General features: G+C 55.9%; 1 protein-coding gene across 3 annotated transcripts; it reads right to left on the bottom strand.

Annotated features, from left to right (window-relative positions):
- Positions 1-35,000: 35,000 nt before the first annotated feature.
- On the bottom strand, positions 35,001-69,529 carry GRM4 (glutamate metabotropic receptor 4). 3 transcript variants are annotated; one of them, XM_054648570.2, is made up of 11 exons: positions 69,314-69,529; positions 62,554-63,308; positions 56,425-56,641; positions 50,096-50,231; positions 48,062-48,216; positions 47,541-47,681; positions 44,009-44,209; positions 43,127-43,263; positions 41,741-42,676; positions 37,119-37,365; positions 35,001-35,812 (listed from the first exon to the last, which is right to left on the bottom strand). In XM_054648570.2, exons 2-11 carry the CDS (start codon positions 63,070-63,072, stop codon positions 35,763-35,765), a joined length of 2,739 nt encoding a protein of 912 aa, XP_054504545.1. In that variant the 5' UTR covers positions 63,073-63,308; positions 69,314-69,529; the 3' UTR covers positions 35,001-35,762. The 3 variants fall into 3 exon arrangements, with proteins under 3 accessions (XP_054504545.1, XP_077046826.1, XP_077046825.1); XM_077190711.1 differs by lacking the exon at positions 69,314-69,529 and adding an exon at positions 68,358-68,501; XM_077190710.1 differs by lacking the exon at positions 69,314-69,529 and adding an exon at positions 67,031-67,244.
- Positions 69,530-69,793: the final 264 nt, after the last annotated feature.

Raw genomic sequence — 69,793 nt, 5'->3', positions numbered from 1 at the left:
AAATGAATCCACAAACACCAGAGGTTTGTGTCCAAAAAGGAGACAGAGGAGTCCTTTTTACTTTATTCCAATAAAGGGAGAGGCCATGGGGTGTTCCCCTGGGATCTCTCACATTTTTGGAGGATGCAGCCTCCTTTTTATCCCAATTTCCCTCTCTCTTTCCCTATTTCTGAGGTACTTGAGAGGTAAAGACTTCCCAACGTGCCTGATACCAAAGATTTCCCTCTAATGTATAACCCTCTCTTTTCATTTTTAATTCTTATGGAATTTAGGGGGTTTTCCCCATTTCTGAGGTACTTGAGGGGTACAGACTTCCCAAAACACCTCATACCAGAGATTTCCCCCTAATGTACAACCCTCCCTTTTAACTTTTAATTCTTATGGAATTTGGGGGTTTTTCTTCCCCATTGTTTCTTTCATCTTTCAATGTCTAATTTCATTTATCATCAAACCTAAAGTTTATTTGTAAAAGCAAATACCTTTTCCCATTCATCAATCAGCGGAATCCTTCCCATCGTTTCTTTTATCTCCCAGGGCTGGTTTTATCTACCAGCAGCCCCACAGCTTGTTTGTAAAGACAAATCTGCTGTTCCTCTCAATCCCAAGGGGGGCTGAAATGCCAGGAGGAGAAAATGAGGAAGCAGAGGGGAAGGGAAGGAGGAAATCCTGGTGGAAAGGCTGAGCAGGGTGGGGAGGGGGCGGCAGGCAGCAGCAGCAGCCAGTGTTTATTAATTTTCTGCTTGGCTGCTCTCGGTGCCACAGCTCCGAGATCATGGAGCAGCTCCACACTCTATTAAATAATTCAATCTGCGAAGAATCCAAGTGTGTAAGCGAACACTCTTATGCGTCTTAAAATTTAATTGTGGAGCTAAACAAGATGAAGTGCAAGGAAGACATAAAAGATATGAAAATAGATGCTGCAGCTTTTGTTTCTCAGGCTGCTCCAGCCCTGCCCAGGAGCCTCTCCCCATTTTTCACACGCTGCCACTAAAGAGTCTGAGCCTCCTTCATCTGCTCCCCCCCCTCCCCTTTGCTATTTACAGCTGTGTTTGCAAGCAGCAGGCCTGCAAATCACTTAATATCCATTAGAGCAGCTCCATTCACCCCGCTGGCTCCTGCTCTGGCCGCCCTTCCCTTATAAATCCTCGTGTTCCAGGGTTTAGGGAATCAGCTGGGAGCACTTGCTCCGGCTGCCCCTCTGCAGCCTCCCCCTCACCAGGCTGGAGAGCCCTTCCTGCTCCTGCAGATCCTCTCCTCCCTTTCTGGAGCCTCTCCAAGCTGAGATTCCATAAATCAGCCCTGCTGGAGGGTGAATCTCAGCTACCTGCAGGCCCTTCCTGCACAGGCTGGGTGGAGGGATGAGAGCATCCCCTGCCCTGTGCCACTGCCCAGAAAAGCTGGGAAACCTCAGAGAAGGGATGAGGGGCTGAGATTTATTTGGAAAGAGGGGTGAATTTGTCTCTTGGGACTGGGGGGTGAAGGAGAACCCATCACTTGCATTGGATCAAAACCTGAGGCCCCAAAGCCCAGCAGAAACCCTGGTGAGCTCATCCCCAAGCCAGCCTCACATCCAAGGTGCCAACAACCTGAGAGCAGCCCTGGGGGTTCAAAGCCCAGCTGTGAGCATTAGAGATTCGCTCAGAACATCTGCAAGTGCACAGAACACCTGCTCCTGCCCCAAAAAACCACACACCAGGCTCGGGGCTGGTCCCACAGCCCCAGCAGCTGGTCCAGCACTGCTCCCACCTGCTGCCAGAGCACATCCCTGGGGCTGGATCCCAGGGAATGGCTCAGTTCTCAGCCACTGAGCTGCAAACACACCAGGAAGGAGGTTTGGGGTGGGAGCACAGGGCTGAGGGTCCCCTCTGTGGCACAGCCCTGCTCAGAGCTGCAGCAGCACTGTGCAAAGCATCCCTGCAAGAACCACTCACACAGAGCTGCTGCATTTCCCTCTCCGTGCTGGAAGATCAATCACAGCCCTGGCTCGTGGCAGGAGCAGCCAGCTCAGCCCCTCCTGCACCCAAATTTGTGGAATTTCAGCTTTGTTATTACACCCAGGCTTGCAGGTGTATTCATGTAATTTCTTCTTGCAAAGGGCAACAAGTGAGACCTCGGGCTGCTTTGTCTTCATTTGCTCTGCTGCTGAGCTTTTTGGGTTGTTCCAGGGGCTGGTGGGATGGGAACTGCCACAAAACCCTGCAAAGCTCCGCAGCTTGAGCCTCATCAGCTCCTGAAAAGACAGGGGGGGTTTTCTGGGTGGGGGATGAGACAGCAAACCAATATCAATAATCAATAAAATACAGCAGCTCTGCTGAAGAATCCAGCAGGCTGAGGCACACGGGGACCAACAGCACCAGTTCCACGTGGATGTCCCCACTCCAAAGAAATGGAGGGGGTCTCAGCCAGCCCCCCACACTCCTCCCTGCCATCCCCCCCGTGTCAGATCTGCTCCAACACTGACAGTGATTGACGGGGGGCAGAGCAACAGGTGAATTAAACAGGCACAGCCGCCAGGAGTGGTGCTAAATGTCAGAAAAGATCAACCCTGGCGCTCACAGCGAGGCTCTGCTCCCGCCCAGAGAGGTGATGGAGTGGAAAAGCAGCCTGCAGAGAAGGGAGGGCAGCTCTGGAGGGTGCTGAGCCCAGCTCTGAGCCTCGCCAGGAGCCGCAGGGCGGGAGCCTTCAGCTTGGATCCATCAGCTTCAAGGGCTGAGCCAACCCGTGGAGCAGGGGTCATGTCCTCCCCCTGGACAGGAGGGACCTGCACGGGCACCTCTCAGCTCTGCTTCTGCAGGTGCTGTGTGTGCTCCCCTCCCTGCCATGTGAGCATCAGGATGGAAGCAGTTCAGGACAGCAATGCAGGAGTGAGACCTAACTCTAAACCTAACTCTAATCCTAACCTTAATCCTAACCCTAATCCTAACCCAATGGATGTTCCAGATGCAATCCAAGACATCCCAGTCCAACCAGCCTCCCAGGACCTGCCTGCCTTGCACAGGAGCCAGGTGAAAACTTCCTGCACTCCACAAAGGAAGTTTCTCCTCTTGCCATCTCCCTTGCCTTCCTCACATGGCACATTCCTCCAGGACAACCCCAGAGAAGATAATATCTGTATTCCAAGGACACCAGCCCTAAAATAATGTTATTTTTCAGTAGTGCCACTTTAAATCTCAAGCAGTTGAAAAACCAATTTGCACCTGGAAACATTCCATTTGTTTGCAGGTGTTTTCCTCTTAAGTGGCACCAGCTAATCGGGGCTGGCAGGGGGAGCCCCACAGAGGTGCCACGTTCTGGGGCACCAGCTCAGCCAGTGTGGGACATTCCCGGACAGTCCTGGGGCTGGAGCATTGGGAAATGCATTTGTCACATGAAATGAGTGGGGACAGAGAGGGGCTGAGCTGAGCATCCTCCAGCACGTGGTGGTGTGGAGGGGACACCCTGGTCCCGTGGACATGGTGGGGACAGAGAAAGACACAGGGAATGGAAGAGGCGTGAGTGGCAAGTTTGGCACTTTGCCCACCTGAGACTCAGGAGGTGAGAAAGAGGGGAAAGGGGCCAAGAGCCCTGTCCTGCTGCAGGAAAGCTGCTGCCAGCTGCTGCCGTGGCATGGAGCTGCCAAGGCTTGGTCTGCCCGCAAGGTTTCCTCTTCCCAGCAAGAGGAGAGAGTGACTAACCCCAAACCCAGCCATACATCACCCTAATCAATGTCCCTGACACGCGGCGCCCCCGTCCCTCACCTTGCAGCCGGTGCCTGGAGGTGTGAGGCTATTGATCCCCGGATGCCCGTGTGATTGCAGTCCACAATCCACTGCCTGCCAAGCCCAGCCGAGCCCAGACCTCTCAAATCATGCTGACACCTTTAGGAGGTGCCGGGCGCTTCATCCTCCCCGGTCCAATATGTAATTATGTCCTTGTCACCGTGATGTAGGGGCTTGGCAGGGCAATGAAACCCCGGGGGCCCCGCACCGCCGGCCGGAGCGGCTGCTGCCAATCCTGGGCCGTGGTTGGACTGCAGGAAATAGAGCTCAATAAAGGTGTGTGTGCATCACCACAGTGAAAGTTTGTCTGGGAAAACAGGTGGGGGAGATGTCAGGGGCTGCTGTCACCGCGGGGTTGGAGCGTTATTCACTTCCTCACCTTCCTGCTGCCTGCTGGGGAAGGGAGGGAATGCAGGATCTGACCCTGATCCTTTCATTTCTCTGCTTCAGACACCACCAGCCTGGCCCTCCAGAGATAACCAAACCCTCCCTCTGTTTGTGGCATCCTGGAAGCTGCTGGCAAACCGGCGCTTCTCTCTCTGCCCTGAGGGCTCCAGGACAGCCCAGGCATGGGTGGGCACAGCACAGGGCCTCTCCTGCTGTCACAGCCTGCCAGGCTGGAAGGACATCAGTGGCTTTTAGCATGGCACAGCCAGATCCTCACCAGCCTCACAGCAGCAGCCATGGCAAATCCCCTCTCTGATTCCCAAATCCCTTCCAAGCCCTGGAAGGCTGCTCGGGAAGTTGCCACCAGTCCTGCTGGGAGGCAGCAGAGCTGATGTTCCCCCAAAGAGCACAAACAGTTCCCAGCAGCTCGATTCCTCCCCTCAGGGCTCGGCAAGCATAATTTTTCTTCACTAATATATCTTTTGCTTGATGAGCTGTCGATGGCAGGAGGATTTAATCTCCCATACCCTCGCTCTCTCCCAAATCCACTAAGGTGAAGGCACTTCATTACAGAACCACTCAGCTGTCCGTTCCTATCGATCACACCTTGGCATGGGTGACCTTGGATCGATGAGCTGCCGATTATTTAGTGCCTGTTTGCCCACACCAAATGCCAGCAGGGCCAGCACCAGCACCTGCACCCAGCTCTAGACAGGAGCCTGGCACCACTCAGGAGCTCACAGGCAGGAGCAGGGACACACAACCAACTCATACAGCAGGATTTGCCATGTGGGGACCATTTGTCCCTTCTTCAAGTGGATTCAGGCCTTGGGTTTGATGTTTCCCATGTCCTGCTCCCAGAGCCTATCCTAGGCAGCATTGCTGTGCTGCAGGGCAGTCCTGCTCCCTGAGCAATCTCCCATCATAGCTCAGCCTTCAGGAACCCAAGATTCCCATTAGGATAAGGGCAGTGAGAGCCAGGACAGCCAGTGATGAGAGAGGCCAGCCCAGGGGGTGACAGAGTCCCTCACTTCTCTCCCAAACCCAAACTCTCTGCAACTCTCTGGTGATTCATCCGCCTCCACCACGTCCCCTCCAACCAGTCACTGCCTCACTTTTTTAATCAAATCCTTTGCTTGCCTTCCCTTCAGGAGCCAGAGCCATTTTTCTATTAGGCCCTGATTGATCAGGCCCTGGCCAGGCGCTGTCCTGGTGCTTCATTTCCCATCCCCACCCAGCGGGGCCGTGGGCTGAGCCCCTCGCTGGGCACCACAAACACATCCATAAATGCACACAGCTAAGGAGAGAAGGCAGGGGGAAATCTGATCCTGCTTTTGATTTGCTGCCCTCCCAGCTCCACACCCTGCATCAAAGGCAGGGAGAAGCTGGTGTTAACCCTGGAACACGGGGGCAGAGGAGGAGGAGGAGGACACGGGGGTGAGTCTGCACTGCTGCTCAGTGCTGGGAGAAAGAGACTCCATCCTCGTGCTGTGCAAAAAAAAGCAGGGGGAGAATCTCCAGGGCTGCTCGTTGCTCGTGCTAATGAGTTGTTTTCCACTGTAAGGAACCAGGAGAACAAGCCCAGACTCTGCTAAACAAGGACTGTGGCTACGCCAGGTCAGAGATCAGCCACCCCCGGAAGAGAGCGCTGACAAGGTGGTAAAAACACGGAATTAAACCTCTTTTCCCTCCTCCCTGCTCATTGCTTGGCAAATTGAACGACTCCTGTGTGCACAGGCAGCTGCAAAAGGCTTGGTGGTGCCTTGTGTGGCACCTTGTGTGGCACAGACACCCCTGGGATGGCCCAGGTGGGTTGGGAGGTTGTGACCGTGCTCACAGGGATCTGAGGATGAGGGAAGAGATGAGGATCTGACTCCGTGTTTCAGAAGGCTGATTTATTATTTTATGATATATATTATATTAAAACTATACTAAAAGAATAGAAGAAAGGATTTCATCAGAAGGCTGGCTAAGAATAGAATAAGAAGGAAAGATAAAGGCTTGTGGCTCGGACTCTCTGTCCTAGCCAGCCGGGCTGTGATTGGCCATTAATTAGAAACAACCACATGAGCCCAATCCCAGATGCCCCTGTTGCATTCCACAGCAGCAGATAACCATTGTTTGCATTTTGTTCCTGAGGCCTCTCAGCTTCTCAGGAGGAAAAATCCCAAGGAAAGGATTTTCCATAAAAGATGTCTGTGACAGGAAGTGGCTTTGGGAGGGCGAGTTGAGCCTGTGCTCCACAGGATACACCCAGGACCGGAGCCTGCCCACCTGAGCACTGCAAAACCCGCACACAGTGAAGAGAGAGGCTGGACAAGCCCATCCTCAGTGCCACCGAGTCTCATTCCCTGTCCCAGCAGAAGCCAGGGACAGCTGGCTCAGCCCATCCTGCCCTTTTCCAGCTCCTGGAGATCCCTGCTGGCACGGAGCTGCCTTATCTGCGCTGGCACAGCAGCGCAGGGCTGCCCTGCCATCAGCCACCGGCGGATTACAGGGGTTTATCACTTTATTAGGGGACAAAAGGCGCCCGGCAGAAGGGTTCTGAGACAGTGCAAGTGGCTGATAAGAGCCCACCCGGCTCCTCAGACACCCCAGCCTGGTCTGGCACATCGTGGGCAGCAGGACCCCGGTGCAGAACAGGTGCTCTGGGCACGGGGGGCACTCAGGGAGCTCCAGCTGCCCTGCTCGGATGAGCAGAGATGTGGGAGAGGCTCCCTGGGAGCACCTCCTGAGGCACCAACCCCTCAGGGTCCCCCAGGGGGTGGCAGTGGCAAAAAAAGAGCAAAAACCTCCCTGGATGAAGCACTGAGGCAACATCTGTGGGAGCGCCAGTGGAAATTCCCCGGGAGGTTTTCATTTTCCTTCTAAAGTTTCACCCGACTCCATCACTTCTCCTCCTCCTCCTCCTCTTTCCTTTTTTTTTTTTTTTTTTTTTTTTTTTTTTTGTTTCTCCTCCTATTCCTTTTAATTAACAGCGTAATGGAACTCAATTCATTCGCAATCTATTCTGGCAAGAAACAACCCTCCCCGGACTCCGAATGACCTGACTAATAGGGTTAGAGGCTGTAAAAAAAGTGCGAGGCGAAATTTTTAGCTTCCTCATCCTAATTATCTCCTCTGAGCGCCGCGACAGCGCTGTGACACAGCGGCACCGAGGCTGCCGGGGGGACACGCTCTGCCTGGGCACGCTCCCTGCATTTCAAAGCTTCAATAAAAAAGCCGATTTTTCCCCTCAGCCTCCCATAACACACAGCCCAAGGCGAGCAGAGGGAACTGGGGAGGGATGAGGGGCAAGGGGCCGGCGAACTGGGCAGAGCTGGTGAGAGGGGAACGTGGATAAATAGGCTGCCAGTTAATGCTATTTAGAGACAGACAGACACAGCAGGTAAATAATGATAATGATCTTCTAACGAGCTCGCATCTGCACAGCACCTTGCCTCCGACTGAATCCCGAAATGCTTTACAAAAAAATAAAATGATCCCAGCACGCTCCTGCAGCCCTTTCCTGGTTTGTTGCCAGCACTGAAGGGGGTGCTCAGCTGTGCCCAGCTCCGGGCCAGAACACCCTCGGGACATTCCCACATCGCACTCCAGGACCTGTTTGGAAAAGCCCTTCCTGGTGGCATCCCTGGATTTTTCCCAGCCGGGTGCCTCCCAGCTCTGGGAACATCATTTAGGAGCTCTTAAATTGATTATTTTGGGATGTGATCCAAAAATGAAAGTTTTGATCCCACCCTCGGTGTCCCCACAGGCTCGGAGCAGAAGCTTTCGACAAACCTGGTTTGGGGCAACCTCCGAATGCTGATCCACCTCCAGGTTAATCACGACAGTAACCCGGAGCTGTTAGGAGCTCTCTGAGGGCTGGAATGGGTGTGATTCCCCAGGCTGTGGGGGAATCTGACCTCCAAACCCTTTGGAGTAAAATATGAGTATTCAGGGCTCAGTTCCAGTCCAGCCCTGCTCTAATTTCCAACTCTATTTGTTCTATTGAGTGGTTATCAAGTTAAAAAATGCAAGGACCGTGGATTTCTCTCCGGCTTAAACATCTGAAAACAAATGTGCTAATGAGCAATCTGACCACTATAAAAATGATTACTGACAGCACTTCAAGGGCCCGACTTTACTGCCTTCAGAAGCACCAAGAGCAGCAGAATGACCCGGCAGTCCCAGGGCCATCCATCCAGCCTTGGCCAGCGGGAATCTCCACATGAATGCTTTGGGGAGAATGTAACAGCCAGGGAGGAAGAAAGGAAAGGAATGAAATCATCTCTTGCCAAAGCTGCTCCAAGCCTCCTGCAAGGGATTCGTGCTGGAGAGGCCGCGGGATGAGATTTGCAGATGCTCTGAATCTCTCCCAGCAGCGCTCCGGGTGGGATGGGACCCTCCTGCTGCAGGTGGGGCTCCTCCTTCACCTGGGGCTTTTCCTGGTGGACATTTCCAGGTCCAGCCTCACCAAGGGCTTTTTCCTGCGGGATATTTCCTTCTACACCCACCAAAGGGAGAGAGGGAAGGAGGGAAAGAGAGAAATTACCGCTCCAGGTGGGAAGGGACCCTCCTGCTGCAGGTGCAGCTTCACCTGGGGCTTTTCCTAGCGGACATTTCCAGGTCCAGCCTCACCGAGGGCTTTTTCCTGCAGGACATTTCCCCCTACACTCACCAAAGGGAGAGAGGGAAGGAGGGAAAGAGAGAAATTACCGGGCTTCAGCTTGGAGGTATTGAACAAAAGCGTGCCCTTCCTGCGGGCCTGGTGACTGATGGTGCAGTCCGAGCTGCCCATCTGTTAGGATATAATCCTCACTGAAGGAACAAAGAGGGGCATTAAAAACCAAACCCTGCTCCATTTAAACACAGATTGGAGATTTATGGGCGTTTCACCGGTCCCTTGTTCCTCTGGTGATTGCCCATTCCGGGCGCTCTTTGTTTTCACAAACAACCGCCCATTCTCTCCGAGCCACCGCTTCAGAGGCAGGAAAAAGGGACAGGTGCCAAAGACAAAGTTATTTAAAGTGTCGTTCTAGCATCCCCTGGAATGGACAGGAGGGACGGAGCCAGCCTGAGGCCACGATGCCAGCACAGATGGGATCCCCTCCCTTGCCTTGGCACGGCTGCTCCTGTGCTGGCACGGGCAGGACTGGCTCTGGGCATGGGAAGGGCTGCCATGGGGGATCCCATCCCATCCTATGCCATGGATCCCATGCCATGGATCCTATCCCATCCCATCCCATCCCATCCCATGGATCCCATGCCATGGATCCTATCCCATCCCATCCCATCCCATCCCATCCCATCCCACCCCATCCCACCCCTCCTGGGGCTGCTGGGGAATGCAAAGATTCCTCAGGGGACGCTCTGACCTCACTCAGGGGTCCCGGGCAGTGCTCAGGACCCTGCCAGGAGCAGGACAGGGAAATGGCCTCATTCCCCCTCCAGGAGGAGGAGGAAGAGCAGGTCAGCCTAAGCTCAGCTCCGAGGCTTAAGCAGGAGCCTCCCATGCTGGCAGCTGGGCCAGAACCAGCAGCTGGAGGCAGAAACAAGGCTCAGGGTCACGTCCTGGCTTTGTCACCGATCTGCTGTCCCTCAGCTTCGCTCCCATCCTGTGTTTACCCTCCTTGTCCCTTTAGATTGGAGCATCTTTCACACCTACTGAGAGCTCACGGCCTCCCCACCACGGACAGCTCCAGTCTGAGGGAGAATCCTCCCCGCAGTGGAATTGGTAGCACAAATAAAAACGGGGAATAAAGGACAAGAACGTTCCCTGGGGTGGTTTCCTCTCCATCCCCGGAGCCAGCAGCCTCAGGCAGAGCTCAGGGTGTTGCTGCAGGTCTGCCCTGTGCAGGCAGCCAGGAGCAGACAGAATTCACTCCCAGTCCCAGGGAAGCAGCAGCACACGGCAGCCCAGGCTGATTCCGAGGGCACGCCAGGATACAGAGAACACACTCCTGCCTTCAGATGAATTGGAAGTTAACCACAAACTGCTAAAAGCATTTGGGGGATGAAAGAGGCTCTGCTGCTGACTAATTGGTGCTCGGGAGCAGCCCAGCTCTGGGTGGTTTTGCCAGAGCTGCCGTGGGCATCCCGACAGCTCCAAGCCGGGTTTGCTTTAAGCCCTGGCGCATTTGCAAGCCTGGCTGCTCCAGCCCTGCCCTCCCGCTGGGAGCTGAGAGCCCAGGGCTGATCCTGCAGCCACCTGTCAGGTCCCTGCCATGCAGAGCAAGTGGCTCCAGCCGCTCTGCCAGGAGCCAGTGCCTGTCCTGGCACCCACAGCCGGCTCAGCCACGACAGCTCCTGAGCACCACGGACCTGCCCAGCCCATCCCGGAGTGACCATGTCCCCTGTCCCCTGTCTGCTGTCCCCTGTCCCCTGTCTGCTGTCCCCTGTCCTTGTCTCCTGCCCCCTGTCCCCATCCCTGTCCCTATCCCCTGCCCCTCTCCCTTTCCCCTGTCCCTGCCCCTGTTCCCTGCCTCTGCCCCCTGTCCCTTGTCCCCTCTCCCTGCCCCTGTTCCCTGTTCCCTGTTCCCTGTTCCCTGTCCCCATCCCTGTCCCTGTCCCATGTCCCTGCCCCTGTTCCCTGCCCCTGCCCCTGTCCCTTGTCCCCTCTCTCTGCCCCTGTTCCCTGTCCCCTGTCCCCTGTCCCTCTCCCCTGTCCCTATCCCTGTCCCCATCCCTGTCCCCATCCCTGTCCCCATCCCTGTCCCTGTCCCCTGTCCCTGCCCCTGTTCCCTGTCCCTGTCCCCTGTCCCTCTCCCCTGTCCCTGCCCCTGTCCCTGTCCCCGTCCCCGCTCCCGTGGATCGATGGGGATGAATCAGGAGTCTCGGATCTCCGTTTTTCTCAAGTGCTGCTCGCAGATCACGGAACGCATCCTCCCTCCCTCCCTCCCTCGCAGCAGAGCACTTCACAGAGCCTTCGCAAGCAATTAACGTCGCCGGGCTCCCGCGGGGAGCGGGGACATTAAAGGGAACGAGCTCTGCAGCCGCACAAACCCCCATTAATTTGTTGACACCGCGGATCGGTGTTTTCTCCTCGCTCCCACCTCCCAGGGAGGTCTCCAGCACAAGGAGCTGAGTCAAAACCCAAAACTGGTTTTTTTTTTTTTGTCCTCTCAAGTTCCTCTGAGTTTGCTCCATCCACAGAGTTCTTTCCACGCTCCAGTTTTGCCAAGCTGGGGTCGGTCTTTGATGCCCAGCCCTGCCCATCACCTCCAGGCCATGCTCGGGGCCTGTATCCACCCCTGGAGGGCAGGCAGGACAGTCCCCGTCGCTGGCACTCAGAAAATCCAGCCATGCTCCTGGACCTCAGCAAGACACCGGCTGCCATTGCTAGGAAAATGAATCCACAAACACCAGAGGTTTGTGTCCAAAAAGGAGACAGAGGAGTCCTTTGACTTTATTCCAATAAAGGGAGAGGCCGTGGGGCATTGCCTTGGGATCGCTCACATTTTTGGAGGGTGCAGCCTCCCTTTTTATCCCAATTTCCCAACCACATTTCCTTCTCTCTTTCCCCATTTCTGAGGTACTTGAGAGGTTCAGACTTCCCAAAACACCTGATACCAAAGATTCCCCTCTAATGTACAACCATCCCTTTTGATTGTTAATTCTTATGGAATTTAGGGGTTTTTCCCCATTTCTGAGGTACTTGAGAGGTTCAGACTTCCCAAAACACCTGATACCAGAGATTCCCCTCTAATGTACAACCCTCCCTTTTAACTTTTAATTCTTACAGAATGTAGGGGTTTTTCTTCCCCATTGTTTTATCTCCCATTGCTGGTTTTATCTACCAGCAGACCCACAGCTTCTCTGGAAAGACAAATCCACTATTCCTCTCACCACTGACCCCACACCCTCAACTTCTCTCTTGGCTTTAGGGTTTCATAAAGAACCAAGCAATTTGTCCAAGCAATTTATGGGAAGAGTGGAACCTTGGGAAGAGTGGGAAGAGTGCCCCAAAGCCCCAGGCCATCCTTTCCTCCCCAAATGACCAGCAGGGAGCTGCTGCCCAGCAGGCACAGGGTGATCCTGCCAGTGCAAACACCAATAATTAGAGCATATTTACACCCCACAGCTTGCACTGAGCTGGATGAACTCATTTAAGTCAGCAGCAACGGGTCAAGCCAACAGCAACTTGTCTCCATCAGACCCACGGCAGGGCCAGGGGAGCTGTGGGAGGGAGAAACCCTTTTATCCTAATTAAAGCACAACCTGGCAGAGCTCAGCTCCCACCTTTCCAACACCTTCCACCAAACTGCTTAATCACAGGCAAATGAGTTGCTGTAATTACAGCAGGAAGGGATTTATCTCGGGCTGCAGAGGTGGAGTAGCACGACCTGCAGAGAAAGGCGGTGTCAGCAAAGAGGCTGCTGGACCTGCAGGGGGATCTCCAAGCCCCTAAATCCTTCCCTGATCCGTTCCAGAGCCAGCAAACATCAGTTTCTGTGTGCTCAGACTCCGGGGATTGGCTCTGTGTGCTCTCTGGCACTAAACAGCTTCTCCAGGGGGAGCAGGAGCATCCCAGGGAAGGATCCATGCCAGGTGGGCACTCACCTGCTCCATGCTCAGGGACTTTCGTTCCTGGCTGAGAATCAAACCCCAAATCTGGTTTTTTTTCCTCTCAGGACAAATGAAGATGTTTTTCCAAGCTGGGATGGGATTTGATCACTCAACTGATTTTTTTTCCTGCAGCACTGTTCCCTCTCCCCTGGAACTTTACCTGCAAAGCTCTCCTGGGAACAAGGGACAGCCAGAATGAAGGGGAGAAGAGAGGGGCTGCATGGAGGTGTGGGGATATTTGCCACAGCTCTGTAACATCATGGGTGATGTTTTGAGGGCTCAGGCTGAAGCTCTGGGCTGGAACCTTTTGGTTCTTGTACTGAAGCAGAAACACCGAGGAGTCACAGCCTGAGAGAGCCAGAGGGGCAATGAGGGCACTGGAAAGGGGCTCCTGCAGCATCTCCCCCTCCTCTACACTCAAACCCTGCTCCTGCATACAGCTGGGAAAAGGAATTCCTCAGCTTCACCGGGGTCTCATCTCAGCAACTGAGTTTAAGTCAATATTTATTCTCTGTGTACGGCAACTTCAGTCAGGGACTCAGGAAAACAAACACTGCTCAGTGCCTGGGAAAGGCAGGATTTGCCTCAGCACCATCCCCAGCGGCTTCCTGGGGAAAGCTCTGGAGCTGGAGCTGCCCCTGGAAGGCTCTGCAGCACTGCCACTGTCACCAGCACCCTGGGGCCCTGCCTGAAGTCACCAAGATCTGCACAATGTGCGTTTTTCTGCTCAGGGCTGGCAACTGAACCCAGCAGAAGGGGCTGCAGCCCCGGCCAGCCCAGTCTGATCGATGCTTCTCACATGCAAATGGGCAGCGCGGCCTCTCTCTGAAAGCTCAGCAGGATTTTTCCATCTCCACGGGCTCTCCAAGGAAAACTGCACGGAATTCGTTCAGGACAGGCCGTCAGCGGCTCCATTTCCCAGGGCCTGGCTGCACGTCCCTCAAAACCAAGAGGAAAAACATTTCCCTCAAGCTCTGGGTTTGGAATTAAGCGCATGCAAAGCGCTCAGAGCAAGGCAAGGAGGGAGCTGAAGGCTCCCAGTGCTGCCCATCCAAGGCTGCCCCCAAAGTCCTGCCTGGCAATGGTTTGGGAGCTGCAGATCACTGCTCACTTTCAGAGCACATTTCCACAGCAGCACCCTGGCCTTCCCCAGCTCCTTCCCTTCCTTTGGCCAGAGATTCTTCCCATCCCACGGGATTTCCCACCTGAGCAGGGTCCTGGCTGCATCCCCGGGGATCCCTGTGCAATCCATGGGCTCGGTGGGAAGCAGCTCCAGCCTTTGGATTAAACAGGCAGGAACATTAATAAAAAACAAAACAAAAAACAAAAAAAACCCAAAGACCAAAACTACAACAATAACAACAGCAAAAATCAGAAGCTTCTGTTACACCCAGAAGCAGCAGGTTCATGCACTTTTGGAAGCACTTCTGAAAGGCAGATTGGATCAATGCAGAGATGGAAAGCACACAGGCAGCAGTCCCTTGTTTTATTCCACACAGACTCACATTAAAAAAAATAAAAGAAAAAAGAAAAAAGAAAAAAATCACCTGAACAACAAAAAAAAAAATACAGTCAGAAAAGCAGAGCAGGAACAATGATTTTTTGATTTCCCATATTTTATTTTCCCCACCAGCGACTTCCAGATCAAACCCACTCACTTTCCAAGCTCCAGCGAGGGCTCTTTGCCCCCCCAGCTCAAGCTGAGCTCTTTGACTCCACAGCCCGACCCCAACAGGAGCCTCCCACCCCAGAGCTGCGATGGCTCCGTGCCCGAACTGGGCAAAACCAGAAACCAAAACCCAGCCGGGTTCATTTTCCTGGCCTGGGACAGTGCCCCAGGCTGCCGTTCTGGGGGCTCAGGCAGCGACCCCGCACTCGATGCTTTCCCCACCCCATTCGCCCCCTCCGCGCTCAGAGCTGGCCCCAGTGCGGCACCCGGCGCGTTAATTAAAGGTTAATGAGCGTGCTCAGAGCGCAGACATCAGTGCCCTCTACTGGGACCAGTCAGAAGGGCTGTGGGGGAGCGCTGGGCGCCCTGCGTGGGTGGATGTGCCCCGGCGGGGGGAGCCCCGCTGGGTGCGGGAGAGGCGCGGTACCCGCTGGGTGAGTGCTGCTCCTCATCCGGGATCTTCCATCCTCATCCTCATCCTCATCTCCATCCCCATTCCTGTCCCAACCCCCATCCCCACCCCTGTCCCCATCCTCATCCCATCCCGCTGGGTGAGTGCTCCTCGCACAGGATCTTCCATCCCCATCCCTGTCCCCATTCCTGTCCCAAACCCCATCTCCACCCCTGTCCTCATCCCTGTCCCCATCCCCATCCCCATCCCATCCCCATCCCCATCCCCATCCCCATCCCCATCCCCATCCCCATCCCCATCCCCATTCCCTTCCTTGTCCCAATTCCCGTCCCCATTCCCTGTCCCCATTCCATCCCCATCCCATCCCCATCCCATCCCCATCCCCATCCCCATTCTCCTCCTTGTCCCCATTCCCTGTCCCCATCCCATCCCATCCCATCCCCATCCCTGTCCCCATTCCTGTCCCAAACCCCATCTCCACCCCTGTCCTCATCCCTGTCCCCATCCCCATCCCTTTCCCCATTCCCCTCCTTGTCCCCATTCCCTGTCCCCATCCCATCCCCATCCCCATCCCTTTCCCCATTCCCCTCCTTGTCCCCATCCCATCCCCATCCCCATCCCCATCCCCATCCCCATCCCCATTCCCTTCCTTGTCCCCATTCCCTGTCCTCATCCCTGTCCCCATCCCCATCCCTTTCCCCATTCCCCTCCTTGTCCCCATTCCCTGTCCCCGTCCCCATGCCCGGCTCTGCGGCCCCTCAGGGCTGCCCCAGCCCCAGCACTCCGTGTCCCAGCCCCCGGGGTGGTGGCAGTGTCCCTCAGGGAGCACCGGCAGCACAGAGAGGAGCTGTCCCTTGTCCCCAAGCCGGGCACCTCCAGCGCTCGGAGCTGGATCGGCTCTGACAGCGCTCGGGAAAAGCAAATCCCCAGGGGAGGGAGGGAAGGGAGGGAAGGGGGAAGGTGGGCTTCACAATTTCTGAAACCACTCTCAGTTTGACTGCATTAGCTTTGCCTTAGGCTCCAAAACACGACGAAAGCCAAGCAGAGAGGGGGGGAAAGGGATTGGGGGGAGAGTGGGGATGGCAACGAAGGAGAAAGCTGTAATTGCAATTGCTGGAATTCACTTTTAATGCTGGCTGCTGAATACAGTAAACACACTCTCAAGTCCAGGGAATAAGCATTGATTTTTTTTTTTTTTTGCAAGTGTTCCAGTGAAAAGCTTCAAATCAATCCTGTTCTGTCAGACACTTTTTTTGCCTCTTGGCCTCCAATTACTCACTGCCCACATCCACCCTTCCCAGATCTCACCTTCACCAGGCACACCTGGTGCTGAAGGAGCACTGTTTGATCCAGAATCTCCCTGCTCAGTGGGGCCAGGGAGGAATTCACAGCCCCAGCACAGGAAGGACTTTACCTGCAAAGCTCTCCTGGGAACAAGGGACAGCCAGAATGAAGGGGAGAGGAGAGGGGCTGCATGGAGCTGTGGGGGTATTTCTTCCTTGTCACAGCTCTGTAACATCATGGGTGATGTTTTGAGGGCTCAGGCTGAAGCTCTGGGCTGGACAGGGAAGCCACAGGAACCTTTTGGTTGTTGTACTGAAGCAGAAACACCAAGGAGTCATTCAATCCCAGTGGGGACCTCCTCTCCCACCTGCCTCCCAGCCACCTCTCCAGTTCTCCAGCATCAGGTACCTTCCCAAAGTTTCATTTTCCAGCTATGGCTGAGCCAAGGCAAAAAGCTGGGTTTTCATCCCAAGCAGGATTTGCAGGTCGCTGGTGATGTTTGGTCCCTGCCAGGTTTCCCAGAGGCAGGAGCTAAGGGGATGGGCTCTGTGTCAGATCCCAGTCCAGCTGCTCAGTCCCTGCTGGAAAGCTTCAAAGCGAAGCAAAAAATGTCACTGAGGCTCTTTTGTACCCTCTGCAGGGGGACAGAGTCAGACTGCAGCCCGGGCTTTGATTGTCCCCCTGTGACTGCTGAGGGAAGTTGTTGTCAGGGTTTTGATGCTTCCCAGGGCTCTCCCCCCTGCGTGGCAGCATTTTCATTCATCTGCTCCATGAGCAGAGGGAGGAATATTGGCCACAAGTCTGGGCTGTGGGACAGATACAGCAGGTCCTGCTGTCACACAGAGAGGGAGCACAGTCTCCTATAAACTCAAGGTTTACTCAGTGATCTTGGAGGTTCTTTTCAACCTTTTTTTGTGACGATGAGGCAAAGCTGATTCTTTGTCAAGTTTTAATTTCAGGCGAGGCTTGAACAACTTCTCTGCTCCCGTGGCAGAGGGAAGCTCCAGCTGCCCACGCTCATGACAGGACCCCACACTGTGGAAGAACAGTGGGACAGGGCTGTGCCAGGGAAATGCCACCCACGAGGGGGACAGAGCTGTCCTGGTCAAACACATCCTGCCAGAGAGCCAGAGCTGGCATTTTCTAGGACAAAACTTTCTCCAAAGCAGACACAGATGGAAGCAGACACTCACATCCCACAGCTCCTGCCACACATTCTCCCTTTTCCTCCCCATTTTCCCCACATGGATCAAGACCTCCCGGCACAGAGGATTTGCTCTCATTCCCAACACCCAGCACAAGGAAGAGTTACCACTGCAGTGACATGACCTTCAGCTGCTCACAGCCCAGACTTTTCCTTCTGACAGCTCCCACATTCACCCTCAAATTATATGTACTGTATATGACTGTTAAGAATAATCACAGTATTTGCAGTGGTGTGTTAGGCACCAAATTATGTATAGGCAAAGCGATTAGAGAGCAGAACAAAGTGGTTGTTCATGCAGCTAATGGCCAAAGTACCACTATTTTCCATCAAGACAATTTGCAGCCAGCATAGCATCTTCTCACTCCCCAGCCAGGAGCAGCTTTGCATGAAATCTTCAAAAACAACTCTTGTTATCACAAGTCTCAACAGCAGAGCTCGGAGGGGGTTGTAACAGCCTTGATAGTCTTTAATTCTTCTCACCCCACCGCCTCTCCCTCCTGTCCCAAGTGCCTTCCTCTGGGAGATGTGGCTGAGCATTGTCGCAGCCAAGTTGTGTATCCAGCACTTAATGGCATTAAAACTTCTGCTGACTCCCATCTTTAGATAAAAACCTGCTCTTTAGGTTTGTTTACTAAAAATCCAAATCAATAACCATCTCAGCTCGCTGTCCTACAAGCCTTCAATCTCAGCCAAGCATCCAGAGCCCTGGGGATGCCAGAAAATGCTCAAACCATACACAAAATCTGTGCCTTCCACTGTCACCAAAGTCCTTCCATGGGTAAAACGTCCTGGTCCAGGCCCCCCCTGAGGTCCTCCCTCCTTTTTTCCATGGGTCTTGTCCAAAAAAGCCAAGCACCTGCTTTATAAAGCCTGTCCAAGCCTAGAAGGAGCTCTCCTGTGCCAGGCCCTTGGAAAGAGATCCAACACAGTAATTACTGTAGTCAGACCAACAGGGAGATTCTTTTAATGGCAGATTGTCCCATGGGGTAGGAAGGAAACACCAGAACTTCTAGGGAGAAGAGGAATCTCAGTCTAGGGCTGATGAGAACCTCAGGCCAAGGATGGAGAAGGTGCAGGAGCTGCAGGGAAGGAAGGGATGAGGCTTTGGGAGCAGGAGAACAGGAATGCTGGTGCCCTTGAGAGCTCTGGCTCCAAGGTTGATGGAGCTGCCAGGAGGTACAGCATGTTCTCTCCTATTGATCTATCAATGTCTGCTCTCCAGAGGAGGGATTACTCACTTCTGATAACACAGCAAGGTTGCCTCTGATGAAAATCAATGGCTCTGACTAGCCAGCCTTCGTTTAATTACATCACGCTGTAAATCCGGCGGGAGCAGAGCGGGGACGTTCTCCACCAGCACCAGCTCCACCTCGCGCTCCTCTCCCCAGTTTTGCACCAGTTTCTTCCTGGGATTATCAAGATAAATGGCCTTGATGAGCAGAGTTTTGCTGTCTGTCCTGCAGCCAAGGAAAGGGCACGGGGATTTCTCCATTACCTTGGCCCACAGCTGGCAAAGCTGGCCAGGAGGAGAAGGACACCAGAGATGTGCAGGCACATTCCTGGCAATTAGCTTTGTGGGAAGGATTGGATTAAGACCGAGAGTGAGATCAGGCAGCTTTTTACAAGCTAAATAAGCAACAAGCAGTTTGAGAGAGATTTCTCCCCCTGTTTACAAGGCCAACCAAGGCCAGGTTAATTAATCTCTCTTTCCAGCTGCCCTTCTCACTAGGGCTTGTTCTTCACTTTGAGCAAAACACCCCAGACAGCTGCTCAGATCTCTCACATTGCAGGGTGGTGAAAACAAAGGCACAGATGAAAATTGCTTTAGAGCTTAGCCTCTCACAGAAAACAAACGTGCCCGTGCTGTAATTAGGACTAAGCATGCGAAAAAAGCACCAGATCTTTGACCGGTGCTTAACCAGGGATAGTAAATAAAAATAACAACAATCCCTTCCCACACACACAGAGCACACACAGAGGCACTAAACCAGGCAGGTCTATTTTCCTGGAGCTCACAAAAGAGGGTGGTTCAGTCTCTTGATCCTGGCACAAAGGCAGATCCCAGGCACAGGCTGTGGCTCTGTGCATGCTAAACCTATCAAAACAAGGCATTCAAACACACTCTGCTGCCCCTGGGGAGGGTTTATACCGGCACAGACAGCAGCCAGCAGAGCTTCATGAATGGCTCAGAGCTGTTCAGCCAAGGCTGCAGTGCAGAACATCATCTGAAGCTGTGGCACAGCCCCTGCCACGCTCCCAGCCAGCAGCTGGACATGCCAGCACTGCCATTTGGAACTGCCCTGCTGCCTCCTCCTCCTCCTCTTCCTCCTCCCTCAGACATGGTTTAAGGCATTTAGTGGCAGAGATAAATTCTCCCGTGTTTGTTTTAATGAAAATGTCCCCACAATGTTTTCTTTCCCTCACCATTAACAGCGCAATTAGAGCTGTGAGGCCTCAGCCAGCTCTCCCCACACAAACAGCCTCCATCCTCAGCCCATCCCAGCTCCTTTCCCAGCACTCTTGCAGCAAACAGAAGGCAAAGGCACAGCAGGCACCAGCAGCAGACACTTCCACAGCCCTGCAGCCAGCCACGAGCTAAACCCAGGAGCTGCGGTGCTTTAACACAGCTGGCAAACATCTGTGTGTGCATCTCCTGTCTGGGGAGGGCTCAAACTCCCCCAGTTTATTGGGGCTTGGGTAATGGGGTAGCAAGATCTGTCTGGCTGTCCAGAAATCTCAGTCAGCGCCAGGCTTTGCCCTGTCCCAGGAAAACATCTCTGATCTCACCAACCCCACGGACAGCAGCCACAAAAGGCCAAAAAAACCAGGTCAGAAAGTGCAAGAGCTCTCCTGGCTCAGTGCCTGGCTGTAGGAGAGCCTGCAGGTCCCGCAGGGCTGGCTGAGCATCCCTCACTAGAGATGTCTCCCTTCCTCCTCTGTCAAGGTCTCCTCTCCAAGCACGTCCCCTCTGCCAGCCGGGCACGGCTCTGCAGCCAGGCTTGGAGCAGGAGGCAGGTGCCAAAGCCTTGAGTCACCAGGCTCAGAGCCCTGCCAGAGCCTGGCACGTCCCTGAGAGCTGGGGATGCAGGGAAGGAGCAGTCTCCATGTGTGCTTGCTCTCCTCAGCATCCAGACGTCATCTCCAGCCCACTTGCCGAGGCTGACGTGTTCCAGGGAGGAATCAGACACCCTTAGGAACAGCTCTTCCTCCTCAGCAAGGGTGTCCTGTAGGAACTGCCAGAAATATGCTTTTCTTTGGGTTTTTCTGAGGGCTCTGCTGGCAAAAGGACAGGCTGCAACTCCAGGGAGAGGGGCTCTGGAGCCAGGCGTTCATCCTACAGACACGGGGGCAAAAGGTTTCCTGATCAGGAGTTGTCAGCGGATTTGGGTTGGAAGGATTGTGGCAGGGATTCTCTGGAGAGAGCTCTCTAAGAAAGAAGACAGGGGAGAGGAAAACACCCTTAATTTCTAGATTATCTTATTTCTTAGCCCTTTGCTATCAATTGCTTTGAGATGTGGCCATGGATATCAGCAGGCAACTTGCACTCCTTATCCCTGGCTGTGGAGCAACTCTAAACCAGGGAAACTGCTCCTGGCCCAGTGACCTCGGAGATCAGCTCCCCTTTCTCTGCTGTCAACAGAAAGACTGGGCTGAGTTACCCACAGCACATTCCCAAGATTCTTTCCTCAATTGTGGCTCAAATTGGCTAATGCATTAGGAGATTACAGGGTGGAAAGGGCAGGGGAGATGGACGGAATGCAATCACCAGGGCCTCATTTCTCCTGGAAGCTCTATTAATGGACAAGGAGCCTTTTGGCACACAGATAAACCCCAGGCAGAGGGTAGCAGTGAGGAAGACAGAAGGAAAATGCCTGCAGGGATTGATGCTTTCCTGTTCCACTGGCACCTTGTCCCAGGCCTTCCCTGCATCAGCATTCAGGGGACAGTTCCCTGTCACACACAGCAGCAGCTGACCGCTAATTAATCCCAATGCCAGCACTGCCCAACCTTTCCCACTCCTCCCACGTTAATTTATTTAATTTATTGCTGTATTACTGCCAGACCCATGAGTTAACTTCTCTCCAAGCAACTGCAAAGGGGAAAGATCTGGAAGTTATCCCAGGGCCGTGTAAGACAGGAAATCATTTCCCACATCAGGTCCTGAGGCTCATTTTGATCATGTAAACACACACAAATCAATTGGCTGCAGGATGGATGCCAGAGGTGGGAGACAGGTATTCCAGGGAGCCACAGCCACGGCTGCTGGAGCCTCTGCTCTGGGAAGAACATCCCTTATCCTGGCTGACTTTGATGGAGGGATGCCAGCTGGCATCAGGGAAGATTTATCCCTTGTCACACAGCTCCTCTGCAGAGCTCAACAGCAGCGCTGGGAACACTCAGGCCCGGGAGCAAAGTCTCGTTAAGTGGATTCAGCAGACCTGGGCCAGCCCTCAGCTCCAGGAGCCTCTGGCCTGGCCTGGCGTGGCCCAGAGCGTGGCACAGCTCAGTCTGACTGGATTTAGTTCAGGGCTGCACGCTCACGCCCTCTGCCACGCCGCTCCCTTCCTCTGAGCCCTTCCAGCCCAGCTTGTTAAGCCTCATCACAAACTGTAAAGCTCAACCCTGAGTTCCAGCACTGCCCCGAGCTCGCCAGCCAAGCGTTGGGAGATCTCTGCAGGACTCCAGGAAATCATTTCATCCCTGCACCTCGTTTCCTCCAAGGAATCCTTCCTCCTCCTCCTCCTCCTCTGTTTCCCAATCCCTGGGATAAAAACCAACCCCAGATTTAGTGGCTGGCACTGGGGGTCCCCAGCCATGCAGATGGGGCCCAGCCATTGATGCCTTGGGATTTTGGCTTTTATATTTTTCATAGATTTGTAATCCTGTAATTCTTTAGTGTATAACTCTAAACTCCATGTACAGTGTCAACTGCTGCTTTCCTATTTGACAAAACAATTCCCCTCCAGGCCTGGAATCAAGAACACCTCACTGTCTCAGGCCCCAAGAGATGGAAACAAAAGGGCATTGGGGAAGCAATCTGGGGGTTTAATGACTCCATTACCTGGAGGTGCAATTGGACGATTAACCCCCAATATGCAGATGGCCCAAACTTATAAAAGTATGAAAACCTGTGACCTGTGGTCCATTTTTTTTGGGTTTAGCTTCTGGGGGGCTTTGTCCACCCTAAATGTCCCTGATGACGATGATGATGATGATGATCAATAATAGTAATAGTAATAGTAATAGTAATAGTAATTATTATTATTATTATTATTATTATTATTAATGTAAAATTAAGTCCACTTAATGAGACTTTGCTCCTGGGCTGGAGTGTTCCCAGTCCTGCTGTTGAGCTCTGCAGAGGAGCTGTGTGACAAGGGATAAATATATATATTATTATATATTAATAATGAATAACGAATAATGAATAACATATAATAATTATAACAATAAATATTATAATAATAATTAAAAATAAATATAATACTAGATACAATAATGATAATAATTTAGCAATATAATAATAAAATAATATAATAAAAATTAAAAATAAATAATCATATAAAATAATTAAAGATACAATAAATATCACCACTTTTTACTTTCCTAATTTTATCTGGTCTCTGGTTTTAGGTGCCCCCCCGAAGGCATCCCCTGATGGAGATGCAGACGCTGTCCCTGCTCCCCCCAGGCAGGATCCATTCCCCGGCGCTGTCCCTGAGCCCCCGCAGCTCCCGGGGCGCACCCCACACGTGCTGCCGCCGCACGCGGCGCTGACCCCGCCGCTTATCGCCTTCCCCCGGCTCAGCACAGCTCGGCAGGTTTGTGCCAGCGAGAAAGGAGCGCCGCGAACCCATCTGGAGCAGGGCTCCGAGAGCAGGGAGCTGAGATAAACACGGGCCCCGCTTTGTCAGGGGCTCCTTATCTGCCCAGGGCTCTGTGCGGGCAGGGCAGGAGCCCGCAGATATCTGAGCGGACCACTCAGGCTCTGTTCTGGCAGCTTTGCAGGAGAAGGAGGTTTTTATTCCCAGGAGAAAAGGCAGGTGTGCAGCTGGAGCATGAATGGAGTCAGCAGCTTCTGCCCAGCACCCCCTGGCACAGTGTGCCAGCAGTTTGGGGGAACAGAAGGATTTGGGGGGCTGATGTCACATCCTCAGCCTCCAGGGCAGTGTGGGAAGAAGGGGAGATTCTCCTTGCCCTGGACACCCCAAGGGGAGCATCCCTGAAGGGATGGTGAAGGGCAGCAAGGCTGAGCACAAAGGACAATACCTGAAGGGGATGGTGCAAGGGCAGCAAGGCTGGGCACAAAGAGAGCATCCCTGAGGGGATGGTGAAGGGCAGCAAGGCTGGGAACAAAGGAGAGCATCCCTGAGGGGATGGTGAAGGGCAGCAAGGCTGGGCACAAAGGACAATCCCTGAGGGGATGGTGCAGGGGCATCATCAGTTTGGCATCATCAGGCTGGGCACAGCAGTTTGGCTGGGGCTGCTGAGCAGAGGGGGCAGGAGCAGGTCCCTGTCACCCACAGGGCCCAAGGCTGGGCTCCCTCCCTGCTCCCAAACCAGCTCCAGTGCCAGCATGGATCAATCCATGGAAATGAGCTCCAAGATGGGCACATTTTTGGAATATGCTTAGAGATGCAGTTTAAGGAAATCGAGGCGTCCTGGAGCACTAGGCAAGCTCCCTGCAGAGAAAACAACAATGTGGTGTAAAACAGATTTTTTCTTTTATTTTGGACCCCCTTGGGCTGAGATGAGGGCAGGTGGGCACCATGCTGGGGGCACTGCCCCATGCTGGCATCACCACCACGGCCTCAACCTGCAGGTGAGTTCCCCTGCCTTGTCAGCAGAGCATGCAGAGGGAGTGTTTCTAATTAAAAAAACCTCAGAAAGCCGCTTCAGAAAGAAATAATTTAAAGAGAAAAAAAAAAAAAACCAATTAGGAAAAAAACCCCAACCATATCTCAATTGCAAAGTTCCTGCCTGAGCGTTTCATTTCCACTTTGCACCACAATAGGAAGAGAGCAAACAATGGCTGAGAGGAAGCAGCCTGATTGTGGGGAGGCGAAGTGCCACCAGGCTCGTTTTTCATCAAACGTGGGTGAAGTCGATTTCAAAAAAATTTAAATATAAATATATACATATATCATATATATATATTCAAATCTGAGCACCTATTGGTTTGACCACAACCTCCCAAAAAACTCACTTCCTTATTAAACCAGGACAATTATAAATTATATATATTATTAATTATATATAAATATTATTTATATATATATGTGTGTATGTATATATAAAATATATAAATATTTTCTCACTTCATTATCTCCCCCCCATATAACCCCAGCCCTTCAGGAACGTTCATTGCAGCTCCTTCCCAGCCCTGCTGCCCTCACCCACAGCCTCAGACCTCTTCAGGCTTCTTCTCTCCCACACTGGGAGGTTTGGGAAGGAAAGGGACATTCCAGGGCCACCAAAGTGCCACCTCTGTCAGTCTGGAGCCGGGGAGCTCATCCCGCCCAAAGAGGAGGAGAAAGAAAATTCCACCAGCATCACTTCCAGGAGGGCCGGGAGGGCCTCCTTTGGCATCAGGGCACCTGTTCAGGGTGACAGCTCCGGGTGACAGCGATGGAGGGGAGCCACCAGCGTGGCTTCCAGCGTTGCCATGGCGACGGGCGCTGGGTACCGCCGGTGAAACACTCCATTCGCTTATTGATTGAGCCGCCGTCAAATTCAATCACAAGCGAAAATGGATTTTTTAATGCGACTATTAGCTGCTTTTGAAAGGCAAATTGAGTTCAGTTATACCGAGTCAGCCATCAAAAAACAATTTGCCATCAGCCAGACGGGCCGGAGAGGAGCGCGGCCGGGAGCAGCGGCTGCGCGCCCGCGGGTCGGAGATCCGGCACGGGAACCATGGGGGAATCTGGCTTTTCCTCCCCAAAAATGCCCTGGATGATGAGGAAGGTGAGGCAGGTGAGGGGCTGGCATGGACATGGCTGCTTGTGGGATCCGTGGCTGGAAAGGAGCAGGGGGTTCAAGGAGAAATTTTGGTGGGGTTCATCCCAAAAACCCAAGCAGGGCTAATGGGGAAGCACAATGGATGCTGTCCCCAAATTCTGGGGTGTACAGGGGGAGCCAAGAGAGAAGGACACACGAGCCACGGTGCTGTGGTGAAGCCCAGGAAGTGTCACCCCCTCCCTGTGCCACCCCAAAGCCACCACAAGCCAACCAAGCTCATTTCCTTCCAGCTGCTGGAAAATAAGATTTTTCCCTGGCTGATTAGGGACGCAGATTCTCATTACTGTGTTAAGTGAGGATCAATATTGCAGCCAAGTCTGAAATCAGCCCTGTCTGGCGAGGTGCTGAGCACACCAGTTTCCCCAGTTTGGGGTTGAGCAGCATCTCTGGGGGGCATTCACAGCATTGCTCTGGGATGGGGATGGAGGAAGGAGGTGGGACAGGACAGAGCAGTTTTTAACTTTATCTGAATTCAAAGTTCAGATAAAACTCTGTCAGATGTGGGAGGACTTGCCTGTACACACGTATTTATAAATAAAACCCTCTATATGTTAAAAAAATCCACTTCAAAATAAATACATTTTCCCCCCACAGAGCTCAGGGATTATAATAGACCCCATTAATTAAAAACCCATCGTTTTCACCCCCCCGAGAACCCTCCAATAAATAATTAAAAATCCAGCTTCACTTTGGGGTGCCAGCTTTCCCAATCCTCCTCTCAATCCCATGAATAAACTCACAGGCCTTATTAAACACTTGCAGGAGCAGTCCAGGAATTTCTATAGCAGCATAATCCAAAGATCTGCTTTCAAAGAGCCTCTGCTTCCCGCAAAGCTCCAGCCTCAGCTAATGAGAGCTTAACCACATGTTTGTGGTGGATGAAATAGTATCATTTTGCAATTATTATCATTCAAACATTATTTATTTAACCCGCAGCCACATTATATTGACTGCAGAATTGCTGTCATTTTTACTTTTGATGGCTCTCTCATTGAGCTGAGTGTGAGGAATTGTGTTCCGTGTTCCCAGTGTGGGGGAGGCTTCCCCTGCTCCCTCAGCCTCTCTCCAGACAGGTCCAATTCTCTGCCCCAGAGCTGGTGGTGTCTGGTACCAGAATCCCCAAAAAATGGGCATTTTCCCATCTTTTCCCCTGCTTCACTTTCCCTCGCTGGTCATATTTGGGGTGTTAATCCATTCTGACCACCAACACAAAGCCCTGTGCACCAAAGTACTCCAGGTAAGGATTTGGTGGTGGATTTGGTGTCACCTTGTACATCCCCAGCAGCTCTGAAAGCTCCTTTGTAAGAGCTGGAGAGGGAAGGCAGCAGCTGAGGAGCTCCGTGCATCCCCAAAAAGTCCAAACGTGGGGATAAAAGACAGCCTTGGGCTCAAAACCCTTCTCCAAGGAAGCAGCAGGATGAGCCCCAGCCAGCATCCCTGGGGTTTGCAGCAAAATAAACACCAAGGGGTGCACAAGTAAAGATCTGAATGTCAGCAGGGTAAAACAAAAAAAAAAAGTCTGGCCTCCCTCTCCCTCCTGGGCCTGGTTCTTCTCTCACACGTCACTCTCCCGAAGCCTTGCAAGATGTATTCACACAACAGGAAATCCAACATTCCCCTTCGCCTTCTCCTTTCTTCCTCTCCTTTAATTTTCCCCAAATGTAAATGAGGAAGTCATCTCTCCTCCGGTGATGAAACATCTGCCTGGAGAAGCTTGCAGTGCAATGCAACATATTTTGATCACTGCTCCATCTAATTACAGAGAAGAGAAGAGAAAAATCACAAAGCAGAGTTTGGGACTTTTTTTTTTTTCCCCAAAACACAAGGCATCTGAAAAATAATAGAAAAACAGCAGCACTGACAATGAGAGCAGAGGCAGTTTCCCCATCAGCCTTGAAAAACAGCACTGGAATACAGAACCTGCTTGGAAGGAGAGGGATCTCAGGGTGAGATAGGAGAAGATTAATTGCTGGTGCCAAGGACACGTGGGAATGGAATTGGAATCTCAGAATCCTCAAAGCCAGAGGCTGCTCCAGCCAGGCCACAGGGATCTGGCTGCACATCCATCCCTTGGGGCTCAGCAGCTGCCTCACACCTACTCCAGAGCACAGGGGAAGGGGGGACACGGGGAAAGAGCCTCAATGAGCAGCTGATGCTCATCAGGACCCACCAAAGATTTGATGTTCAGGAGCCAAGATGCAAAGGGAGAAAGGCTGAAGCTCAAAACTGGGTTGCAGTGGCTCAGCCAAGACAGGACCAACGATTCTTCTCCAGGAGCAAGCCCAGGTTCTTCCAGGGGAGCTCTGGAGACACTCAGACACAGCTTCAAGCTGGCAGCAGCGGGGACAGAGCCCTCGCCTTGGCCTCGGCTCCTGAAGTGACAACGGGAGAGGTCTCAAAGGCACAGCAGGCAGCGCCACCCACACCCCTCGGCATTCCAGAGGGGCTGATTGCTTCCCTTGTTTATTTCAGAAATAAAATGCACCGTGAAACGCCGGTGGGGCCCAGCCTCCAGCTGCTGGAGGATGTTGTTCACCGCGGGAAACGGAGCGTTCAGGAGCTCCAAATAAAACCCTAATCATAATCGTTGCTGTTTCCCTGTCTTGCTCTTCAAGCTCCAAGGGAGTCCATGGCTAAGCAGCAGCAAACAGCACCTCTAACGAGACCTTGCATGGCAAGGAACCAAGCCCAGCTCCAGGGGAGCCTGTTCAGCAGCCTCACTGGAGGAACGCTGACAGGTTGTTTATAGCAGCTTACAGAAAGGCAGTGCAAAATAAACAGGAGGCTACCTGCCTTCCACCCCTCTCCCACCTGGATTTCCAAGGGAAAACTTGATTTCCTTTCCGAACGTTTCAAGTTTCCAGAAGAGGAAAACAAAACGCTGCCTGTGATGAATGGAGGCTGGCAGCTGGTGGGGACAGGTACGACACTTCAAGCCGTGGGAAACCGGCCCAAAACGTTCAGGAGCTGCCAGGAAACAAAAAAAAGCTGATGGGAAGGATGCCCACAGGCAGGCAGGGGGGTCCCAAGCCCCCGTTTTTCTTCACAGAGATTTGTCAGCAGCGTTCTGCTGGCAAACAGGCCCCCGTCCATCCCGGCTGCCAGCTCTGCTCCAAAACCGCTCCAAGGATCGTCCTCGCCGTTTGTTATCCTGCCTGAGCAGAGACACACACAAGTGAGCAGCAGGTGCCTGTCTGCAGCCAACAGAGCACAATGGTTTAATCCAAGTCCATCTGCACGTGGAGAATGGGGGGGAAGAGCTGGAGCCTATAGAACTCCTCACTACCACCAGCAAAACAAATGGATCCACTTGAAAATCCTCCCTGCCGCAGACACCCCGAGCTGCTCCTGAAAGGTCACATCTCTCCTCATTGTGGGTTTAATCCAAGTCTTGGCTGTCAGAGAGAGAGAGAAAAACACAGGCCCGGGGCTCTCCAAGATGGAATTAGTGCTCAGAATTCTCCCCTGTGGGCACGGGCACGTGTGCATGGAGGGAGCGCTGTTGTCACCTTGGCGGAGCGCCCTGCGCTCCCTCCGCGGGTGCAGCTGGTGCTGACAAGGTCAGCAGCAAGAGGAGAACTCACCCTGGGCTAACGGCAGGCAGAGAGTTGGGAGATTAGTCACCATGCAGAGATCCACGTTTCCTGGGAAATAAACCAGCTGACAAGGGGTGGAGGACAGGAGAGACGCAGGACGGTGTGGGACTCGGTGCTGGAATTCAGTCCTTGGCTCTGCCCCAAATCCACACAGCCTCTGCCTCCCTCTCTGCTTGTCCTCATTCACCTCCAGCTCCTCTGGGGCACCCGAAGCTCTCTGGGCTTTGCCAAGGGCGAGTTCTTGCCAGCACAACCAAAATCCCCCCAGGGCCAAAGGGAGAAGTGGCCCTAACCCCAGCCAGGACAGGCAGAGAGGGGCTTCTCCCCAGATATTTCTGCTGTCTGCCGGGACACAGGAGGGCTCCCAAACGGATCTGCCGGTCTATTTGGAGCACCAATGTTTGCCTAAGCAAATCGCTCGGAAAGCTCCACAAATAGCAGGAGGGCTGGTTAATTGGGAAGGAGGCAGAGAACCACGGAGCAAAGCACATGCAGGCAGCACCGAAGGCAGGGAAGAGCACGGCTGAGGGGATCTGGCCACCCCAAGGGCACGCTTGCCCTCCATCCATTGTTGTCTCGGTCCCAGCACCACTGTCAACAACACTTTCTGCATATGCAAATAGGACCATACTCCCGCAATTACACGGCAATCAGAGGCAAATTACATTCTTGCTGTTTACTTTCAGTGTCCTTAATTAATCCGGTTATTAGACGATTAATGAAGCTTGTTTGGTGAAAAACTCATAGCATTTACAGCGTGAGCTCACGCGTGCAGCCGGGCTGGCATCTCCAGCACGTGGGGCTGGGGGCAGCGCCTGTCCCCAAGGCCAGCACAGCGGGGTGACACTGACACGGTCCCCGCAGGGCTCGGGGGGTGCTCAGGGCTCGGCTTTTCCTGCTGTGCCTCCTCCTCTCAGTCCTCTCCAGGAGCTCAGTCCTGCAGCACTTCCCAGCTCCCTGTCTGGAGACACATCCCGAGCTTCCCTGCTCCTCTCCAAAGGCAGCAGGGCCCACATCCCCTGCTCCCACCGCTCTGGAAGCTGCTGGAGAAGGTTCCCAGATCCGTGCGGCTGCCGGACCCCCTCATCCCTGTCCTCGGCCGGCTCCTAAGGCACCCTGCCCTCCCCAAAGGTCACCGCAGCTCGTGTTTGGTTAAGCTGCCGATAATGAAGTGGCATGTTCATCTAATGATCAAATTGCTGCACCGCGAGCATGAAAGGCTGAGGAGAACTAATTAAGAAGCTCATTTGCATACTCCAGCGTTTCCGGTGCACGTATGGGGTTCCCATAGCAACCGGTACAAAAGCTGGCGATGGTGTGTGGATTTTAGGGGGGCTTAAAGCGCTGTTCCTTCCCTTTGTCATCCCCTGCGGATCACAAAGGCTCTGCAATGAAGGTGCGGTGACAGAGGGCTGGGGAGGGACATTTCTGCACACCGAGGGCTGGGGACAAACGAGCTGCGGGCGTGGCAGGGGCTGAGCCTGCTCCCAGCGCCACCGGCCCAGGTATCCGAGAGGGGAGCAGGGGTTTGGGGCTTGAGCAGAAATCCCTGGCCTGGTACTGCTCTATCCAAAACTTTTCCGAGTCACTTTGGCCTCAGCTCCCGAGGGAAGTTTTGCAGGGGACTGCAGCAAATCCCGCAGCATCCCAGAGCCCTGAGGGGACACCGGCTGCTCTGGGTGACACCTGCAGCACCCGGGACACGGGGACACTGCGGGATGGGACCCCAAATGCTGCACCCCAGCGTGGGAAGGAGGAATCCAGGACCGGCCAGGTGAGGGTGGCAGCTCAAGTCCCAGCAGGTTCCCCGCAGTGCGGTGCAGTCCAGCCCCGGCTCCTTCCATCATGTCACTTTTCCTAAGCACCGAGATTTCTTTTCTGCTTTGTATTTCTGGCAAGAAACCTTTGCATTTAGATAAGGAATAAAGCCTGGAATCAGATCTGAACTCTGCAGCAGAGATCAACATTTTAATGAATTAAATATATTCCAAACTAAACGTAACCTCTTAGCGCTCGCATTTTCGAGTGAGACTAACTTAAAGAAAAAGCCAACAATCCAACTCATTCCAGCTCTCCCCGGCTGTGAACTGGCCACAGGCCAATCAATTATCTCGAATTTATTCGTTATTCAACTTCCCTCCGACAGCCAATTTCCAGCCTGTGAATTGCAGGTGAGCGGCTCCTGCGGCCGCGGCTGCTCCCTCTTGCCAGCCCAGTTCGCAGGCTCTGGTTTCACTGGTTTCACTGGTTTCACTGGTTTCACTGGGCTGCAGTGGAGCCACCAGCCAGGCGGGACACTCGGGCTGGCACATTCGGCGTCACACAGCCCCGGGGGGATGGAGGGACAGCGGCTGTTTGCCATCCAGAGCAGCGTTTGGAGATGCAAACAGAGCCCGAGCATCCCCCGAGGGCTGCGCAGCGCTGTCAGGCCTGGGAAGAGATATTTAATTCCTGGCTGTTAATGCAGGGAGGGCAGAGCTGCTCCAGCAGATGCTGCAGCTGGACGGAGCCCTGAGTGCTCCAGATGTTTGCTGGGCTGGGAAGGGAAATTTTGGGAGTGGGCAGAGCAGGGATGAGACCTCGGACGTGCTTCCCCAGGCTCAGCCAACAGAGCTGAGCGTTTGGGGGGCAGGTGAGGGATGCCAAGGGGCAGCAGCCAGGCAGCAGAGGAAGCCCAGCTGCTCCTTCCTGCAGCCCCCACCACACTCGGGGCTTGAGGAGCCCCAGAGCTCTCAGCCCTCCATTCCAAAGACCTCACCTCGCTCAAAGCAGGAGCTTTTCCTCTGTCCCCAGCCTACCCAGCATCCTGGAATGAGCTCCAGACCCATCAGGCTGGAGCCCCAGAGGTCTCAGCCCTTCACTTCAAATATCTCACCTCGCTATTTCCCTCTCAAACCAGGAGCTTTTCCTCTGTCCCCAGCCTACCCAGCATCCTGGAACGAGTTCCAAGCCCATCAGGCTGGAAGAAGTCCCCTTGCCCATCCAAAGCTTTCTCCTCCCCTAACATTGTTTTCGTTTCCCCCCCCCCCCTCCCGTTTTTTATTCTCAATAAAAACATAATTACAGGCTTTTAAAAAAAGCAAATTATAGTGACATACTTTAATTATCTCCAAGCAATGGAGGACTAAATTACACAGTCAGGGAATCGGAGGTTACCTAAAAATAAAAGCAAGAAGCTTCATTAAATGCTAATTGCAGCTTTCACCACTGAAGTGAGATTTCAACACAGACCACCATTGACTCACTGGGCCCTACAAGAGAACATTGGGGCTGGGGAGAAACCCTGAGATACACAGCTCGTGCCTCCATCCGTGGCTCCAGCCGCAGGGATTGCTCCAAAGGGAGCTCCAAAGGCCCCGCTGGAGCTGGACCTTCCCCAGGGTGCTGCCACCTCCCTCCAGGGCACCCACTGTCCCCTCAGGGGCACTGCCCACCTTCCAGCAGCACCGAGGGGCCCATCACAGCTCCTCCAACGCTTTGGAGCAGAGAAACGAGCTCCAGTTTGTTCCCAGAGCTGCTCCTGCACCGCGGATGGAACCACAGCGGCCGCCTCTGCTCTGACCCCGAGTGCCACCCTGCTCTGAGCACCACTCTGCTCTCCTGGGGTGAAAATGGGTGAAAATGGGTCTGTGGGGCTCTCCTGGCGGGAGAGGAGCTGAATGGAGCCCTGCCCTCCTGTCCTGTCCAAAGCAAGCTCTGCTCCAGCCCTGCTCTTCCCATCCCCTTCCCCCAGGTTTCCTCCCCAAGGAGGAGCGGGAGATCTCCAAGCCCAGAGGGGCTGATTTTCCCCAAGACACAGGAAGGGAGGCACGAGGTGGCAGGCAGGCTGGAAAATTCACAGGGAAATTATCTTGTTTTTCCATTTCCCATCGAGTTGGCCTAATTATGCCACCGAAGTCTGTAATTTGCCTCTCACAGAAGAGAGTTAATGACTGGTTCCAGGCTGCTGCTGCTCCAGGCAGGGGCACAGCTCCCACTCCAGCCCCCAGCTGTGCCCTGGGACCCTGAAAATTCCTGTTTGTCCCTGGAGAAGGGAGCTCAGGAGAAGAGCTGGCCATTGGGAACAGCAGCCAAGGACAACAGAAAGTTCCAGGAGGGAGGAAGATACGGGCAGGGCATGGAGGGAGCTGGCACCAGCCCAGGTTTTTTTCTCACCACTCCTCAAAGTCCCAGAAAAAGTGAAAAATCTGCAGGTCAAGTACTCGGGGAACTCAGGCAATTATCGTTGTTTAAATTCAACAGCCCTTCACAGAAATAAGAGGAAAATCAGACAAGGGCTTTTAAAGCTCTGAGGGGAGGCGAGGAGGAGAAACGATGGCAACAATTTCCAGATTCCTCATTTAAAAAAAAAAAGAAAATACCCAAAATACCCAAAACTAGGAATCTGATATCCAGGAATCAGTATCCACTCTGCTCTTCTCCCCAAAAATATTAAACCAAGCAGAAAAGCAGAATCTGGATCCTCACAGGCGGCATCCACAGCAGAGCCTGGCTGGATCCCCATCCACCTCAATGGCTCACAGGCTGCTCCCTTTTAATTAACTCACATCATCAAAGAGGTGCTCAGAATTAAACAGCACATGAGGTGCTGGATAAAAACCAGCTGTGTTGGGAGGTCACTGGAATGGCTTGGGAGGGACAGGGCCCCTCCAGCAGCTCAGGTTTGGGGTGATAAGAATGGGGCATTTCTGCAGGGCTTGGAGCATCCCCTCACAGGCACAGCAAGGGGAGGCAGGTGGGAGCTGGAATTGAGTCAGAATCAGAATTTCCACTCATTATCAGGCAGAATTCAGGCTGAGAGCTGCTCGTGACACCATGAGAGCAGAATCCCCGAGCCAGAAGCCGCAGCAGAGCCATCAGCTCGGGTTTCCTCAGAGCCCTCTGAACCAGGCAGGGCCTCACATCCCATCCGACAGTGATGGATGCGCTGGGAGCGGAGCAGTTTTTTCTCCTGAGAAGCTCTCTTGACAAGTATGATCTTATCAAAGTTTCCAGCTTTTCATTACGCTGCTTTTTTTCTCCTTTTTTAACTCCTGCCTTCAAGCCAGGCTCTGTCCCTTGTGCTTTTCCCTCTGGCACCAATTCCTGGCTGAGGCTCCCGTGGGGCTCAGGGCACCCAGGTGCCCCCCACACAGCCCATGGGGAGAGCAGAGCTGTGATTAACACACAAACAGCTCTAGAAATGTGCAAAATACAAGGGTGACACCACACAGGCTCAGAGAGGGGGAAATAGCAGCACTTTGGGGCTGGGGGAACAGGCACAAAGGGACAGGGAGCCATCCCAGCACCCCCTCCCTGGCCAGGCCCAGCTCCAGCATTTATTGGGCTTTTTATTGAAACAAAGCTTGTCCAGAAGCTGGAGGCACCCAGCACCTCTCTGCCTCCTTTCCCCATTTCTCAAAAAAGGAGACAGGTCTGGACCCTCCTCTCCTGACCCAGTGGCCAAGAAGCCCAGCCAGCCCCAATCCAAGAGGGAAACACTTGGAATGGCCCGGCCAGAGACAGAAACAGCAGCAGCCAAGGCACCAAACTGCCCCCAAAAGGCACAGCCCAGGCTCTGGGAACAGCCACATCCCTCACACACAGCTGGGCCACCCCAAGGACAGCCTGGAGCCTGGAAGAGGCAGAGCTGCTTTTGTTGGTCCTTGTTCACCCAGGATCCTTTAGGTTGGAAAAGCCCCCTGAGATCCTCCAGTGCACCCCTTAACCCAGCAATGCCACCATGTCCCCAAGTGCCACACCTGCACACTTGTTAAACAAATCCCCCCAGGGAGGGGGGACTCCAGTGCTTCCCTGGCAGCCTGAAGGTGCAGGAAGAAAACTGGGAAATCTCCCTGGGAAACCTCCTCCCCTCTGCTCCATCCTCACAGCTCAGGAAGAGAAAACGAGGAGGAATCAGCCCTTCCCACCCCAAAGCTGCCCCAGTGCCCCGTGCCAGGGATGTGCCATGCTCCCCTCTCCCTGCCCCATCCCATCTCCCACAGTTTGCAGCTGGAACCTCCAGGGATGGATGCAGAGGAAGGACAGCAAGGCCTGAGCTCTCCCAGAGGGTTTGGCCACCCAAAACCTTCCCTGGCACCTCCTGAAACCAAGTCACCAAGAGACAGCAAACGCCGAGTGCAAAACCAGGGTCTTTTATTAGAAATCTCCTCGTATAAAAATGATCATGCTCTACACAGTCATCGAATAATTCATAAACATCCAGGCACTGAACTTTGTTTTTTTTTGTGTGTTTTTGTTTTTTGACTGGTCAGTACATAAAGCAGACATATTTCAATCCATATGGTCATCACATACATTAAGGAACCACCTATAGAAATCAGCACTTTGAACACAGTCTAGGTTTTATTTTATTTTATTTTGCTGTCTGTTTTTTTTTTAAATGTAAATTTTAAGTATTTTTATTTATTTTTCCTTTTTGCAACATATAGAATTTGGTAGGATATGGGGTAGAGAGTGAAGAGGGACGGAGGAAGACAGGAACGAAAAGAAGATGGAAGATTAAAATAAAATAAAAAGAGAAAACAGAAGGTTCTGCACAACCACAAACAATCTCACAAATTCCAGAAAAGGGAAAATGCCGGGGCTCTTATTTTTTTTTTTCTCTTTTTTGCCAAAATACAGGAAAAAACAAAACCCAAAGACTTGCTGAAGTCCGTGCCCTCTTGCCCGTGCTCCGTCCCCGCTCTGTGGGAGCCATGCATCGCCACTGTGGGCGCTGGAAGAGTTTTAGTGTTTCTTTATGGATTTTTTTTTGCTGCTGTTGATGGCGTTTTCCCCCAGGACTCTGCCCTGGGGCTGTCCCCCGGCTGCCACCTGCCTGTCCTGTGGTGCTGTCCCTGCCAGGAGCTCAGCTGCCTCCTGCTCGCTGTTCCTGGAGCTAAATGGCGTGGTTGCTGTAGCTGACGTAGGTCTGCTTGGTGGCCAGTGCTGGAAGGAGACACAGAGCTCACGTGGGTCATCAGCAGAGGACACCCTCCCCTCCTGGCACCTGTCCCACCCCCTGACCCAGCCATCGTGCCAGCAGGGCTGTGACAGGGTTTGCTCGGGGATCTGGGCAGTGCTGGCACTTGGGGTCCTTCCCTGAGCCCCACAGCAGCTGGGGGTGCTCCTGAAGGAGCCAAAGAGAGCCCAGGATGTGCTGTGAGCAGTGGGAATGTGGTCTCAGGCTCCTCTCCAGTTCCCTCAGCCACCTCCCACAGACAGACCCAGAGGTGCTGCACCTTCCCAAAGCTCAGCTTGTCCCAGCCAGCCCTGCCTGGCACAAATTGTAGGGTCCTAGGGGGTTTGGGGTCCCAGCTGGGTGTCCCACACCCCTGGGTCCCCGCTCCACAGCAGCTGGGAGTGGAGCAGCAGGGCACAAAATCCACCACCCTGCTGTCCCTTCATGCAGAGGGTGCCACAGGGACACAGCCCTGCTGCCACCCCCAGCTTCCCCAGCCACACCAGGGGAGGAGGCAGCAATGGCTCCAAAGCCACCACACATCCCAGGGTGGCACTGGGGGGGCACAGCAAAAGCCACAGAGCAATGAACCCCCCACTCCCTGCAGAGCTGTGCCACTGCCCTCAGTGGGGACAACGCTCTGCTGATGTCCCCACGAGGTGCCCAGGTACCACGGGGTCAGCAGGCACAGGGACACCCTCCAGCCAAGGGCACAGGCAGGTGCTGGCACAGATGGCACAGCCTGGGCAGCACTAAGGTGTCCCCACAGGGAGGGGACACCAGCAGCTCACAGTGCCTGGCTGGCAGTGGAACCTTGCTGCAGGTCTCCAACTGGAGTTCCCAGATAACAATTAGATAGAGCAGAAGGAATTGGAGCTGACAGAGCTATTTGTTAGCTGCGATGTTTTCGTAGCTGATCTGCCCGTATCAAAGCCCTGTGAATTATTTATTCTGTTGTTTATTTAAGGCTACGTGACCCGGCAGTGACAGAGTGAAAAATGTCCCCTCGGTGCTGTGCTGACGTCCCCTGCGCCTCCCAGCCCCAGCACAAGAAGAGAAAATGAGGAGGAATCAGCCCTTTGCACCCCAAAGCTGCCCCAGTGCCCCGTGCCAGGGAAGTGCCCAGCTCCCCTCTCCCTGTCCCGTGCCCTCTCCCACAGTTTGCAGCTGCCTGCTGTGCCCATTCCCTCCTGGGCACCACAGGAGCTGCCCCAGCCCTCTGAAGTCAGGGATGTGAGGATGGAGCTCAGCTCTCCCCATCCCCATTGATGATCCCTGGGGGAGCTGCCTCACCTTGTGTTTCCAGGTTCTCGCAGAGCTCCGACTTGGCCTCTCCGTTGGGGCGGAACCCTCCCTTCTGGGAGAACTTGTTGGACATGGTGGCAGCTGTCACCACGGCCTTGAGGCTCCTCTTGCGCTTGGGGACGTTCTGCTCCGGGTGGAAGAGGATGATGTACACCTTGGGCATGTAGAGCATGCCCAGGGACACCGAGGCACTCAGACTCACCGAGATGGTGAGCGTCGTGGTCTGGATGTACATCTGCAAGACACAAGGCCACCAGCTGAGAGCCCAAAGCCCCTGTGGGACCCAAAAGGGAAAGGAGGAAATGGGGAAACGAGGGAAATGTGGGGTTAAATGAAAGGAGTGGGGAGGCAGTGCTGGAATGGTGGCAGTGCTGGTGTTCAAGGTGGGGTTTGATGCTCCACCAGCCTCAGGGCAGGAGCTGCAAGGCTGGTGCTGGGCACAGCAAGGACACCTGATCCCAGGGCACGCCCCACTGCCCTTCTCCCTCCAACAGGTAATTCCCATTCCCCAGCTGACTCCTGGGCTCTTGTCATGTAAGTCACATATTACACACCGACGCTGCCTTTTTGCAGTCAAAACTAATTTCACGCTCACTGTCCAGGACTAACAGTGACAGATGTTTTGCAAAATGAAAGCCCATTAATCTGACTGTAGAATAATCCATTTTTCTATGGAGAGCAGTTGGCAGGCTCCTCTCAAGCCAGGGCATCTGAAGCAGGTGGCAACTGGAAGCAGAGACCCCCTCCCTCTGCCCATCCCACCTCTCGGGGAGGCCAAGAGGGCAGGTCCCTGCTCCACGGGCATCCCTGCTTTGCCAGCATCTGGCTCCTTCCCCTCCAGCATCCCCTTCTCCACCAGGCAGTTCTGAAGCTCTGGGGATGAGCAGGGAGGGGGCTCTGGGTCTCCAGATGCCTTTGCACACACCTGTGCGCAGGGCACCCACAAGGCCTTAGAAGGAGCCTTAAAGCAGTTCCTGAACTTCACCTGATTCAATATCCAGGGGTTCCCCAGGTGTTTCACAGGTGGGATTTCATGCCCTCTGAGAAGACAGCACCTGGAGGAGCCAGGGAAGCCTGGGGGCTGCAGCAGCAGCCAGAGCAGGGTCCCCATGTCCCCACGGGCACACCTGAGGGTTTCTGAAGTGAAAAGGTGATGGAGACCACAGGCGAGGCAGAGGCTCTGCACAGCTCCCAGGAGTGAGAGCTGGTGGGACACAGCTGCCCCAGGACCCCTCCAGGAGCCCCCCAGGTCCCACTTGTGACCCTGTAATGCCAACCAGGCCCAGAGCCCAGAGCGTTCCAGCCCCAGAGGGAAAATGCCACCAAGCTGGTTCTGAGTCAACTGAAAAACTTTGGTTTGTCCCCAGAATAAAACCTCCTGCTGTCACACGCGCCGGTTTGTTTGTTCCACCTTCTCTCTCTAGGCAGTTTTTGGAAATAAAAATGTCATTTCATCAAGCAAAGTCAAAACACATCTCTGTGCCAGAATATGTGCGCTTTTTTATTTCTTCCCTTTTTTTTAATCTACTCCAACTCTCCAGACTCTGCCACGGGCGTCCTGGACCAGCCAGGAATGAGGGAAACACTGAGAGCCCAGCTCCAGGCACCCCAAGCCCTGCCTGGGGACCAGCACAGCGTGACCCTGGTGCTGGCTCAGCTCAGCACCCTCACCTCCCTGGCTCCCTGCCTTCCCTTCCATTTCCATATTTTGTGCCTCTGCAGAGAGTCCCCCTTCCCTGTGCCTTGGGGGCGTTTCAGCGAGGAGGGAGGGAGCAGCTGAGCCAAGCTGAGCCGAGCTGAGCCGAGCTGAGCCAAGCTGAGCTGAGCTCAGACATCTCCCTGCGTGCTCCCCCCTCGCTCCTGGGCCACTTTTCCCAGTGCTGCCAGGGCCTCCCCTGTGCTGAGACCCTGCTGGCCCCAGCCCCAGCTCCCCACCCCACTCTCTGCCTCCTGCAGCACTTTCAGGGTCTCACAGGGCCACTGTGGCAACCTTCCCTCCACGCTGCATTTGCAGGAAGCGTTTTCTGCCCACTCCAGCCCCCGCAGCCGTGTCTCGCCGCAGCAAACCCCTCACCAGCTCAGACAGGAATATTTTTAGCCTGGAGCCTCCACACAGCCGTGCAGCTCTGCTCAGTTAACCTTTTGCCACTGCAAAAAATGACCATTTCTCACAGTTTCACTTCCCACTCTCTTAACTGGCTTCCAGCCCAGGACCTCGCTTTGCCCCTCCGTTAACAACACTGGAGCTTCCTCCTGAGCCTGGGAGGTGTGAGCTGTGCTTATTGAGCAAGTTCCAGCTCCTGCTGCCTCCAGGGCTGGATCAAAGAGCACAGGCAGCCCTGGCTCAGGGCAATGACGCTGAGGGACAGCAGTAACCCCAAATGACCCCACAGCAGCCCCCAAACCCGCGCTGTGCTCGGCTTTGCTGAGCCTGGGTGAGCCTGTCCTGCCCGAGGGAGCAGCCCAGGCTTGAGGCACAGCCCAGGCTTGTGCCTGTCCCACAGCAAATCTCTGCATGAATGGGAAGCTTCCTCCACTCTAAATCCACACCTGGCCCCACTCCAAGGGGTTTTGCACCGTGGTGGGTGCTGGGGAAGGGCAAACCTGCTCAGCATTCTGGAAACCACGGGACAGGCCCTCTCACTCCTTCCCTTCTCTCTTTTCCCTGGCTAAAAGCGAATGTGATAAACAGGGAAGCAGACAATGATTCCACTGTTCTGCTGCCACCTTATCAGTGCAGGAAATTGTCTCTTTCTTTAGATGCTCTGTTATTGCTATTCCTGTAATCCGCCGGGATCGGCGGGGATGAGAGGCTCTGCTCAGAAAAGGCTTGGGGGACTTGTTACAATAATGTGCCACCTCCATGCAAAGCTGTGGGCACGAGGAAAAGCAAATAAAAGTAAAAATGGGGATTGTAATCCAACTCCTCCACACCACGAGGAAGCCTTTGCTGCAGCCCTGCAGCCTCAGCTGGGGTCAGGGCAGAAATGCCAGGGGTTCACGGGTGTGGATTTGCCCTGTGGTATCCTCAGGACTTCAGCCATGAGAGAACAACCCAGACAATATTCCTGGATTTCCTGTTCCCAAGGGTGCAGACGCTCCACAGAGCCCAGGAGGCCCTCAGTCCCAGCAGCAGTGGGGTGAAGGGGATGGGATCCCTCCCCACAGTGAGCTGGGGGACACACTCAGAGCCACACCTTCCATGCAGGCCGTGCAACAGCTCATTTTCCACCCTTTTCTCCCCAAGAGTGCAAACCAACAACTAAAGCACTGAGGGAGCCCCAGTCACCTGCTGCTCCCTCCAGCCTCATCTGAGCACATCCATCATCCACCAACTGCGGCCCAGGGACACTCAGAGCCCATTCCCACGGCCTGGGGACACTCAGGGCCCATTCCCACATCAGCAGAGCACAACTCCAGCCTGGAATCCCCACGCCCCTCGAGGGTTGGCTCAGCAGGCTCGAGGCAGGGCCGGGCTGTGAGACAGAGCTCCGAGGGGAGTTGGGAACATCACTTTTTTCGCCTCTAATCAGCTTGTTAGCAGCCTAATAACAGAGCAGACCTGTGCATTACAACCCCCAACGAGAGGCACAGCCTATTGTGGAGCTGCTGCCTGACAGGCAGCGTTCAGCAGCCCTAAATTATCCCGTGACAAGCTGCAGTGAAGAGGTGAGCAACCTTGCGCATAATCTACAATCATTATCATTTCCATCTTTATTACCCACAGTATGCCAAGCACATTAAGGAGGCTTTCAGGGAGCTTTTGTTTTGCAATAATTTCTTTAAAAATCTGCTTTCTTGTTAGTATCTCCCCTGCCATCTCATCAAAATGGAAATGCTGCAAAAGGCTCCATTTATTTCCTTTAATTCTCCTTCACACTTCCAGCCAGAGAAAGCCTGATGGGACTTTCTGGTTGAGCCAAGGTCAGAGGTGGCTGGGCAGACTCAGCCTCCTCGAGGGACGGATGCTCTGAGAAGAGATGCTCCAGGACACGACAAACTCAGCAAAAGCTCCCTCAGCAAACCTTTGCAACAGGTGTGTCCTAAAGCCATGGTGTCAGCAGCATGGGGACACACTCAGGGGATCCAGAGAGGGATCCAGGTGCTGGGACACCCCAGGGATTTCCAGGGAACAGCAGCTCCAAGGTTTGTTCATCAGAGCAGCGCTGGGCTGGCAGGCGGGAGTTGTTTGCGTTCGACAGAAACGCGATGATTCCTGTTTTGGCTGGCAGGCAAAGGGATTTGGGTCTCATTCATAAGATTTTTACTCTTTGTTCTTAATCCCTCGCACTTGAGCACGGAGCCTCATCCAGGCTGGCCTCGGTCCCATGGGAACTCAGCACTGGGAACAGGGGCCAGCTGAGCAGCACCAGGTCCCTTTCCATGCAGGAATTATGCCCATGACACCCTGGACCTGCCCCGGGGGCTCATCCTCCCCCAGCCCACATAGCAGCAGCCCACGAGGGGCAGTGGGGCAAACATGGAAAACTTCCCACCCTAATTCCCAAGCTGATCACGCTGCAGGGAAGTTCTCCTCTTGCTCAAAACACCACAGCCTCTCCCAGCCCTGCACACTAGACACCAGCCAGGCCTCTCCCCTCCTTCCTTACCTTTTCCGCCGACTGCGACGTCCCAAAAAATATTGGGATGAAGGCTAACCACACAATGCAAGTCGTGTACATGGTGAACCCAATGGGCTTGGCTTCGTTAAAGGTCTCCGGGACCCCGCGGGTCTTAATGGCGTACACAGTGCAGGTGACCATGAGGAGCATGCTGTACCCGAGCAAACAGATGAGGGACAGGTCCGAAATGTCACATTTGAGGATGCCCCGGGCAAAGTGGGGGTTTGTAGTCCGCTGGTCCTCGTAGTCAATGACAGAGTGGGACGGGTCCACGATGAACCAGATGCAGACGCCGACGAGCTGCAGGGAGATGAGGCTGAAGGTGATGACCAGCTGCGAGGCGGGGCTGATGAAGCGCGGGGCGCTCACCGACTTCTTGCCCTGCTCGAAGATGCGGTAGATGCGGTTGGTCTTGGTGAGCAGCGCGGCGTAGCTGATGCTCATGCCCAGCCCCAGGAAGATGCGCCGCAGGGAGCAGGTGCTGAGGTCGGGCTCGGCGATCATCAGGAAGGTGGTGGCGTAGCAGAGGAAGATGCCCGTGAGCAGGACGTAGCTGAGCTCCCGCCCCGACGCCTTGACGATGGGCGTGTCGTTGTAGCGCACGAAGGTGATCACCACGAACAGGGTGGCGATGATGCCCACGATGGCGATGAACACGGGCACCACGGCCCAGGGCGAGCTCCACTCCAGCTTGATGATGGGGATGGGCGTGCAGCTGGTGTGGTTCTCGTTGGGCCGCTCGTTGAAGTGGCAGCGCTTGCAGTGGAACTCGTCCAGCTGGTACTGGTAGCCGTCGCAGCGCTCGCAGTGCCAGCAGCAGGGGATGCCCTTCACCAGCTTCTTCCTCTCGCCTGGCTTGCAGGGCAGGCTGCAGATGGAGCTGGGCTGCTGGCTCCCGCCCCCAGGCCACAGCATGCTCTCCACCTGTGGGGTAGATGGCACCAGCCATGCTGAGGGTACAGGGGGAACCTGCCGGGCACGCCTGGGCACAGGAAATGCCCTGTCCTGCTTGGATGTGGACCCTCAACCCATCAGCACATCCCACAAAGGGTCCCAGCCCAACCTGGCATGGGGCCAGGCAGGTGGTGAAGCTCTCCATTGGCCTTTTGGGAGCATTCAACAACAGGAACTCAAAATGAAGCCCCTCATTCTCTGAGGAAGCCCCATCTGCTCTGGTCTGGCTCCGGTCTCCTGTCCCACACCCAGAGTCCCTAAGGTGTGGTCACACGTGCTGAAGCACAGGTGTGGACCTGGGGGACACCTTCCCCTCTGCCCCCACACCTTTGGCTGCCTGACTTTGCACCCAGGGGCTCCCAGACTCTCCGTGGTGAGAACAGAAACCCGCAGGACCTTCCCCTAGGGCCACGCCCTTACCTGGAGGTGCAGGTGGTCTGTCCACTGCCCAATGACTTTGTACTCAGGGGTGGAGTTCCTGATCTGGTACTGGTAGATGTCGTAACGCCCCGGGGCATCTCCGTTCTCATTGAATGTCACAGGAGTCCCAGCAATGCCTGTGGGAAAGGGGGGGATCAGCACCCCCAGCACCCCCACCCTGTCCCCTGGAGTCCAAGGGGGCTCTGGGTTGATGCTCCCCCCTCGCTGCTGCTTCTCAGAAAGGGGTAAAAGGAGCTTTAAAAGTCAAATCAAGTGAATTCTGGAGATAAACACTAATGAAAGGAAGGAAGAGAAGAATCAAGCGAGAGGGGAAAATAAATAAAAGAGACACTGTGGAGGAGATCAGAGGGTGGAGATAAATAGAAATAATAAGGGGACCAGACAGAAAATGTTTAGTAAGGAGAAAGGGCAGGGGAAAAGATGTGCTTCCAGAGGAGATCTGAGACAGACAAGGGCAGAGCAGCAGGAGGCAGTGGGACCTGTGCCAGCTGGGAGGGAGGAGGTGGCAGGGGGACAGGATGGGCAGGACAGCAGGTGAGGGCAGGGTGAAGGCAGGGCAGAAAGTGAGGGCAGGGAGAGGGCAGGGCTGCAGGTGAGGGCAGGGCAGCAGGTGAGGGCAGGGCAGCAGGTGAGGGCAGGCTGAGGGCAGGGTGAGGGCAGGATTGCTGCCGGATTTACACTCCAAAAGCTCTCAGGAGATGTGGAAGCTCAGACCTCCTCACCCGCTGATCTGCCGCCCTCCCTCCACGCTGCACTCACAGTGCAGCAGCTGCCAGATGGTACCACAAATAAACTGTGGGTGCTGCTGTGTGACCCACACTGGGCACAAGCAGACACGCCAGGCCCCAGGGCACAGCAGACCTGAGAAGTTGACGTTGCGGATGTACTTGAGCAGCTCCACGCCGTCCACCGGGTCCATGCGGGGGCACAGCCCCACCTTGCCGGGGCACAGGTTCTTGTGCATGTTGTGCAGGGCGTGGCCCATGGCGTAGACGGCATCGATGACGAACTGCACCTTCCCCTCCTGCTCGTACGAGGAGTCCTGGCCGATCCTCTCGCGGTCTGTGGGGACAGGGGAAGGGGGTTCCACCTCCTGTGCCCCAGCCATGCCCCCCAGGATGTGTCTGCTGCACCCAAAGCCTTGCAAACGAGCCCACCCTGGAGTGGAGCAGCTGGAAATTCCAACCCCACTCCCGAACCTGCGCATGCAGCCAAGGAACATTCCCTGGGGAATACCCAGCCAATCTTCCCCTCACAGGGCTCTGAAAATGTGGGTGCTGAACCCTGCTGTGCTTCCAAGAGCCCTGAGGATGTCACATCCCTGTGCCGTGGGACATCCCTGAACTCCCAGGTCCCCAACAGGGGGACAAGAGGGTCCCCAACAGGCTGGGCTGTGACCAACATCCCACCCTTGCCCCTGCATGTTTCATCCCTCCTTCATCTCTCAGGAGTTTCCACCAGCTCAGGCTCCAGCAGTGGTGTCAAGGACAGCCCAGGAAGCGTCCATCACTGCCTGCCTGTCCCCATCTCACTCCCAAAGCCTCCTGTCACCCCACTCCCCCCATCACCCCCTGCCTGCCACCCCCCTGCCTTGCTGACCCCACAGCCTCCCTGGCTGGCAGGATCCTGCAAGGATCTGGCAATTACCAGAGACAGCTGCTTTCCCCCCTGTCATAACCGCCCGTAATGGGACCACAAACATGTTAATCACTTAGCAGAAGACACCGATTAACGCAGCATGCTGTTAATTACAGCTAAGAGAGCGTCTCCCAAGGGGCACGCCGCTATGGAGAGCCTTGGCCTCTGCCCCTCCATCCCTGCCCTGAGGCATGGCCAGGCATCCTGCCAGGCCTCCAGTGGGAGGGAGGGCTTGTCAGGGAGCCGAGGGCACCACCTCCCTCCTCGGGAGAGGCGGCACATCCTAGAAAGCCACGCCAGGGTGCCCAAAATTAACTCCAGCTCTACCGTGGAGGGATGCGCCCTGATGCGAGGTGGGATTCACAGGGACTGCAGGGGACCAAGCACCATGTGCTGACCTTCCTTCCCTGCTGTGGGGGAGTGGGATGAAGCTCCAGTGAGAGGGGATGGCCCTGTGAGCTGTGCTGGAGGTCCCTGTGCCAGGACCTGTGCCACTGACATGACACCAAAGTGAATGATAAGGAACTGACCGACAGGAAAAGATGATATCGGGGAGGTGAATTCATAGCCCATCCTTCAAAGTTATAAAAACGCTTTTGGAATGTGGAGATTACTCATGCAAAGCCCGGCAGGTGATCCCTCCTTCCACATTATTGACAGGAGCCATTAATCTTCTCCCTCAACTTCAGGCCCTTCCCCATATTCATCTCCAAAGGCGCAGACAGGCCACTCTGTCTTGTCAAGATAATTACCCATTAAAAGAAGAGCTGTAATAGACTGTCCAGGGAGCTGAGCCCATGGGGATGTCACAGCCCTGCCACCATCCACAGCACTGTGCTGCCCAGAGCACACACAAGACCTGGGGCTTGTCCTTACAGCTCCTCAGCTTCCCTCAGTCCCCTCATCCCTGCACACATCCCAAAATCCAACCACCGCAATAGCACAGGCTGTGGAGGCTGCATTTTCATCCCTGTGCCAAGGCTGAGCAGTGCAGATAAGGAGACATCCCTGGGGCTGTCCCTCTGTCTGTCAGCACCTTGCCCCCGGCCCCAGCTGCTTTTTTCCAGACGGGAATTAGGCCGGTGCACAGAGGGGCAATGTGGAGCAGACAGACGAGGCTTGTTCCAAACCTGGAGACAATAAATCTCTGCCAAGCTCCAATAGAAGAGGGCCACAGAAGGGAGGTGACCTGCTGATTATAATAGCAGGGTCGTGCATCGTTCTACAGGGCTGGTAATTAATTTTCAAGAGCGTGACGAGGCTCAGCGGCCCCCTCGGAGGAGGGACGCAGCTCTCCCCCAGCGGCGGATGAGACGGGATTAGAATCAATTCCCTGCACACCACTGGTCCTAATCAAAATCACCCCCAGCACATCTGTGGGGAGCAGGGGATGGAGAATCTCCAAATCTTGTGGGTGCTGGTGGCAGCACCCAGCACCCCTTGCCGTGGTTTTGGGCTGGGTGAGCCCATCCAGGAGCAGGGACTGTCCCTCTATGTGGGATGCTTGTGGCAAGCATCTGATGGGTGCTAGGGCTGGTCACAGGCAGCTGCCATGAGGAATTCCATCAGGTCAGCCCTCACCTTCCTCCCAGCTCTCCCATCCAGGGAGGGGAGCCAGGAGCTGTCTGGTTCAGAGTGGGATCCTTGGGTTTGGTTTTTGGGGTGGAATAAACTAGCCAAGCTGGCAATTCTTGGCCATGTTGGGCTCTACCCAAACCTGAGGGAAACAGCCCCAAACTGGGCATTTGCATCAGCCCTGCAAGGCAAGAGCTCGTGGATCTGCAGGGGCAGGTGATTTGCTTCACCAGGCGTTAGCTCCCTGCTCTATCTGCCAAGCAATCACTTGGGAGATGGTTTATTTGCTGACAAATTCCGATGATTTACAGACAGCTCCTAGGACATTTGCCACATCGTAGTTTCAGCTGCTTCCACTGACACCATGGCCCTGAAATATCACCTGCTTAAAAGCTGCATCACAGTGGAGATGAGGAGATCAGCGCTCACAGGGCCTGCTCATGCATCTCCTGGGGCCAAGGGTTCCGTGATGCTCTGGAGAAGGATGAGGAGCTCTTGGCTACCCAAGGCCATGGCCACAAGCCAATTTCCTGGTGTGCCCTTGCTGCTTGCTCAGCTCCCACCCACCCAGACCATCAGCTGAACCCTTGGGGAATGCCTGCAAGGACAGGGACGTGGAAGCACCATCCAGACCATCAGCTGAACCCTTGGGGAATGCCTGCAAGGACAGGGACGTGGAAGCACCATCCTGCTCATCCTCAGTGATGAAAGCAGGGGGAAAACAAAACCTTCACAGGCACAGCCAGGTCCCTCTGTCTGACGGCACACGATGGCTTCCAAGACGCCCCTCCCAAGGGGACAAAGGGACGTGCCAATGTCCCCAAGTCCTGCCATGTCGCAGCCCGCGAGCCACGGCGCCGTCATCTGTCTTCAGCCGGTGCCAGGCAGGCAGTAAATCTCTCCCATCTCTCAGTAAACATGTCACCTCCCCGAGCCTCCAACCATCACCTGACAGCAGCGCTGTCAGCAAGACAGATCCCCGGCTGCCTTGTTTACTGCACTCGTCCCTAAAGCCTCTTTTGGCTGGAAATGACTCAAAATGCGCACTGGGGCTTGAGGAAGCAGTTGGGAACCTGGAATGGGGATCCCCACCAGGATCAGAAAAACTCCATGCTCACAAGCAGAACCACACAGCCCCTGTGAGCCCCCAGCCTCCCAGAGCAGCCCCCCCAGCTCTCACTGGTGCATTTCTTGATGCTGCTGCCCTTCCTCAGCGCGTGCCGGCTCAGCTTGCAGTGGAAATTCTCCTCCCAGAACTCGGCAAACCAGATGTTCCTGCGGTTGTTGTCCAGGGTCCTGCTGGAGAAGTAGCGGTCGAAACCTGCCCGGGGAGAAAGTGGATGGAGGGGATAAATCCCAGGGATGACAGAGAGATGCATCCCATACTCCCAAATTGCCCAGGCAGAGGGGAAGGGAGTTCTTGTGAGCGATGGGGACACATCAGAATGTGGTGGGATTCCGTCCAAAGTGTCACTTGTGCAGAGATGCAAGTGGAAAATCCACTCAGGGAAGATCCTCTGCAAAGCAGAGACTTTCTGGGACTTTGAGAGCAAAATGCCTCTCTAGGTAGGTTGGTGATAAAGGGAGAGTAGGGAAAACATGGCCCATGGAAAATAAGGTGACTGGCGGGCAAATCATGAGGCCTTTAAAGTCCATGGTGGTTTCACAGCCAAAACCTGCAGTTAAGGAGTGCAATCTCACCTCTGACTGAGACCCTCTTGGGCAGGATGGTGACAGAGCCCTCGGCCACCTCCTCCAGGTGCAGGACGGGGGCAATTTTGGAGCCCCAGCTGTCCGAGCCCATCCAGATGAAGTGCCCGGTCTGGTTCGCCCTCTTGGCCGCCTCCAGCACCCTTCTGTGGAAAGAAGCAGCAGAGGCTGGGCCACCAACTCCTTGTCTGGCCCCAGGGCAGTGGGGACACTGGCACAGTGCTGGTGGCATCTCCTGCCCCAGGCACAACCCGGTGCACAATGGACACACAAAATCCAGCGGTGCCACTCAGCTCCCACACCCTCTGTCCTCCCAGCCCAGGCACACAGGCTGCTTCTCTCACTTCATTTGCATATTTGCTGACTGGTAATTGAATTTCCCCTTAATTACCCAACATTAGGAAAGGAAAAAAAAAGGAAAAGAATCAGGTTATGCCGCAGCAGGCAGGGAAAGCAGCAGCGTGGAGAGCACGTGCCCCCAGCATGGCCAGACCTGGGAGAGGAGCAGCCAGTGCTGCCCATGCCCAGCATGGAGCTAAACTGGGCCCTGCTGGGTTCAACTGGGCCCTGCTGGGCTCTGCTGGGCTCTGCTGGGTGCAGCTGAGCAGCAGCTGGGAGCAGAGATGCCATCGGTCCTGCTGAGCATCCCTCCTGGTGCCAGACACTCCTGCACACTCCTCCAGTGCCAGCCAGGCCAGGAACTCGGTGGGAGGATGGGAACAGAGCTGTTCCTGGATCTGACCCTGTGGGCTCTGTTTCCCAGGGCTCACTGTCCCCTCGGGGGCTCCTGTGGGTCCCCAGCCATGTGGGAGCAGGGCCCAGGGCAGCTCCATCTCCCCGTGCAGAGCCAAGGCAGGTTGTGACTCAGCCCCCGCGTCGGAGCTGATCATTTCAAGTCCAGATGGTGTTTGAAACGTGTAATAAGGGAAAAAAACCCATAGAAATCCAGCAGAGTGCAGACAAGATGGGAAGAGGCAGGCGTGCAGTGGGAGCTGTGCAGGCTGCTCCGAGCTCATCCTGGGCTGCCCTGGGCTCTGGGCACATCCATCCCCAGGACAGTCACAGCCCATGTCCCACTCTGTGACAGCAGCACCTCCAGCTGCCCCTGCTCCCTGTGCAGGGCAGGATCTCCACAGGGCAAACCCAGGAAATTCCCATGGGATCAGTGATTTACACCCAAACTGAGCCAGGCAAGAATTCCAGCTACAACCCTCCCAATCTGTCCTTCCCATCTTCCAGGCTCTACAGTGCAGGGTCAGGATCATGGAGAACCCCACTCCTGGGCTAAAGGAGGCTGCAGAACCCCCTGCCCAGAGCTGCAAGCCCATTTGGATGTTTCCAGAGCCCTGATAACAGGAGCTGCCATTTATCCTGCAAGGTAAATCCCTTTTCCCTCTCACCCCCACCCCATGTCATCTCCACAGACATTTCTATTAAGGAAGGAAAAAAGAAACTGGGAGAGTTTGCACATCTGATGTAAACTGATTTAAACTTGCAGTTTACCCACATTTACATAATGTTTGCTGATTAATAAATTAGACACTTAGGAAATCAGGGGTAGCTCCATGTGAATCATTCTGCTCCATAAACAACAGAGCTGCAGCCGCCGCTTCGCCTGCAGAGCAGCTCATCACCCTGAGTGCAGCCACCTCCCCGGCCCTGCTGGGCACAGAGTGCTGGGGAGGTCCCCAAAAGGTCCCCAAAAGGTCCCTGAAAGGTCCCCCAGGTCTGTTCCTCTGCCACGCTGGGGCTGGGGCTGCTCTGCAAAGCAGAACCAGTGCCTGGGTCCTGCCCTGGCCAGCTGGGAGCAGCCCCTGCGTGGTGTGAGCAGCAGCTCAGGATATCCAGGGCTGCCAAAACTGATGGGAAGGGGATTTTCCTCTGCTGGCTCTGTGTGGCAGCCACTTGCCAGGTGGCCGCTCTGAGTGGGTCCCCACTGCAGACATTCCCTGCCATGCCACACAGTGCAGCCTGTCCCCACTGCAGACACATCCCAGTGCATCCCTGCCCAGACCCTCTCCTCACCTGATGTCGTCCTCGTTGGCGAAGATGATGACGGCGCGGGCGTGCGAGGTCTCCAGGAGCCGGCGGATGATCTTGTCAAACTCGCCCGGCTTGGGCTCCCTCGGGATCTTCACGGACTGGGCCACGCAGACCCCGCCTGCAGCAGAGAGAGCCCCCCTGGCACTGAGACACCCCACAAGCCCCTGTCCCCTGGGGATGGTCCCTCTCACCATGCAGGGCTCCTCAGCCCAACAGGCCAAGCTGGGTGTCTCCAGCACTCCCACTGAGGGGCTGAGCACTTCACCACCTCCTCAGGCCAGACCTCCTGGCCACCACCCAACCCCCTGGGACGTGTCCCCCAGCCCTGCCCTGAGCCCTCCTCTTCCCCCCCTCAGCCCTTCTGCACCACATTCCCTCCCACTCTGCATCTGCACAGCTCCTCTCCGCCTCCCACCCGCTCCTCTGGTACCTGTCACCTTCAGCCACCACCACATCACACTCCAAACGTCCCCAGGACAGACACACAGTCCATCCCAGCAGCTCAGTGAGGATTTTCCAGCCTGTTCCAAGCACCAGCCCCTCCCCAGCCCAGGATTTGCAAAGGGCTCTGCACACAGAATGGTCAAACTCTGGCAGAGCCACCCCATGGGAAGAGCAGACAAGCCCTTCACCACAGAGCAGCCAGGCCCTGCAGAAGGGTTTGTTCCCATCCCTATGGCACTGGCCAAGTTCCAGACCAGCTTTCCAAGGAGCCATTGCAAAAGCAGGTAATTAAAATTAAAAGAGACAATTGGAAGAGCCCCCACACTTCACTGCTGGGCTCCCAACCTCCAGCTCCAAAAAGCCAGAGCCCTCCTGCTCCTGCATTTCTGCAGATGCCAATAAAGAGAGAGATGGAAGAGAGAATTAAACATTGCAGGACCTTCTGGATGTAATTGATGGTCTCAATTTGCATAGTAAATGACACGGCTGATGCCTCCTGCCACTAACAGATCTCAGCTCAAGCAAAGGTCAGCATAATTACCACCCGGGGCTGGGAGAGACTCCCAGAGCACAGCCCTGGAGAGGAGCAGGATGGGATAAGGTGGGACAGGCTCCAGGGGACTTCACTCCCTACTGGGGCTGCAGGAAAACTGGGAAAATTTGGCTCCTTTCAGCCAAAACCCAAGAGAAGGGTGATGTGCTGGGTGCTGAGCAGGCAGGGAGAGCTGCAGGGATGGGGCACAGCATCCCCCCCCCACCTGGCTGGGGCTTTCCAGGGGTTTTTTGGGGGTTTGTTTTCCTGTGGTAAGAAATTGGGCCAATTTGCTGCTTGTTTCCCATATGGGGAGCCAGATGGATGGAGAGGAGGGAGTTGGATAAACAGACAGATCAGCCGGGCGAGGCGGGCAGCAGCCGGCAGCGCCAGCAGGACAGGAATGTCCCAGCCTGGGGACACTCACCCTGGCCACCACAGAGCCCCCAGCCAGGCCAGGGTGTCACAGCACACTGCCAGGGGCCACCATGCAGCTTAATTACAGTTTCCATGGCAATCAGTGGAGAAAATCCAACAAAAGCAGCAGTTTGCAAGCACTGAGAGCCTTCCAAAAGCCCTGGCACAGCCAGGCAGGAGTGTGCACACGAGTGGCAGCTGGGGGCTGGCACAGGCACACACCTGAGTGCCACCAGGCATTCGTGCTAGGGAACATCTCCCTGCACATGTGGCAGAGGAGATGGAACCATAAATAAACAAGAGGTTAAATCGATGGCAGCTCAGAAATGACCGCGATGTTACTCGGCTGCTTCGTTAAATCAAACTAACGAGGAACACAGCTCCTCCAGGTGACAGCCTGCAGGGCCAGGGAGCCCCTGCTTCCCACAGCAGATGCTGACAATGTTTTTATCTCCTTAATTAATGAAAATGTAATCGCCAACAGCTAGAAGTCCAGGGTGTCGGGGGGCAGTGGCTGTGTGGTTTGGGAAGGGGATTTGCCGAGTGATGCTCCCATGTCTTTGCACAAAAATCCATTTAGTCAAAATTCTCCTCTAAAGCCAGAAATCAAAGCGAGGGGCGGCAGCAATGGCGAGGAGGTGACCACTCTCCCTACTCCAGCAGGATGGCACAGCACTGCTCCCTGACTTGGGACAAAGGGTGACTCTGGGACAAGGCAGCAGGTGAGGCATGGGGACCCCTCTCCTCCTCCCCCAGCTTGGGAAAGGACCAAAGAGGAGCGGGAATATTGGGGATGGGGGAACACCCCACCAGCAGCTGCTGGAGACAGTCTGGGGCCAGGCAGTTGGAGGATGCTCAGACAACATCCCACGAGTTTCATCACTGGTGCCACAGGGCACTTGAGGCAAAAAACAGCCTGGAAAACCCAGCCTGAGCCCACTTCCAAACCTCCCCTTGCCACGCTGCCTGTGCCATCCTCAATCCCTCTGGTCCCGGTGGGATCTCACCTCCCCCGGGGCCGCAGGGACCCTCCTGGGAACGCCTGTTGTCAAACACGGGTCAGGGTTTAATCTCCACCATTACGGCTCGGTGGGAGCGCAACCACTCCGGCTTCCCCTCTTGATTACCGGTGCTTAATTAGCTCCTGGCTCAGGGGGTTCTGCCAGCGCTCCCGCAGAGCCTGCCAAGCTGGCAGCAAGCAGGGACCTGGCTGAGGGGGTAAAGCAGGGACTGGCTCAGCCATGCAGATGTGGGTGCTCCCCCCACCCCAGGCAGTGCTGGGCACTCTGGGGAGGGATCAGGCTCTGCACAGCCCAGCAGCGATGGCATTCCCATTCCCATTCCCAGCTCCCCTCCTAACTCCAGCCTTCCCCTGAGATTCCCGATTCACTGGGATTCACTGGGATTCACTGGGAGCAGTGCGCTGCTCCTCTGCCCTGGGACTCATTGTTTGTGTCACTTCAAAGCCTCCAGGAAGCAAATGATCACAGAAGAAGCCATCAGGGGGAAATGCAGACCGAAATGCTGAGCTCAAAGCTGCTGCCTCAAGATTTGGGAGTGGCTTTTTGGGGGCGACCTCCTGGTGCAGCCACCGCGAGTAATGAGCCCGGCTGGAACCAGAGAGAGACAGCCAGGGATGTCACATGGGGATGAGCAAACACATCACAAATATACATCAGGCTCTTCACTAAAAATATGGAAAACTTAGTGAAGGATGAAACAATAGTGGGGGGGAAACGGCAGCAAAATTGATCCAGGTACGTGACTAAGGAGTTGGGCTGGGAATATTCCCCTCCCCTCAGACCCAAGGTGTGGCACAGGCCAGCTCCATTACAGACATCCATCCCAGCCCTCATCTCCAAGAGCTTGGAGACAGCAGAGACCTCAACAACGCAGAGCCAGAGGGTCCTGGGTGGGCCTATCAGACCACCAAAGTGATGCCACAGGTCAGGGGCATGGGGAAATGCTGGACAGAGGGGCTGGAGGTGGGGACACCAGGGACACCCCGCTGCTGGCCCTGCCATCCAGCTGACAGCCACTGCCAGTGCAGGATGCTCTGGGGGAGTAGGATGGATATTGGGAGCAGAATGCACTCAAAACACTTTAAAATGGCTGAAGAAAACACATCCTTTGCAGACTGAACATCTCTGCAATGCTAAAACCCAAAAAGCAGCGCTCTGGTGAATAAGGACTCTCCAGCCACCAGCGCAGCCACCAGCAACCACCAGGGGCCAACAGCATCATCACCAGAGCGACCGCAAACATGGATAAAGATAAAAAGAGAAATGAATAAAGATGTAACAGCCACCCAGGTCAGTCTGTTGTGGTAGCCCAGGGCCAGCCCCAGCTGCAAGAACAGCCCATCTCCAGGGCGAGTTTCCTCCCCGCATCGCTGTCGGAGGTCGCTTTGTGCCTCAAGCAGAACCGTTTTCCGCTGCGCTGTGAAGCTTCAACGTGAGGCTCTGCTAAAAATTGAAACTGAAGGTCAAGTTGATAATGCATCAGAAAGCAAACAGCTTGAGTGCGAGCTGCTAACGACAGCAATGAGCATTATTGCCTGATGGAAATAAAACCCGACTCTGAAGGCTCGGGCTTGGCATGAGAAATGAAGCAGAGCGCTGTGGGGAGGAGAGCGGGAGCTGCTCAGCCTGAGCCGGGTGGGTGAGGAACCCCCGGGCAGAGCCAGCGTGGGGGGCTGGGGTTGTGCCTGGCCATTCCCCCAGCATAAACACCCCCACGGGAATCTCCAGCACTTGACAGAGCCTGGCACAGGCCAGATCCTCGCTCAGCTGGCAGCCCTGTCCGTCCCTCTGACAGGCTGCAGGCCCCTGGAAGCTGTGACAAATCACAGGGTCCTTTAGGCTGCTGGAGAAATGCAGCTGAGAGCCAGGAATATCCCAGAGATCCTTCACCCCTTCCCAATAAATCTGTGCTTGTGTAAAGGTGTCTGGTGTCTGGCCAGTTTGCACAGGGGGAGACAGAGAGGTGAAGTGGGCAGAGTCTGCTCTTCCTCCAGCCTGGCATTGCCACCAAACATGGCACGGCTTGGGTGGGTTAAATACATAAAATAAAGCGGAAAAAAAAAAAGAAAAAGCAGAGTTTTGGTCTAGCCTCACCATTATTCGTGGCTGTGGCTCTACTTCCATGGGCAAAGCAGTGTGGCTGACACACCACAGTCGCTCCCAAGGGAGATGCTCCAGGGAGCAGCTCAGAACCTGCCCAGGGCCCCACAGACAGCTCCCACAAATCTCCACATTCCTGCAGCGTGTCAGGGCTGCAGCATCACCACTGGCACCACACGGGCTGCCCTCACACTGCAGGCACCGTGGAAATCTGCTTTTTGATAACTAAATTATCACTAATGCACATAATCGCCAGGTTATGTGGATACCCAAATTACAGGACTGCAGCAGCCCCAGATTAACACGTGGCTGCTCTGGCTCCGTGTGCACTCCTTTACTCTGCAATTACGCTGTCAGATCGTTAACATCTGGTTAGAGGAGCTCGTGGTAACCACAGGTACCTCAAAGGAGAAGAGCTCACGCCGCAGCAGGACCACCAGTCAAAACCACCACTCCTTACTGGCGCTCAGTGGAGGAGGAGCGTGAGTTGAATCGTGCCTGTGCAGACCCTCAGCTGTCCCACAGATCCCCTGGGGGGCTGCACCCATGGATGGGGCAGCAGAGCATCCCCAGCCCCTCCCCAAACCTGCCAGGCACTGTCACACACGCCCAGCACAGCCCCTTTGCACCTGCAGCTCCACACATCCCCTGCAGCCACCGCTCCGGAGCATCCCCACGCGCTGCTCCTCGAGAAGCCACAGCCCCGTGAAAAATATTCCACTTTTCAAGTGAAAATCCTGAAGAGCAGCTCCCAAGTTGGATCCCCAGATGGGTTCCTCTGCATACTAAAAGCACAGCCGGCTCCGGTGCCAGGGCGCGCGCGACAGACGGAATTAACGCTGCTCCTATTTATAGGGCTTTGATTAGGAGCTCGTCACCTCCAAGTTTTTATTCCCTTTATCCATTTATAAGGCCATAACGCAGTTTGACTGGCTCTGGATAGGCCGGTGTCCCACCGACTTTGCCAGAACCTAATGTGCCATTCAGACACACTTAAGCCTGTAATAAGCAGCAGCCTGCGCCCTGCAGGGGTTTAACTGTCTCAAAAAACACCCTTTAGCTCCCATCCCACCCTGTGCTGGGGGGCTGAGGTGATGCCAGAGCCAGGAGGGTCCCCAGTGCTGTGCCAGCCCCTCCGTGGGGTCCCAGGGCACCTCTGGTTTGTGGTAGCAGCACCCACAGCAGCCATTCCCAGGGCTCCTCACCCATCCTGGGGTTGGTGTTCAGGTCCCCACAAGCTCCTGTGCTGCTCCCAAGGCTGCTAATCCCCCCTAAGCATCCCAGAGCTTCCGTCAGCAAAACGCTTTCTTGCCTCCAGACAAATCCTCCCAAAGAGTTCTGCTGAGCACGGACTTTCTGCCTGTCCAAAGCCCGTAGACAAATTAAAGCACCTGCCCTGGGGGATAATTCCACTAAAATTGGGCGCAGCTCGTGCTGGTGCCAACTTGATTTCCTGTTAAAACCTGGGAGTATTTGTAAAAATCTTGTCTTCTGGAAGGCGCCCAGCGCCGTGGCTCAGGCACAGAGGGAGGGGTGAGCTCGGCAGAGCTGGGGAGCAAGGAGTGGGATCTCGAGATGCTTCCCCAAAGCAGCCTGCCCTGCAGAGTTGAGGCAGCCCAGGATTGCTGGTCCCAAGCCTTGCTGGATCCTTGTTTGGGCAGCCCCAAAACCCACCCTGCTCCAGGGCCATCCCCCAGAGCACAGCATCCATCCCAGCTCAGCCCAAGGAGTCCAACCAGTGCTATCCTTTCCTCCTCCTCTCTCAGCTGCTCCCATCCCGGGAGAGATCCACTCACCATCCTCCCTGGACTTCTGGATGAAGGCCTCCACCCCGCTTTCCCCGTAGCTGCCCTCGGAGGCCAAGGTGGAGACGTAATTCCACTTGAGGGCTTTGACAATGTCCACCATGGCCTGGGCCTGGTAGGTGTCCGAGGGGACCACGCGGGAGAAGAAGTCGTAGCGGCTGTTGTCGCTCAGGTCCGGCGCCGTGGAGGCATAGCTGATCTGGGGGATCTGGGATGGAGCAGGGAAAGGCACAGAATCAGGGGAAGGAGGTGATGATCTCCACCCCACAGCCATGCCCACAGTCCCCAAGCCTTGCTCTGGAGGAGAGGGAGGTGAGAGCTGAGGATGAGCACGGGGTAGGTGGAGCATGTGCCACCATCAGGTGCTCCATCGGGGCTTGGGGACCACCTGGAGCTCAGGAACACCCAGCAGGACCCCAGAAGGGCTTCTGGAGAATCCAGTGTGGGAGAGACCAAAGAAAAAACCATAATTCTGCCCTGTCCAGCATTGCCAGGGTCTCCCTTTGGCTTCTTCCCCAGGAAGGACAGATCCAACCCATCCTGCCCCTCCCCACCCCAGCCCTAAATAAGCCCCTTAAATTACCCAGAGCCACTGCACCTCTCCCAGCACACTGGAATGATTTAGCACCGCGGGATCAGGCGATGTTTAACACTTACACAGCACTTTCCATTTCCAAAACGCGCCACACATCCTCATTTATCTTAAAGATGGAAAAGGCTTATTAAATTATCAAGCCCAGGTTCTCCCCGTCAGCTGTTGGAATCCGAGTTGGTGTAATCAGCCCCAGCCACCTCACTGGGAGCCCAGCTGGGAGCTGCAGCCCAGGGATGAGATGTGCACCAGGGCTGGGTGTCCCAACCCTCCTGGCCCCACTCCAGCCCTGCATATCCCAGTTCCCTCCTTTGTTTCTCTGTGCTTTCCCCTCTCCCACTCCTGCCTCTCTCTATTAAATGCGATTCTGGTGTTATAAACCCACGACTCCACCTGAATGCTAAAAGGCCCCAGGAAAGGAGCAGCCACCCTTCTACCTGCCTGCAAAACAGGAGATGAAAAAAGGGAGAGATGAAGCAGGAGTGGGAGAGGGAGAGGAAGGAATCTTTATCAAGGCACAAATAGGATTACTCCCCGTGACAATCTGCTTTGTGCTCCGTTCCGAGGGGCTCTGATCTGCTCGTTGGGGATCTCTGACTGGAGCCGGTGCATGAGACTCCATTAAAATTCTGCTCAGCAGGTGAGGAGCTCGCCTGGCAATCGCTCATCCCGGGGGGAGCAGGGGGGCTGCTCCCAGCACAACCCCTCCCCTTCCCTGCCCAGCCTGCAGGAGGGACACGGGCTCGGCATGGAGGCCGTGCCCACCTCAAAGGTGATCTGGGGGCAGGGATGCACCCCTGCCTCTCCAGAGAGTCCTTTCCCAATGGTTTTTTCCCCTGCCAAGTGTTTTGGTTTCATCTCTTCCACAGGGCACTGGGGATGGAGAGGTCCCAGCTATTCCCCACGCCACTGCCATCCCACCCAAGCTCCAACAGCCTGGATTGACCCCTGGGCTGCCCATCCTGCTCCAGCCTCAGCTGGAACACAAAGCCCAGAAAATACCTGTTGATCCAGAGGCTATGGAGTGGAAGCTGTATTTTAATAAACAAAAGGAAAGGGCTTTTTCCCCTCGCTCCTCTGCCTTGGATGAAAGTGAAAATAAAATACCAGTTCCCAAATGACCATTTCATAGATTTCTTCTGCCTTTTCCCCCCTCTGCCTTTTTGATAGCCCAACTCCTGGCACCAGCTATTTTCTCAGATAAAAGACAAAAGTCCTTTTAGGTACATAAAAGCAAAATGCAGGCAGGGAATTCAAGGTTCTTAGAAAGAAGGATGCAGTAGAAGAAGGAGCTGGAAACATCTCTCAACTGCAAATTTACTGCACTGGTGGTCCCTTGTCTGGTTCATCTCCAGCCTGGGACAAACACTCCTGTGTTGAGGAAATTAGGAGGAGCAGCTCTCCTGCACCCCAAGAGTTCCTTGTCCCACCAAGAGTAGGGAGTGATCCCAGGGCAGGGGTTAAACCTCCTTCCTTCTCTTGTTTCGAATCAAAAATCATCACCCAGAAGCACCCTGAGCCTGGAGAAACATCCCTTGGGATGGTGGGAGCTGGGGCTAGAGATGTCATCCTGCTCCCCCAGGGTCAAGGGACTGGTGTGACTGACCTCAAATGCACTGGGAAAGCTGCATTTGGTACCCTCCATGATCACCCATCATTAATGTGGCTCAGGAGCTGCTGTGGTGTTTCCTCCACCAGCAGGAGACAGAATCCCCCCAGGCTGGTAAGAATTAGGCAAAGGCAGCAATTTCAGCACATCCCAGCTCAGGCTTAAACCACTGATGCCAACAGCAGCCTGAGCAGGCAGGAAGAACCAAAAACCAACCAAAAACCAACCAAAAAACAACCAAAAACAACCAAAACCACTGCAGAGCCAGAGCTGAACACATTGGTCAGGAGCACCCCACAAGCAGGGGGCTCCTGCACCAACTCCCCCATGCCAGATACAGGGTCAGGAGCAGCTAATTCCCTCCCCATAATTATTAATTTCATGCATATCTTATGCAAAGCCCTGGTTCGCCGACAAGATGGAATTGATTTAATTAGAATTTCCATCATCGAGCCATTTGGATGGCAGCTTTTAATTAGGGAGAGCGTAAAGCACCGCAGGGGCTGGGGCAGGGAGGAGCTGAGCAGGGCTGCTTGGAACTCAGTGCTGGGATGGAAGGAGCTGCAGCCCCGTCCTGCTGCCCCTTCCTGGGCACAGGGTCAGGCCCAGGATGCAGCCCTTGGCATCTCCCTGGAGAGAGAAAAGACAGAACTAAAACTCCAGGAAGCACAGCAGGCGCAGGAGGATGCTGTCCCTGATCCCTGCCGCCACCTGTCCCACTCCTCCTCAGCAAGCTGTGCCCAGGGACCCCTCAGGGCTGGGGGCAGCCCAGGGGAGCCAGGCAGCTGCAATTTGTTTCAATAAGCCCAGTGAAGAGCAAGGAAATGAAGTGGCAGCAGCGGGTGATTAATCAGAGCGTCCCCCTTCCCGCTCAGTGAAGGTTATTTACCTGCTCAGTGGGGAAGCTGTCCTGAATCCCTCCACCCCACTGCCCCCACAGCCTCAGGGCACCCTGCCACGAGCCAGGGGGCTCAGCACTGCCAGGAGGGGCTCAGCACTGCCAGGAGGGGCTCAGAGCCAGGGGCTGACCCAGCTCTGCACCTGGCAGCCCCAGGCAGCGCAGCCTCGTGGGGCTGCGGGTGCCCAGTGCCCGGCTGCAGCGCGGGCAGCGCCGTCCTCAGGTGAATTATTCATGTTGAACAACAGCCCTGCGCTGCAGAGAGCGCCTGCACTCGCTGCCACCGAGAGGAAACAGCCACCTCAAAGTGCCTGGCACGTGTCAAAGCCATCCTCTGGCTGCTCACCCCACGCTGAGCGCTTGCACTCCAACTTGGCACAGCTCTTTCTGGATGGGGACGAAAAGCGCGCCTCAGATCCCTTTTAGGGGATCCCATTTGCAGGAGAAGGGCCTGGATTCCTTGACACCATCACTGCTGTGGTGGTTCAGGAGCCAGTGGGTAGAGCTGGGGCTGCAGAGGCAGCAGCAAGGGGTGGGAAGGAGCTGGAAGGTGCCAGAGCGCTCTGGCAGTGACGCCAGGGAGATGCTATCACACAGAGCCCAGAGCATGGATTTGGGGAAAGGATTTTCTGCAGGCAGAGCGACGAGGAGCGATGAAACCAGCTTGGACAGAGGATGCCACATCTGCAAGTTGTTCCACTGATGTACAGCTTTAATTAGGAGGCGGCAGCTAACGAAGGACCCGTTATTTATTTATGTGGTGCAGAGCGACAAAAGCCCTGGCAGGGAGGAGCAAGGCCCAGCCTAGCAGGGAGGGCTGGGGGGTCTGCAGGGGATGGAGCAGGGAGAGGTGCACAGGAGGGAGTGTGGGATGGGACAAGGGACCACAGCAGGGAGAGCATCATTCTGAGACAGGAGCAGCCACCTGCAGTGTGCTCATGGCCACAGGAGAGAAGGGGGAAGACTGGGGGTGCTGCTGTGCTGGGCGTGTGTGGGCTTCTCACCTGGGTGGACTCTGATTCACTCTATGCTGCTTGCTGGGTATCCTGGAGCCCTTTCAGATGTGCTGGAGCCTTCCCAGATGTGCTGGAGCCCTCCCCAAGAACCACTTGAGCACTCCAGAAACCTGAACACTCAGAGGGCATTTGGAACACCCCGCAGGGAGGGTCCCCCTCTGCCAGCTCCCAGCACTTTCTGCCAACGTCCCCATGCTGGGGGAGCACCGAGGGGGACAGGAGGGGCACAGCAACACAGGGCCAAGTGAGAGCAGAGCTCCAGCAAGTGCCATGCCCCAGGGAATGGCCAGAGGCAGCTGCCTGTGCCCGAGGCAGTCAGTGTTTTGCTGAACCTCGGAGCAGAGTCACCCACGCTTAAAGGTCAGCGGCGGCGTGAAATGGAAGTCGCCTTATTCTCATTTTAAGCATGTGCCTGCCATAAAAGCAGTGTTTGAATAACAAAGAGCAGCAGCAGCACTCGGGTCATGGTGGGGGGAAGAGCCTCCAGACCCCCCAAACTCCCAGCCCCTGCCTGCTGCAGGAATGGCTGTGCCCAGACATGACCCCAATCCCATGGGAATGGTGTCCCTGCGCTGGGACCACCGAGGAGGGCACCAACCCCCCCACTGGGATTCCTTGCTGTCTAGGAAAGGCTGAGATTTTCCTTATTCTCCTCTCCCAAGGGGTTTTGAAGTCTCTGTTCGTCCCCCCATCTGCATTTCTTCCCTGCCCCGTTGGGCTGGGATTCAGCTCTGGATTGAAGTTCCTGGGGCTCAGGATGCACCAGCAGCAGCAGCAGTGCCTGGCTCCTCAGCTGGGGCAGGGCTGCACCTGAGCTCAGTGAAATCCTTCTGAACAGGTCACAGCTCTTTGCCCAAGGACCAAAACTGGAGGAGAAGGGTGAGGGGAAAAAACAAAAGAACCTAGAAAGACTTCAGTTGCCCCCGACTATTCTGACTGTCACTCTCCTACCTCCTTCCCCACTTCCAGCCTCCCTCCTCCTCTCCAGAACAAGTATTCAATCTTTTTTGTCTTGGCAAATAGCTTTTAAGTTCCTCCCACTCTCTCTAATTTATATTATTTTAATTATTGAATAGCCCTCTCACTCGTTGCCTGGAACATTAACACGTTTTTAAAAAAAAAGGGACCCAGAAAAATCAAACTCCATCAGCGATCTGGTTCTTCCGTCTTCACTTAACAGCTTCCAGCCCTCCCAGGAGGGGACCCAGCTCTCAGCACAATGGGCTGGCAGAGGAAGAGGAGGGGAAAGACAGAGGGGGAAACAGCACCAATCCTGCAGAACACAGGGGTTTCAGGGTGCTGGGAGAAGGCCAGGATGGCAATGGCACCACCATTGCCACTGGAGGTGCAGAATATTTACATTTCTCCCTCATTTCTGCAGAGGAACCCTTGTTCACACACTCTGCAGCCCAGGGACGGGTTGTGGATAAATAAATGTACAGCAAGGGGGAAAGGAATTATCAACTCCTCGGCATTCCTGCAGCTGGCACAGAGCAGGAGGAAGAGCCCTACTCATCCCACCACAGCCTGAGCACCTCTGGGGCTGGTGGCACAGGACAAGCATCCCCAGCCTGGCTGATGTCCCCTTAGACCGGAGCAGAGCAGCCCCAGCTGTCCCTGCCATCGGCCATGGCTGCCTCCAGCCCTCTGGCTCAGGTGGGATTTACATTTTGGGGAGAACCCACACCCCCAAGGGAGCATCCCCCAGAACCAGCAGCACACCCACCCTCAGCCCACCTCCCATCCAGCCCCCTCCACAGGGTGGGAGCACCAGCGCCACGAAACCGGGGAAGATGAGACAAAAATCCTCCTGCTCCAAGTGTCGTCACTGGAGAAGGGATGGAGGAAGGGATCCCCAGGGACCCGGGGGAGGCAGGAGAAGCATTTTAACAGCACCAGCCCTGCCTCCCCCCAGCTGTGGAGGAAGAGGCACACGAGGAGAAAAGCTGCCAAAGCACCCGCAGGGGTTTTGCCGAGGGCTTCCCTTCACCTGGCCGAGCCCTACCTTGAAGAGCCGCAGGATGTTGGCCACCATGATGGACACGGAGCTGCCCGAGGCGCCGATGACGCCGACCACGCGCTCCGGCTTGGTGATGATGGGGGGTCCCCCGCTGACACAGCGCACCTCGGTGCTGTCCTTCTCGATGAGGGCCTGCACGAAGGTCAGCGACTGCTCCAGGGCGTGCGTGTCCCGCGAGCACGTGTCCAGGATGCGGGCGCCCAGCGTGATGTTGGGCAGCAGGTCGGGGTCGTTGTTGATGCGGTCCAGGGCGAAGAGCATGGCCTCCAGGCGATGGATGCCCTTCTCCTTCTTCAGCTCCCCGCAGGCTTTGCCCTCGGCGCCCCGGCCGTGCACGGGGAAGAGCCCCCCGAGCGTGATGTCGCCGTCGATGCGGATGGAGTTCATGTGCGGGTAGCCCTGGCCTTTGGGCTTGGCAGCACCCCCAGGCGCCCACCCCCAGCTCCAGGCACTCAGGAGGAGGCAGAAGGACAAACGCTCCATGCAAAAGTGACCCCCGCTCATCGCCAAGGCCGTGCTGGGGCAGAGCTCGGGCCGGGAACGCGGCACTCAGGGGGCCGGGCTGGGCTGGGCGGGCGGCATGGCTCCGTCAGCGGCTCCCCACGGTGCTGCCGGCCCCGGGGGAGCACAGGGAGGTCGGGATGCAGGAGGGTGCTGGGGTCTGCATGGCTACACCAGAGAGGAGAGACAGCAGCAGAGCCACGAGCCCACGCAAAGCTTTGGGTCCTTCCTCCGGAGACCTTGGAGGGACAGGGAAAAGGGAAGAGAAAATTAGGCAGGAGCAGGAAAAGGACATTGGCTGTTCCAGGCTTTCATCAGTGGAAATAAGCACTAGGGATTATTGCAAAAAAATAGATTTAGGGCCTCAGGGACACTGCCCCACAGAACAGCACAGGCCAGAGGGGGCCCTGAGACCCTGTCCCTTCTGAAGGGAACTGAGAGGGTGTCCCAAGACAGTGCTCAGAGTGCAGCAAACCCCACACACACCCCCCAGCCCTGGTCCCTGCCTATCCTAAAACACCCGTACTTTTTCCCAGCTGGTTTTTCAGTCACCTTCCACAAGCCCACTTGTCTGGAGCCCCACAGACTGAGGTCTGCATCCTCAGCTAGAGCCAGGCACTGCCAAAACCCAGCGTTCCAGATCCGAGTCACAGCCCAAAGCCCCGCACTCCTGCCGCTCTCCCTTCAGGGCACCGATTCCTGAACCAGCAGCTGCTTCCGTTATCGACGGCTTCCAGCAGCAGATATCGACAGCACCTGAGCTGTCCCTGTCCCAGCAGCACAGCCCCTGCCTCAGTTTCCCCCCGAGGCAGGCTCGCCCTCGTGCCCATCCCCGCCGTCTCTCCCAGCAGCCGCTGATGGATGCTGAGGGCAGCGCATGATTAATGCAGGCACCAAAAGCAGCGAGGAGCCGAGCCGGCAAATGCATTCCCCAGGCAGGACGAGCAGCAACAGTGAGACCAAGGAAACAGCTTAAATTAACCTCAGCTCAAGCTCAGAGCCGGCACCCAAGCCCACAGCTGCTGGACAGAGTCTCACCAGCCCCAAGGGTGCTCCTGCTCCGCAGCCATCCCAGCCAGGAGGACCCTGGCTTCAACTCACCTCCATAAATTATGCACCTCCCCAGCCGATGCAGCCGCAGCCGCTTGAAGGCCCATCTCCAAAGCGATTCTGACAGCCGGGGCTTTTAAGGAACCAGAATTACCCGGTGCCCAGCTCTGTGCTTCCAAAGGCAGGAGGTTGGGAATGCTGCAGCAAAACCCCCGCCCCAGCCTGCTGGGAGAGCCCTGCTCTGATGGGGATCAGGGACAGGGATCAGAGCTCTGCATGGTCCTGTTCCCCTGCAAGGAGCACCCCACACATCACCAGTGGGCACGGAGCAGGGGAATGTGGCTCCTGCACGGTCTGGGAGTGGGTCAGGCTCTGCCCGTGCTGGGGAGGAGGAGGAGGATGGGGAGATAAAGGGATGCTCAGACACCACAGCTGCCTTCAGAGCCCCGCACCAGCCAAAAGCAGGTCAGCTCTCCCACCCTCATCCCTGGAGCTGCAACACTTCTGCCCATCAAAGGTGGGATGCTCACACCATGGACCTGCTCCCAGGAAAACCCTCAGAGCCCACGGCAGCTCCCGCAGAGCTGGCAGTGCCCCCAGAGCCCACTGCCTTTCCCTTTCTTCTTTTAAGCTTTTTCCCTCTCTGTTCTCTCCCCTTTGTGGCTCCTTTGATCATATAATCTGAACGAACTGAAGGTAAAAATATCACGGCAGGCAAGAAGAAAGCACAAATAATGGGGAGAGGAGGAGGGAGCTGGTTTGGATCCCTCACGGGGGAGATGGAGCCGGAGTTACCCGATGAGCCCCTGCTGCAAACGGCCCAGGAAGGGGTGACAGATGAGCACCCCTGTCCCCTCCACCTGTCCCCAGCAGCTCCTCAGCCACACTCAGGTCGCTGCTTCCACACAGCCCAGACCTTGGTTCCACCATGCCTGAGCCTCCCCAAAGCAGCTGCTCCACCAGGGGCACATCTGGAGGGAGGTGCACATCTGGAAGAAGACACCTGCCTACAGCAGGTGCTCACGGAGCAGGGAACATCCTTACCCACACACACCGGGCAGCGAGGGGCCACAGCCACCCTCCTGTTCCCCCTGCCCGGCTCCACAGGGGCACCACGAGGGTGGCAATAAGGCAATTACAGGGTAGGATCATCACTCAGCACGGTGCTTACCCCAGCCCCAAAGGAAGGAGAAAATCTGCTTTCTCCTACTTGCACCAGCACAGCATCGGTGAGGACAGAGCCCTCCCATCGCCCTCATCCCGGCTATGCCACAGCCCGATCTGGATCTGGGAGGTGGCACAAGCACCAAGCAAACCGAGATCTCCCGGGTGTGGGTCATCCCCTGCCCGAGCCAGGGTGGGCTGAGCAGCGCCAGGGCAGAGGGAGCCGGTGCTGCTGCCCCAGCACAGGCAGAGCCCTGCGGGTCCCGGCGCCCCGGACATGGATGGAGCACGGTGGCATCCTGCCCCCCTCTAGTGGTGGCCACCGGGCCACCGGCATCGTCAGCCACGGAGGGCCCTGGAAGGAACAGGAGAGGGCTCAGCTGGGCAGGCGAGCCCCTCTTGGGGCGACCTGGTCGAGTGAAAAGTGTCCGTGCCCATTTCAAGGGCTGGAACTGGATGAGCGTTAAGGTCCCTTCCAACCCGAACCATTCTGTGATTCCATGAAATCAAACTCTGATTAAAAATTCCCCCACATCACAGAGATCTCCTGCTGCAAAACCCTCTCCAGCGCCTGGAGGAGCAACCAGCCACCCCAGGCATTGCCTCTGTGGCTCCTTCCCGCAGCTCCTCCTGCACATCCCTGTGAGCACTGCCCGGGCTGGACTGTGGTGGACACACTCCGGACAGACCCCACTGCCCAGAGCTCTGCCTGCAGCAGGATCCATCATCTCCCAGTTCAAAGCCAGAGCATTTTCTGGGGCTTGTTAAACCCAGCAGAAGCTGAGCTGGTTACAGCCCAGGAGATGCAGCAATAATCAGCCAAGAGCACCCAGCACTCACCTGCACCCATCCCCAGCTGCCAAAGAGCCCAGCTCCACCAGCACCAGAGATTCCAGCCCAGCCCTGGCACTGGGAGGGCTGTGCCAGCTTAAGCCACACTGGTTCCTACCAGCTCCACAGCATCTTTTTGAAAATCAAGGCTATTTCTTTCCCCACCTGCTCTTCCTCCAGCAAGCAGGGCCAGCCAGCAGGCAGCACAATATCCCAATTAGTGTACACTCACTCTTCCCGCTTGCAAGCAGCTACAGGGTACTTTGCTTGGCTCCTGGTCTTTTTAATTGCAAAAGCTCCATGAAGTAGAGCAGAATTGAGACGTGGACAGAGGGAGGGGATGCCAGGTTAAGTTCTCTCCCGACAGGCAAAACCTTAAGTATTCAGGTCCAGTACCCCAGTGTCCGCTCGGAGAAGCAAGGCTACGGCTCAGCAGGCAGCAGAGACCCCAGATTGTACCATCCAAACCCCCCAGTGAGCTCAAAACACAGCCCTGCCCCAGCAACCCCTCAATCGATGCATGAACCGATAGCACAACGCTCGCACAAGCCCGAGCCCATCACCAAGGTGCCAACTCGTCCTCTCTGCAGCCAGGTCCTGCCAGCACCCGGCTCAGAGCCCCGTGGTGGGGAAAAGCTGGGTATGACCACCCACCTCAGTGCCCCGGAGCATCTCCTGAAGGATGCTGAAGTCCAACCAAAAGTGCTCCCGTAGGGCACAGAGGAAATCCAGGGAACATTTATCACACCATATTTATATTTGTCCTTAACTGCAGCAAGCCCTCTCCTTCCGCCTCCCTCCCGCTGCCAAGCGGGTCAGGGCTAATCCCTCACTTTGAAGGATGGGATGGCGCGGCAGGGGGGGAAGGCGAGCAGGATCCAGCCCCGGAGCAAGCGGAGAGAGAGCAGCAGCTCACCTTGCGGGCAGGCGGCGCAAGGCGTCCGCGGGCAGCCAGCGCAGAGCTCCAGCGGCAGGGAGGGAAGGAGGGAGGGAAGGAAGGAGCCGCCGCTGGTGCTGGTCCCCGCTCCTGCCACGTGCAGCAGAATCCCGCAATTAATTTTTTATCGCCATCTGCAATTTGGGACGGTGCTGGCTCTGAGCGAGAGCACGGCCTGACTGCTGGTGCCCGGCGGTGCCCGCGGCAGCGCGCGGTGTCCCCGCTCCCCATCACACCCACGCCCCGACACTGCGGTCTGGCAGTGCCAGCCCCTGCCCACACCCCCCCGGCGGTGACTCCAGAGACCCCCATCCTGAGCCAGGCTCTGTGCGGGGCCATCCAGGGAACTGCAGGGAGGAAAACCCTCGGTGAGATGCAGTGCCCGGGAGGAAGAGCCGGTGCCCGCAGCGGGCACGAAGCCGGGGAGGGCGGCGGGCGCGGGTTCACGTATGTTATAATTAGGACCTGCCACTTCTTCAAGCCGTTGCCTTTCTGGGAAGAGCTGGAAGGGGGTGGCTGAGCTGACAAATCCATCCTCCTCCTGCCTGATGCCAAAGTTGAAGCACGTGATGCTCTTTTTCGGGGAGCCGTCAGGCTGCTCCGCAGGGCGATGCTGGCCCCTGGCATGTGGGGCCAGGCCATGGCTCCACTCGAGCTTGGATTCCCATGGGAAAATCCCCTTGACGCTGCTCCGACACCCCGAGGTGCAGCTCAGCACCCCTAAACCAGTGCCTGATGCCATCCTTAGAAGGGCTTTGCCTGTAGCCCCCCAGCCCGGGGCAACTGGAGCCACCACTGCCCATGGGGACCCTCTGCCATCACAGAGGGACCACCCCCACCAGGAGCACTGCCCCTCCAGCCTGGCCAGAATAAAGAGGGATCTCTGCACATCCCATCGGAGCGAGCACCGCGGCGCAGAGGTGGCAGGTGACAGGGAAAAGGGTCTTGTCCCAGCTCTCCCCCTCACAGCCTTGCCCGGCACTTCCCACAGAGCATCCCCCACTGCCTGATGCAGATAAACGCTGCTTACAGGGCTCAAACGCGGGGAAGGAAACGAGCTTATTCTTTTGGCAGTTCTCGTGGTGTTTTCCCGAGCTCCTCGCTGCATTCAACAGATCAGCTCTGCTCCTTCTCTTCCATCCTTCCATCCCTCCGCCCCTCCCCGAGCCCTGCCCGGGGCACACGGCCACTGCCCGTGGGTTCCTGAGGTGCCACCGCAGCCAGCCCTGCCTGGTGCCACCCCCGCCGAGCCCCGAGCCACAGGTCACCTGCAGCGCTGATGGCGATGGCAAAGGCGGTGACTCACCCGCAGCCTCTCCGTCGCAGCCGCCGCCGAAGGCAGCGGGCATCCCCCAGCGCCGGAGCAGCCCACGGAAAATCACCCGGCTGGCAGAGCACGGCAAACTCATCACACCGAGGGGAGGAGGAGGAGGAGGAGGAGGAGGGCTGGCGGGGCTGCACCCGGGCAGGCAGTGGGAGAGTTCTCCGGTTTTTTCTCACGGTTGCCAACTTCCCCAGCGGCTCCCGACGCCTCAGATCCGCTCGCCCGGAGAGCGCCAAGGAGCGGGAGAACGCTCGGGAGAGGAACCGACCCCGTGCCGGAGCGGGGCTCTGCCCGGCCCAGGGCTGCCTCCGAGGGGTCGCTCCGGCGCCGAGGAAGGACCGTACCCCCCACAGCCCCTCCGAGCCGGCAGGGGAAGCGCCTTCAGCCCTTCGCAGCTCCCCTGTCCCCCCTGCCCTGCCCTGCGGCGGCTCTGCGGGCGCTGCCCGCTGCGGCGAGGCGAGGGCAGCCCCCGCCGGCGGCTCGGCCACGGTCACGGCCACCCGCCCCTGCCCGCCGCCTCCTGCCCCGACCCCTGCCAGCCCCCTCCGTCCGGACGAGCCCCCAGCTCCCCTCCCGGAGCCCTCGCCGGCCAGTGGGCACCTCTGGGGACAAAGGTGGCGGGTTGGGGACCGGGGCAAGGGGTGCCCTCCGTGCCCCTCGATGGGGGGAGCAGCGGGGCGAGGAGGGGGCAGCGCTCCGCAGTCCCCAGCAATGAAAATGCGATGAGTGGGAGAGGGGGGAGCGCTGGGGGTTCCGGGCTGCAGCCCCCGCTGTCGCAGCCCCCCCAGCCCAAAAATAGAAGGAAAGGCGGAAAATTCGCCGGAGCGTTGTGGAGGGGGAGAGCGGCGAGGCTGCAGGGAGGGGGAGCGAGGGGCACTCCAGCCCCGGGGGAAGGTGCGGGGACACCGGGATGCTCCCCCCGCGCCGCCCGCACTTACCCGCGGGCAGTGCCAAGTTGGCGGCGCCGCCGGCCCCGTCTCCGCCCGGTGCCCGGTGCCGCGATCCGCCCCCGGCCCGGGGGCGCGGGCAGCCCGGGGGGGCCCTGCGGCGTGCGGCGGGGGCGGCCCCGGCCCCCCCAGCCCCGGCCCGGCCCGGGAGCCGAGCGAGCCGCAGCCGGGCGGGACCCGCCGCGCTCCGCGCACCGCAGCCGCGGCGAGGAGGAGGAGGAGGAGGAGGAAGAGGTGGAGAAGGGGGAGGAGGAGGGGGAAAAGGGGGAGGAGGAGGAGAGCCGGGGCCGGGGAAGTTTTGCATGAAGAGGAGCTGGGAAGCCCGCCGCCGGCTTTGCCAGCCTCTTAAAGCACTAGCGCAGCGCGGGGACCCCCGGCTCCTGGAGGAAGGGTCTCCCTGCCAGGATGCTGAGGGTCTCCGGCTCCCTGCAGCGACAGCCATCCTCCAATTCCCGTTTCCAGGTGGGAGCA

Source organism: Agelaius phoeniceus, chromosome 25 (genome assembly GCF_051311805.1).
Source record: "Agelaius phoeniceus isolate bAgePho1 chromosome 25, bAgePho1.hap1, whole genome shotgun sequence".
Taxonomy (NCBI): Eukaryota; Metazoa; Chordata; class Aves; order Passeriformes; family Icteridae; genus Agelaius; species Agelaius phoeniceus.
The sequence above is the reverse complement of the archived record's forward strand: the minus strand, read 5'-3'. Positions and strand labels throughout refer to the sequence as shown.

Bases quoted from the DNA above. Each gene is read 5' to 3' on its own strand.
- GRM4 (XM_054648570.2), bottom strand. From the start codon at position 63,072: ATGAGCGGGGGTCACTTTTGCATGGAGCGTTTGTCCTTCTGCCTCCTC. The intron at 56,642-62,553 runs GTAGGGCTCGGC...GCTCCATCCCAG, and splicing joins ACATCCTGCGGCTCTTCAAG to ATCCCCCAGATCAGCTATGC. The intron at 44,210-47,540 runs GTGAGAGCTGGG...CTGTCCCCACAG, and splicing joins CAGCATCAAGAAATGCACCA to ACCGCGAGAGGATCGGCCAG.